This window comes from Parus major, chromosome 14, assembly GCF_001522545.3.
Source record: "Parus major isolate Abel chromosome 14, Parus_major1.1, whole genome shotgun sequence".
NCBI lineage: Eukaryota > Metazoa > Chordata > Aves > Passeriformes > Paridae > Parus > Parus major.
This window is the reverse complement of record NC_031783.1, coordinates 14037815-14100225: the sequence shown is the minus strand read 5'-3', so window position 1 is coordinate 14100225 and position 62411 is coordinate 14037815. Positions and strand designations below refer to the sequence as shown.

At 45.4% G+C, this 62411-nt stretch overlaps 2 protein-coding genes across 6 annotated transcripts in view; one reads left to right on the top strand and one right to left on the bottom strand.

Annotated features, from left to right (window-relative positions):
• B9D1 (B9 domain containing 1) overlaps positions 1-2828 on the top strand; it is a 4117-nt gene extending 1289 nt beyond the window's left edge. Inside the window, exons 3-7 of the mRNA XM_015642345.1 lie at positions 616-727; positions 793-889; positions 1259-1321; positions 1992-2059; positions 2157-2828. Coding sequence (XP_015497831.1) covers positions 616-727; positions 793-889; positions 1259-1321; positions 1992-2059; positions 2157-2284 — 468 coding nt within the window. The 3' untranslated portion in view covers positions 2285-2828. The remainder of the gene's footprint in view (positions 1-615; positions 728-792; positions 890-1258; positions 1322-1991; positions 2060-2156) is intronic.
• Positions 2829-8553: 5725 nt separating this feature from the next.
• Positions 8554-51359, bottom strand: EPN2 (epsin 2). 5 transcript variants are annotated; one of them, XM_033517840.1, is made up of 10 exons: positions 51244-51355; positions 45447-45553; positions 31169-31942; positions 22614-22738; positions 19820-19912; positions 19364-19541; positions 16714-16887; positions 15140-15232; positions 14090-14305; positions 8554-12450 (listed from the first exon to the last, which is right to left on the bottom strand). In XM_033517840.1, exons 3-10 carry the CDS (start codon positions 31761-31763, stop codon positions 12131-12133), a joined length of 1794 nt encoding a protein of 597 aa, XP_033373731.1. In that variant the 5' UTR covers positions 31764-31942; positions 45447-45553; positions 51244-51355; the 3' UTR covers positions 8554-12130. The 5 variants fall into 5 exon arrangements, with proteins under 5 accessions (XP_033373731.1, XP_018863812.1, XP_015498602.1 ...); XM_019008267.2 differs by lacking the exon at positions 45447-45553 and having other exon boundaries at positions 51244-51359; XM_015643116.3 differs by lacking the exon at positions 45447-45553 and having other exon boundaries at positions 22626-22738; positions 51244-51359.
• Between the last annotated feature and the right edge of the window lie 11052 nt (positions 51360-62411).

The window sequence follows — 62411 nt, the reverse complement described above, 5'->3', positions numbered from 1 at the left end:
ATAATATAATATAATACAATCAGATATATTAAATATACTGCAATAACATTATGATATAATAATAATTAAATTATATATACAATAATTATATTAAATATAATGCTCAGATAGATTAACTATAATATTAAAATAATTACAATAAGTTATATCTTGTAATTATTATATTAAATATAATATAATAACGGTGAGGCCACAAAACAGGGCCTTGTGAAGAAATAACATCAATTTCATCTGCAGTGTGACACAGACTTTAAAAGAGACAAGAATCAAACCAAACTAAAAAATTCCCAGAACACATAAAAAAGCTCAGAAGAATGTTAAAATACACCTCATCTCCATAAATACCTTTTTAACCAAGGCAGTGAAAGTATATAAGCCCACTGATTGTGGTGGAGCTGTGCAGGTGCTGGGCAGGTCCTTTTGTCCCTTTTTGTCCCTTTTTGTCCCTTTTGTCCCTTTTTGTCCCTTTTGTCCCTTTGTCCCTTTTTGTCCCTTTGTCCCTTTTTGTCCCTTTTTGTCCCTTTTGTCCCTTTTGTCTCCAGTTTTAAGGGTGAAGCTCTCTGGGGGCACAGGGCACCCCCAGGTGAGCCCGGGCTCATCCCCCGCTCCCCGCAGGGCCTGGAGGAGGGAATCTCCCAAATCACCTCCAAGAGCAGCAGCTCTCCCACCACGCTGGTCTGGAACTTCCCCATCGACATCACCTTCAAGAGCACCAACCCTTTTGGCTGTGAGTGCTGGGGTGGGGGCCTGGCCCCGCTGCCAAACCCCAAAATCACCCCCATTTCCCCGCAGGGCCACAGATCGTGCTCAGCGTCTACGGGCCCGACTTCTTCGGCCACGACGTGGTCAGGGGTTATGGAGCCGTGCACGTGCCCTTCGTGCCGGGCAGGTGAGTGCCAGCCTGACCTGCAGGACTCAAACACAGCCCTGGCTGGTTATTCTGTTGTTTCACAAATAAAAAACGTCCCAAAGATCTCATCGTGTCAGTTCACAAGGATTTTCTGGCAGAGCTCTTTCATCGTCAGGTTAAGTTTTGGTAATCCTGTAAAATGCCCAAATGTGGAGCTCAATTGCTCACACAATAAATTCCCATTCCCACCACTAGGAATGGAGGAAAAACCTCTTGTTCCTGCGCAAACAAACCCTTTCTGTGTGAGGGGAAAGTACCTGGTGTGTCAGGAATTCTGTGCCTTCATAAATCTAAAACTCCTGCTTTTTATTCATCCCTGAGGTTCTGGGGGTCTCCTCTTTGTTTCAGGCACAAAAGAACCATCGCTATGTTTGTCCCAGAGTCCAGCTCAAGGCTGCAGCAGCTCACAAGGTAATAATTAATGACTTTAATTCATTAAGGAATTAATTTCTCTCCTGTCCTTAGCCACAAAGGCATTTGCAGCCACTCAGTGGTGCAGAGGTGAGACTGCTCTGTGCCATAACCAGCTTTGTCTTCTCTAGGTAAAAATCACATTTTCAGGTGCCTGGATCTTTTCAAAAGCTTTCATAAACATACTGACAACAATATTAATTCTGTTAATATAAACATATTAATATATGATGTTGATATATAATATAACAAAAATATTAATTACCTGCTAAGTGCACTAAATTACTGCCTGAATATTCTTGGGGCTAGAAAAGACACAAAAGAACACAGAAGGACAGAAAAGACACAAAAAACATGAAAAACAAGAAAAAACAAATACCATTCTACATTTTTTAAGAAATTCAAGGTCTCCAAGCTTCTCTGGGTGATCAAGAGGGATTTTTCAACAACAGCTTTGCCACAGAAAGATTTTTCTAGCCCAGGAAAAAAACTGATTTAACAAAATCCGTATGAAATCAGTTTTTCCCTTAAGGCAAAACTTCCCTTTGATTGCAGTAGATATAAAGAGAATCAGGTTTCCAAGCCCTCCTGGCAGTCTCAATCCCGTTCACCCCGTGCCCTTCATCATCCTCAGCCCCCCAGTTCATTGTTTGGTGTTTTCCCCTCCCAGCTGGTTCACAGGGAGACGCCCGGAATTCACCGACCCCAAAGTGGTGGCACAGGGAGAAGGACGGGAAGGTGAGTCCTGGCAGCTCCTGCCTGCTAAAAAAAGAGCTCCACAATTAATCCCAAACCCCTTTTTTAACCATTTTCACCCCCATCCTGTCTGTGCCAGTGACCAGGGTGCGATCCCAAGGCTTTGTCACCGTTTCCTTCAACGTGGTGACCAAAGATCTGCACAAGCTGGGCTACGACGTTGGCCCCGCCGAGGGGCCCGGCCCAGAGGAGCTCCACAGGTTCTGAGCTCCCCAGCACGTGCTCAAAGCTCTTTGGGCCTTTTTTTGGGGAAAGGAGGAGCTGCTTCAACTCAATCATCCCAAAAAACACCAGCCCAGGAGGATTTGGGAAAATGACCAAGCGTAATCCTCTCAGGGAGGTTGAAGCGTGGTAGAAATTGATGTTATTGGTAGCATTCAGTGTTTTATTGATAACATCCAGTGTTTTATTGATAACATCCAGTGTTTTATTGATAACATTCTGTGGGTTTAGGGGTCAGACTAAAGCCTGTAAAAAAGTATTTTTATAGTAGCCTTTTATACAGCTTTTTATAGAATTAATGACATGGAAAGTTTCAAGCTGTAGCAGTTTCCCTGCTATTAAAACTTTGCAAAGCCAATTTCTTTTTAGTGATTTTTTTTCTTTGTTTGTTTGGTTGATTTTTTTGGGTTATTTTTTTTGTGTTGCAAGTGAGGAATTTAAATTATTGCACCTCCCAAAAATAGTCCTGTGAAATGCATCCTCCCTCTAAGCTCTTTTAGGCTGAATAAAACTCTGTTGTGTCAATAGATTCATTTGTCTTTCTGCTGCTAAAAGGGTTTATTTGCTTGTGCCAGGATGGTTTTAAGGCCTAAATCATCCAAGCTCTGCTAGACTGAAAGGTAGAAGAGAAAAAGAAATGTTTCAATGCAGTGACTAATTGCTGAGTCATTTTCCTATTGAATTTTGGACATGTAACCTCTTGTGTTTGACTGCAAATCCCAGCAGAGCGACACCACCTCCCTAAAAGGGAACTACCAACACCTCCAAGTGTAGAAATCCCAGGGAAAAACACCCAGGGATGAACCACAAACCCTCCAGGAGACATCTCACCAAAACACCCAGGCAGAGATTGTTCTTACCCACAGTGGGATGGAATAAATTTAATTTCTGGAAACATGAAGTGGTCACTGGAACCTTGCTGGGAGCAGCAGCACCTTTCATACAACATAGAAACACTTCTCCAAATATAATTTTAGGGATAATTTTTCATCTCCTGCCTTGGTTTTTGTTGACTCCACACTTGCAGTGGAGTTGTTTTGGTAATTTGTAATCTCTGAACTGAGTCACGTTGGAATCCAAATTCAGAAGCATTTCCTGTTGGCTCAGAGGAGACTCCAGGATTTTTTTTGCCTCCCCAGCCCTTCAAACACAGATATTTATCCTGCTACTGGATCTGAGCGCTTCCCAAACTTCTGAAAAGGAAAACACTGAGCCTCCTGCTGCTGCCTAAAGACCCATTTTCCCCTGGAGCACAGTTCCTGCCCACGGGGGATTTATTCACACCCAGCTCCACATCCTGGTGCTCCTGAATTCCTCCTGTTCCAGAGGAGCTGTGGGATGTTCAACCCCAGTGGGACCAAGCAGACCTGGGGCAGCTCCCCCCGACAGCTGAGGGGAAGGGAGGTTAAAAACAGTGAAAATCAAAAATCCTGAACTCTGTAAAACAATATTGAAGACACCTTGAGGTGTTTGAGCTGCTCTCTAAGCAGATCCCACACTAACACCTGCTTTATTAGGGCTTCTTGCCTATTTTCTCTGGGTTTAGTTGGATTTTGGGCTCCTCAATGGCTTGAGCACATCTGAGAGCTTCACCCACCTTCCTCAAGGGCTGGGCAAGTTCCTGCAGTTCCTGTGAGCATTTCCCCCAGGGGCTGATGTTTGGAATCAGCGTTTCCCAAGCCCAAATGCCATTCCTGGAGGGGCAGCCGTTGATATCCCTCAGAAACTTCTCCCAGCAATGGCCTTGCTGCTGCCTTCATCGTTTCCTGGTGAAATCTTTGCTCCTCAGGTGTGGCAGAGCCTTTTATCTCAATAAAGATTGGAACGACGCCGTGAGCAGGGAGCGGTGACAAGGAGGGGATTTTGGATCCCTCATTGCTCATGGGAGTTAAACCCTAGAAGAACCAGTGCTTTAAAACTGCCAAATCCCAGTAAAACCCAGCAGCAGAGGCTCCTGGTGATTTCCTCTCTGGAACACCCTGCTCCTTTCCTGGTTAATCATTCTTCTCAAAGCTGCACTGAAATTCCCAACCCCAACAACAGCAGCACGAGGCTCTCGCTGGAGCTCTGCTGAAATCTCTCCCAGACAGAGAAATTGCTCTTTATCCTCTGAATTCCAGAAGGGCAGGGGAAAATAAATCTTCCTGGAGATGGAGTCCTGACACAGGAGAGGCTCCATCACAAACCAGGGAGGCTGGGAGATGTTTGGGGTCTCTGCAGCTCTCCCGGCCTGGAGAGGCTTTGGATTCACTCCATGGGAATTTTCCTGCTCTTACCCAGGGGGGGAGACAGCCAAGGACGGGCTGAACAGCAGCCTGGGGATCAAACCCTCCAGAAAAAGGAAAATCATTGGGATAACCCTTAGGAATCGGTATTTTCCGCCTTTCCCAACAAAACGAGAAGCGGCAGCAGCGGCTCCTGCCCTCTCGCGGCTGTTCTAAACGCTGAAAGTGATTAATAACAATTAACTCCGAGGCTGAACGAAGAATTCCGAATTTTTCCCGTTCCTCCATGGAAATCGCTCGGTGGCTGCCCTGGCACTGTCCCCTGTCCCCAGAGCAGGGACAAACACGTCCCGGGGCTGCTCCCCGGGATCTGAGCATCCCCCGGCGCTGGGGGAGCGGCTCCGGCCCGAGGCTGCTCCACAGCAGCAATTCTGCGGCAGCTGGGAACCATCCCCATCTGAAAATGAGATGGATCCGAGCTGACAGCAGCTTCTCCCCAGCAGCAGCGTCGGGAGATCTGTGAAATGCTCCGAAAGAAATAAGAATAGGAATAAATTCAAGCGCTCAAGCACGGAGCAGCCACGTTTGAAGAAAAGCAGGGTTTTTCCTCCAGCCCTTGACGGGTTTGTGGCGTTTCCTGTCATTTGTGCCAGTGGAGATCGGTGGGGATAAAGGTCCTGGATCCGGACACGGATCAGGACAGGGCGGGACAGCCGGGGTGGCAGCACAGAGTGGAGCATTCCCCACTGCTGGGGACCAGCAGGAACATCCAGCCCGGGCGGTTCCTTGGGGTGGCAGCGCCCCGTGGCCACAGCTGGACGGGACAGTGGCCTTGGAGAAGGAGCCAGGACATGTCCAGGGTGTCCCTCAGATCCGAGCCCCCCGTGAGGGCACTGAGAACCCCCCAGCACCCAGCCCAAGGTCCGGGCACAGCTGGGCAGCACATCTGGAGCAGCCACCCTCTCCAGTCTGGGATGTTTTGCAGACCCCACAAAACCGAGTGAAGAGCTGGGCAAGAACCACCCCGAGCCCAGCCCTGTCCCCTCTCAACATCCATCCAGGGGATCCCTGAGGGCTTTTTCTATCTCCTGAAGACTCCTCTGGGAGTGCGGGGGAGCTCAAACCGGAGTTCTGAGACACTCATGGGGATTTGCAAACCCAGGAGCCACCTCTACTTTTGGGAGCAAAATCTCCCAAACCAGCAATTCCCAGAGCTCTGGGACCCTGCAGTGCATCCCAGGGGGGCTGGGGAGCACAGGAGAGCCCTCAGAAGCCATCCTTGGGCAGGGAAAGCAGGGCTGAGCCCTCGGGAGGGAGGGAATAACACATTCCCAGCGGGATCTGAGGGATCCAGCCTCGTCCTTCAGAGCGAGGAGCAGCAGACGCACAGAACTGCTGAAGGCGCCTATTTTTGTCTCCCTATTCAGGCCAGGATATTTAAGTACCCAAATTCACCTCAGAGAATATCACCAGCTCCATTTAGTGCCAGACTTGCTGATGAAGACATTCAAAAAGCAGAAAAATCCCCATCACCATCACCCAGGACAACCCCAGGCAGCCCACGGGCTCCAGGGCTGCTACAGCGCAGCAGAGCTGGCTCCCCGAGCTTGGAAAATCCAAGGATTTCACTCCATGGCCGGAAAAAACCCTTTAGGAAGAAGGCAGACCTGATTTTCACAGCGGGCAGAGAGCTGGGAAGACAAACCCCACCTTTGCTCCGGCTTTATCCGGGTGGTTTGAGCTGTCACTGATTTTCCTCCTCCTGGAATGGGAATGTGTTGGCTCAACGAGTGCCAAGAGCAGCTCGGGCAGAGCAATGGACACAGGAGACCCTGGAATGCTTTGGACAAAGGTCTGGAGTGACAGGACACCGGGAATGGCTGAGGGCAGGGATAGCTGGGATATTGGGAAGGAGCTGTCCCCTGGCACAGGGTGGATCCCTGGAAGTGTCCAAGGCCCGTCTGGACAAGACTTGGAACAACCTGGGATAGTGGAAGATGTCCCTGCAGGGGATGGGATTTCCTTTAATCTCTCAGGGAGTTTTCCCAAAACCATGAGGGTCCCACAGCTCATTCCAGGTCTGGGACAGCTCTGGGCTCTCCCTGCACAGCCCCAGGGTATCCCCCACTCCCCCATTCCTCATTTACCTCCTCCCCATTCCCTATGGATCACCAGACCCTGCCAATGAACCTCCCTCATGGCAACTGGCACCAAGGGGAACTTCCCACTCCTTGGCTTCAACAATTCCAGGGTGCAGCCACTCACCAGAAAACAGAATCACCACCACCACATCCCACCCTGGCTCTTCACCATTCCCAATCCCAAACTCCCAGACAAATGCAACTCATCAACAGGGAAAAGGTGACCTGGGAAGCGCATGACAGTTGAAAAAGATGGAAGTTTTGGACACGAGGGGTTCCTAAATCCCGCTGGTTCCCTGAAATGCAGTTTGCAGGGTGCTGCAGAGCAAGGGGGGCCCAGCCCTTTCCTCACAGCTCCACGGAAAGCAGCAGAAGGGGCAGAGCTGCAGAAAGAGGCAACACAAACCTCAGCAAAACCTTCAGCAGCAGCGTGGGCGAGGGGAAGCCAAAAGATAAATCCTTATCCAGAGTCCTTTTCCTCTGCAGGGCAGGAAAATCCTCCTGACTCCTCAGGAGAGGAAATGTGGGATGGGGGAGCAGCTCTGCAAGGTCAGCGGAAAGCTCGAGCACAGACACAGCTCTGCTCACCATGGGCTGGGGCAGCTCGGGCTGCCCTGGCTCACACAGGCACTGGGACCCACTGGAACCCACTGGGACCCACTGGGACCCACCAGGAGCCACTGGAACCCAGCAGGATCCACTGGGATCCACCAGGACCCACTGGGACCCACCAGGACCCACTGGGATCCACCAGGACCCACTGGAACCCAACAGGACCCACTGGGATCCACCAGGGACCCACTGGGATCCACCAGGGACCCACTGGAACCCAGCAGGATCCACCAGGACCCACTGGGATCCACCAGGACCCACTGGAACCCAGCAGGATCCACCGGGACCCATCGGGACCCAGCTCCTCTGGAAGAGATCAGAGTCACCACAGTTCCCACTCTGAGCCATTCAACACCTTCCACACAGCAGATTGAGTTTTAAATGTGCAATTCCAAGAGGGAATCAGAGAATCCCAGAATGGTTTGGGTTGGGAGGGACCTTAAAGCCCATCCAGTTCCAATCCCAACATCTCCCACTATCCCAGGGCGCTCCAAGCCCTGGCCAGCAGGGCCTTGGACATTTCCAGTGGTCCAGGAGCAGCCAGAGCTTCTCCAGGGAAGCTGGAGCATTCCTGGGTCCCCCCAGCTGAAACCAAACCAGAGCCTTTTCCCCCCAAAGGCGCCTTTCCCACCTCCAGCCCTGCCGCAGCTCCAGCGTTAATTAGCGCTCATTGATTAGTGATCAGCCTGATTGGCAGCAAGCTAACCAGGGAACCTGGAGGGGCTCTGGAGAGGCAGCTCCTGCTGGAGCCTGCTAATGAAGTGCCCTTCAATTAGAGCAGCCAGAATTAGAAGGCTGAGTCGCTTCCAGGCTGGGAGCGCTGGCGCGTGATGAGTGGGACGGAGCCCAGGCCGAGCTGCAGAGCTCTCCTGGGAAGGGAGAACTCCCCAGGTCCTGTCCCAGCTCCCCAACCCTCCTTCCACAGCCTCCTTCCCTGGATTCCTGCCAGGACACACATCCAGAGCCTCCAGCAGGGCTGTTCCAGCGGTTTAAAGAAGGAGCTCAGTCACCTGCAACACAACAAATCTTCATTTTTATTGAGTCAGTAAGGTCTGAGCCCGATTTCGGTGAGCCATAGAAACCCTCCCTCTCCCACCAGGAAAAGGCATCCAAGGAATCCACAGCACCCCTCAGTGTGGGGAGATCCCTCCTGCCACAAAGCTTCCACCAGCTCACCCCAAACCCATCACCTCCCTGCAAAACCCCACTGAGCAGGGCTTGGGTGGGAAGGGGACAACAAACACCAGGCAGAAGCTTGGAAAAAGCGACACAGCTGGAATAGAAGCAATACAATTTTAATTCTGACCAGTCACCTCCAAACCCCTCGTCTTTCCACTGTTCTGATGGCATTGTTTAAATATCACATCTGTGACATCGCTTTTTGGGGGGGGGGAAGAAAAAAAAATGACACAAAGATACAGACATTATGATACAATAGTACAAATGATAAATTATTTATACAGTAAATAATGGCAATAGTCAGCACAAATCCAGAAAAAAAAAAACAAAAGCAGCCGGGCTCCCGGGATTATGAGAAGTTTGGGAAATATTGGAAGGCTTGGAAAGGAAGAGTTGTGTGAGATTCTGCTGGGAAAAAAGAGATCTCCTGTTTCTCCCCACCTGGGCAATACCCAGGCAGGGAGAACACCTCCAACTGGAACTGCCAAGGGGCACAAGGGGAACGAGAGCTGTCGTGGCCACGGGACTCACCAAAAACTCTGATCACCACAACCCAGCAGGGCTTCCCTTCCCTGCCCCCTCTAGAGAATAAAACTGAATAAATAACTGAGCTTATCTGGGGGGGGAATTATGCCAAGGAGTGTGTGTGTGTGTGTGTGTGTGTGTGTTAATTTTATTTATTTTTTATTTATTTTTTTACAAGATATTTAACACTTTTCTCTTTGGTCAATTTGACCAGTAAGGCTGTTTTAGGCTACTAATGTTTTAAAAATCAACAAAAGAAAAAAAAAAAAAAAGCACTTGGAATATTTGCAAAGTGAGAAAAAGAAAGAGGAGAGGGGGAAATGGGGCAGAGGGGATTCGATGGGACACACAAAGGTCCTCCAGAAATGTGGGAGGGCCAGGAGGGAAGGAGGATTATCCTGGAGAGCAGGAAAATCATCACAAAATGAGCTGGAGCATTCAGAGCATCCCCAGCCAGGACAGTGAGCAGCCTGTGTCACCTCCTGAGGACAGAACCCAGGAACATTTACCAAACCAGCTCTTTCTCCTCCTAAACTCAGCTCCTGCCACAAGCCCTGAGCCAGGCTGGGATCTGGGCTTGCTTAGTCTCAGCTTAAACATTTCCAGCACCACAGTTTGGGCTGTGGCTTCTCAGGGAGCCTCCTTGGGGTTTGTTGTGCCATAAATGTCTCTGTTTAATATAAAAGGGATGAAGTTCTGGGGGCTTGGGAGGAAAAGCAACAATTTGTCATTCAACAGCTTCATCAGGCCAGGGCTCCCTCGCAGAGCCAGAGCTTCAGCAATTCACAGGGACAGCTCCAGCTGCAGAGGATTTCAGCATTTGATATTTATCAACCTCATCTTGCCCCTAAGAAGTTCCCCAGGACGTGGCCAGGACTCTTGGCTGCACAGACAATGCCCCATCCCGAGTGAGCTCAGCTCCAGTGCTGAATAAATCCAAGTGGGAAGCGAGCCCTGGAGGAATCCTGGCCCAGATCAGCTGGAATCATTTCCCCCCTCACTGCAAGAATCACCCCCTTCCTCCTCTACACTCTTCAGTAACAACAGAAAAAGGCTTTTCCCTGCTCTGAAAGGCAACATCAATGGGGTTTGGTTTTGTTTTAAGGACAGGCTGGGTGTGGACAGCAATCCTCTTCCCTCCTCTGTAAAAACAAGGATTGGGAATGCTCCTTGAGGATCCCAGAGGATCCAACACCTGCACAGGAACATCCTCACACTGAGCTCCCCTGACCCACACAGCTCCAGTCTGGGATTGTGTCCCTCCATCTGATCATCCTCCATGGATCCCAGTCCTTCCACGGGATCCAGCCCCTCTCTGGCCCCACAGGGAATTGTCCCTCCACAACACAACTCTGGGAAATTCTGTTTTACCCCTCTTAGATTAAGGAAAGGCACCGAGTCCGTTCAGAGGTGCCCTGCAAGCAGGAAAAATCCCTTTGTGTGGATTTTTGGGAGAGCAGAGCTCAGCCCCCTCCAGCAGAACCCCTGAGCGTGGTGAGGAGTCCAGACATGGAAATTTATTAAAAAGGGATAATTCATCTCCCAAGGGATTGCTGGACATGGGAGCAGTCATCCCACGGAGTGCACCTTCCAACAGGAAATATCAGGGGATAAAATGAAACAAGCTGTGTTTGTACATCAGGATTTTGAACAGCTCCACACGTTTTACAAGGAAAAATAAAACCAAACAGCCTCTCCTGGGACCTTCATCAAGGCTAAAAGTCTGGGGGTTGGGAAATGGGAACAAATCAAGGGAAAGGCGACTTTAGTGTTTTTTCTTTTTAATGTAGTCTTAAATCATGTTATGCTCAAATTCAATTCATCTAAAAATAATTAGTCACGAGGATTTGTTTTTGATTTGCATTATGAATACTTCATTTAAAAGTAAATATTTTAGTGTTAATCTTCCCTTTTAAACTCTCTTTACAGACACAAAGAGCTAAAACCATAAATAAGAGGGCATTAAAACCATAAAAATGACATTTGCCAATATCTTAATTTTTCAGCCAGACTTGATAAATCTATCAAAACCAGACAGTTAAATAAGAACCACATTATAAAAATTAGCAAAAAAAGGACTATTAGGTAACTCTGCAAACTCAAAATATGAAACTGTACTAAACAAAATATGTGCAAAAGTATACAAGAGTAACTGCATATAGCAAGGTTAAGCCTGAATTAGTTTTAAAGCTTGCCCCGGTGAAACTGAATTCAAAGTTGTCCCACTGTATTTCTCTTTTTTTTTTTTGCTTTTCTTTTCTTTTTTCTCTTTTTTTTTTTTTTTTTTTTTTTTTTTTTTTCCTTTCAACTCACATTGTAAGTCAAATAAAAACAAAATACACATGAAAAAACTTCCAAACGAAGCTGGTACTGGACAAGCACAGAGCAGGACACTCACTCAGCACGAGTGCAGCCACTCACAGAGAGTTCCAGGAGTCCTCAGAGTAGTGTAGGAATTCAACACTGCACACGACAGCACGACTCGAGCATGGTCTTGGGTGTTTTGTCTGGGGTTTTGTGTTGTTTTCCTTTCGAGACAAGCTTGCTGTTGTCAGTCACACCTCAGAGATACCAAAGCAGTGCAGAGTTTGCAATGTTTAATGCATAAAAACCAAGCCCCCCTGGGCCCTCCGGGTCGGTCTCTTCTAAGAGTAAGGACTATGGGTGAACCAACAGTCTAGAACTGTGTGTAGTTATGTGCAAAACATTCACTAGCACTCGGAATCTCAGCTCTATCTTACTGGCAGAGGAAGTGACAGATGCAGGGGAAGAGTAAATTCAGGAATCCAGCACATGATCTGACATCTACAAAACAGCCAAGGGAGTTTTCCGATGGCGGCTTCTCTCCCTAGAAAGTGTGTTTGAAATGATTAACAAAGTAACAAAAATGGGCAGAATCTAACTTTGGTGGAAAAGTCTGAACATTTCACATGATGCTCAACAAGCCAAAGTAAGGTACCATCTGTAGCAAAGACTAGATTTAGATTAACTGGTAAGTAGAGACAACTCTTCAAAGATCATAACTGTAAACTGCAAATCTACTTCCAAGTCTCTCACACACCGTTCAGTCCACACAGGCCACGTTCGTTTCGCTGGAAAGACTTCAGCCTGGAAACACTAGGAAAAGAAAAGTTCCTTTAATTGGGTCTTTATAGGAGGAAAGGGTTAGTTGTATTTGCAGCCTGGGAGGCTGCTGGCGGCATTCCTGTACTGTGCAGAGCTTGGGGCATTGATCCTGCAATGCTCAGCCCCTGGCCCATCCTGATGGTGCCCATGGCCGGCAGCGGTGCCATCCCCACGGGCACGGGGGCCATGGAAGACAGAGGTATTGGCTCCATGCTCATCGGGGGCACGGCGCTGAAGGAGGGGCTGCTGCCCATCACGGGACTCGCTCTCATCTGGTTCAGGGTCAGTGGCTGAGGCTGGTTCACCTGGAAGGGGTTGATGGGAGTCGCTGTGGTAGCGGCGCCTGGGCGGGAGAGAAGGGAAGAGACAGAGGCGCTGCCATCAGCACCAGGGGCTGGAATCGTCTCTCCTGGCATCCCCAAGCCCAAAACACCCTGTGGAGCTCCTGTCCCCCCAGCACAGCACAGTCTGTTCCCCTGGAGCAGCCAATGCCTCCAGCACCCCCTCACTGACCCACAGCTCCCCCCTCTCACAGCCCTGACCGCAGGCAGAGGTTCTCAATTTGGTCACCTGCAAAAGCCCTGGACATCCACAGCACTGATTTGCTTTCTTCAACACTACTTTGCAGGCTCTCCTTTAGTGCAGAGAGTGAGTTTACATCGGATACCGGGGAGAAATCCTTCCCTGGGAGAGTGGGCAGGCCCTGGCACGGATTCCCAGGGAAGCTGGGGCTGCCCCTGGATCCCTGGAAGTGCCCAAGGCCAGGCTGGACGGGGCTTGGAGCAGCCTGGGATAGGGAAAGGTGTCCCTGGCCATGGCAGGGATGGTTTTTAAGGTCCCTGCTAAACCATCCTGGCATTCTGTGATCTGCAGGTTTGCTCCAAGCTCTCTGCAGCCACCTCCATTTTCGTGTTTCTGGCACCGAGCTCGGACAAGAATTCCCAAAGTAAACAACTTGTTTCCGAATTACAGCGGTGCTCAAAAAAGCAGAGCACAACTTTCCCAGCCTTTGAGGTTCCCTGGATTGCTGCCAGCCCTGCAAATTCCTTTTGCTGCACAAGCCCAGGATTATTTGGATGGCCCAGTGACCCCTCACAAACTTTCTGTAGTACCCGGGAAGGGCAGATACACAGATTTCCTCTCTCCCTGCTCACTGCCAAGGCTGCTCAGAATCACTGCTTTTTTCCTACTCAAGGGTTTTAATAAATTGACTTTTTCTTCCATTGGAAGAGTGATGAAAATAAATACTCAAAGAGCATTTCCAAGTGTTTAACCCTGTGAGCAACACAAGAAAATGTCAGTGCAAATTCATCTTTTAAAAAGACACATCTGCCCCATGTTTGGTGTCACCATTTCAGTCTGCTCCAAGCAAGGGATCACTTTTAACAGGCCCAGCTTGCAGGAGAACTGCAACAGCCTTTTTTTTTTTCCAAAATACACTGAGAATGTGTTTTCAGATCGAAACTGGCTCACTGTGCCAGCCTAGGACAGACTAGCCAGCAGCTCACTCAATTACCCTGCAGTTCGCTCTCTGGGACCTCAGGCTGCAGTCAGAGATCTCCTGTGCCTGCTGCAGCTCCAGGAAAAGGACAATTCCAACCTTCTCCCACAGAAAACTCCTACCTGTTACCTTCCCAAGGTAATCTTACCTGTTTTGACAAAATCCAGCTGAAGTTTAGCTATTTGTAACAACCCCAAACCTCCTAACACAGATAATTCTGGGTGAGGGGAGCTGCAGGAATAAAGTTCAGCTGCAGAGCCTCTCGAGAGCAGAGACTCTGTGTTCTCAGGGTCTTTCACTGTGCTGGGTGAGCCCAGGATGCCTCTCTGAGACCCTCCTGCTCTTGCTCACCATCTGTTGGCCAACACAACCGAGAAAACCAAGCCCAAATCTTTAACCCCACCAGCACTGAGCAGTTCAGGGTTTTCCTGCAGGAAGGGAAAGCTCAAACAGAAACGTGAGGGGTTGTGCAGAAACCAACCTGGTGCCAAGAATGGGTTCAGAGAAGTAACAGGTTGTGGTGGTTTAGACACCAGAGAATCCAGGTTCACCAGGGCAGCGTTGGGGCCCAGGAAGGACTCCGGGGTTTTCCGGGCCGTGCTTTGTTTGCCTGATGTCCCACTCGAGTGCTGGGACTCAAAGAGATCAGGACTCGTGGTACCGCTGTGCTGAGATGGCAGAGTGGAACCTGATTCAGCTGCAACAACACAAAGGGACAAACACAGCTCCTGGTTAATCCACACAGGCAGGCACAGAGGGAAGGCTCAAGTGTGTGAGAGCAGAAATGCTTTTTGCTAAGTTGGTGTTAGTCAGGCTCAGTGTTTCAGGCTGTTACACCCTCTCAGCATGCAAGCAGGTCAGTGTTCTCTAGCAGAGCATGAAGAAGCTACAAGGCAGAGTTGCAGCGCTCTACTGATGGAATTCCCACAGCTCTGCTGCTCCAGGTGGGACTCACAGGCTCCAAGGAACAGATACTCCAAAGCCTTGGCTTGTGCCCTGGCCCTACACCACTGCTGTGCCCTTCCTGGCTGGATCCACCCAGGGTTTTCTTCTCCAAAAGCCCAGCTGTGCTTCAGGCAGAACCATCCTGAGAGCAATGTTACCACAGCACTGCCAGCTTTGATTTACTGACCACTGACCAGAGGAAAAACAGATCAGAGTATTCACAGAAAGTATTTTCTCATCTTCCTACTGGAATTTACGCATTTGAGAGATTCAGCATGGTTCTGGTTGAGTCTCTGAGCATAAGCCCTGCTCCAAATGTGTTGGACATTGGAAATTAAGAAGTCCAACAAATTTCTGGGTCACTGCAGCAAAAGGTCACAGGGTGCAGTTCCATGGATTACAAAAGGCCCATTCCCCACGAGTTCATGCACAGGCCAAAATGTGAACAAGGAGCTTTTACTGCTGCATCATCACTTCCTTCCCTTTGTGAAAACTGATTTTTTTGTTCAATAAAATTTAAGAACAGAGCCATTTGTTGCTGTGACTGTCACCCAACCTGTCCACATGCTAAGAATTTGATTCGTACCTGGCTTTTTGGAAGTTCGAAGTGTGTCAAATTCAGAAAAATCATCTTTAACTGTACCATTCAAATTACTGAAGAGGTCAAAAGATGTACTTCCTGTTCAAAACAACAAGACAGCCCTGTCATTAACAAATCTTTGGATGCATCACACAGCTGATCCTCCTGGAAGCAATTCCTAACCCATTCCTGTTACCAAGAAGCCACCACAGGTTCCAGGGCAGCAGATGGGAGTGCTCCTACTCTGAGCCAGGAGCTGGGAGGAGGAGAAATGTCACAGAATTGTCCTTTCTGGAACAACTAAATCAGAGCAGTTTGCTTTTGGATCGGTGTAGGGCACACCTGAGCATGCTGGGGTTTGGTTGATTGAGTGTCTGCATTAGAGACAAGCAGATCTTGCTGTGGAAGGAGAGAACAGAAATGGATTTACAGCCTCAATTATCAAGTGTTAATTTGCCCTCAAGGAAAACACCACCAGTGATGATTTCACTTCTGCTTCCCAAGTGGAAAGGAGGAGGAATGCCAGAGCAAAAGTTGTGGAGATGGTGAAGCCCCGTTAGCTGAAGCACCAGCGCTCACCCAGAGTTTGAGACCAATGGAACATCACCCTTGCAACGCTCTTACCTCAGACTGGAGGCAGAAAAACCACACCTGAACGATCAGCAATCACACTCCTGAACAGCTTTAAGGCTTGTGTGAGTATTTTTAATTAGCTGAAATGTTTTCTTAATTTACTTTTAACCTTCAACACGTTTCAAGCAAGAAGAGCTCAACATGACAAACCCCCAAAGAGAAGGAGTGAAAACTGAATATAAAAACAATATTTATCAAGAACAAAGAGCCACCATAGCTAAAGGCTCGTTTCACAGTGCTCCAGTTATTGCCCTCTGCCCAGGGAAAAGCTGCTTTGACAACTTTTTGCAGCGCTCAGATTGCTTTGTCTGTTGTGTACTGGGATGAATGACGAGCAGAAAATGCATTTTGGATGCTTTTAGCCACGGTGCCAATATGAAAATGCCAGGTATTAACACTCATCAAGGTTGCATTAGTTACAGAGCATGAACAGACAATTACAGCAGCACCTTCTGCATCTTTACCAGGGCTCAGGGAGGGTTTCACACCCTCGCTCTGAAGGAACAAACCTTCATTTGCACCTCTAAAAGTCTCCTCCGAGCTGCTCAACCTGTCAATCTCCATCTGCAGAGACATCCATCTGCAGAGCTGTTTATCATGAGGAAAGGTGAAATTAGAGTATCATTCATTGTCAGAAATTAAGTCCTTGTCTAATTAAAGATAAAACCCAAGAGCAGCAGCAGACCCAAGTACTCAGCAGGCAGCCACAAATACCAGGAGGAGACGCAGAAGGGACAGAGCAGGAAGCAGCACCACGAATTCAGAGCTTTAATTTCGAATAATTACATTTAAATTTCTTTTTCCTGCTGGTTCTTACAAGTCTCTTTTATTTTGAAGACCAATTCTGCTAATTGTTCAGCTTCTTTGAACCACACAATGCAAGTAAATAATTTGGATTTCTCCTCATTACTCAAATAAGTTGGATATGGGATGAGACCGTTGCTCACCAGAAGTAGAGAGAGGTTTGTTTGCAGGTGCTGATCCCCAAGGATCCACAGAAGATTTTGCTGCAGTAGAAGATGGCTGAGCAGGAGCCCAAGGGTCCACATTTTTGGCCAGAGGCTGAGCTGTGGATCCTGCTGGTGCTGCCCAAGGGTCAACGGAAGCAGCTGGTTTGGCACCTGCAAGAAGAATCAGCAGGAAGAGAAGTCAGTGCAGCTTCCCTTTGGAAAGCTTTCCTTGGAGACTGACCCCTCTCAGGGATTTATCTTTTACTCCCAACTGATCCTGGGATAAATGGGAGCAGCAGCAGCTCCCTGCCTTTGTCACACTCTGAGCAACAACAGCACCAGGAAATTCTGAGCACGGCCCAGGAATAAACAACTCCCCTCTCTGAACCTGAATACAAATACCTGCAGTTCCACCAAGAAAATAAACCTGCCTTTGTTCCTGACATTGCCACCACGAGTGACAATCCCTGCCTGCAGGTGACCTAAATCACAGGCTCTATTTATGAACTCGGGGGAAAGTGAGTTTATAAAAAGCCCAAAGGTAAAAGGTGTGAGATACACAACATTAACCCTTGGACAAAGGAATCTGTAAGATTCAAAGGGAATGTTTTCCTACTCTTTTAACCACACTGCTATTTTATAAAAATATAATCAGCTTCCCTGAGCCAGCTGTGCTTTTTTATTCCCATTTCTAAGCACTCCTGACACACATCTAAGCTGCCCACTGATACCTTTATTTTCTTTTTAACCCAATGACTGTATGTTCAGGGTCCTCATTTTTACTGGAAGATGTTGACAACTCCTCATTTCTATAAATTCAATCACCAAAGGTTTAATTCCCAAATGAGGATTTTATAACCCAAGAGAACAGGACAGCATCACCCACACACAACAACTCTTTACCTTCAATATCCTGTGGGTTTCAAGTTACAACTGAGAATTATTTTAGCTTTTGAAACTCTATTTAACCCCCCTGGCATCCCAATATTCCTGTAAATCAACAGAGTGCTGCACACAGTGGCACAAATTCCAGCTGGAATTTTGGGTTTTGTTTTATCAGCAGGCACGTGGTCACTACAGCCCTGGAGCAGGAAATGCCAAAACTCTCCAAGGAAGGCCCATTATTCCCACACCAATACTTCCATTTCCTTTATCTGCCCCCAGAGCTGAGTTAGGAGCAATGCCACACTAATGACAGCATTTCCCATCAACAGCAGCTTCCCAAAATGTCCTTTCTTTCCTAAAGGGAGCACCCTGAGAGCGCTCAGGAAAATCCCTTCCCTGAGCTTCCATCAGCCCCACAGAAACACCACAGCACCGGCAGGATTTGGGAAATGCAGTTTCATGAGTCATTTTTTTAATTCATGAACTTGCATCTTTGAGATATTCCTGGGAGAATCCAGCAGGCAGGGCTTGTGCTGTGGTGTAAGAAAGTTGGGAAGCACCGAGGAAATGCTACGGCTGGAACTGGTACAAGGAAAATCCTGTCAGAGGGTGACACATCAGGCAGGAGACTGGAGGAAAGTGGATTTTGGTTGCTTTAAGCCATGGAAAAATAAACTGAATGGCCTCAGGGCCCAAAATTTGGGCTTTTTCTCAGTTTCTATCACCAAAAAAAACCAGGTGACACTTGGAATGATGACCTGGCAGCTGGCCCAGGAGCTTTGTAGGTGCTTTTAATGCCATCATAAGCAGGGGGAAAAACCCCAAACAAGGCATTTCATTATTAAACTTCCAAATTTTCATCAGGAATCTGATGGTGGTGTGTGGAATGCAGATGACTCTGAGGCACTTTAGAGCAGAGGTTGTAGAATCACCAGCCCGAAGCAGAACTGACAGAACAAAGCTGTCAATCCTCATGGAAAAGATTCCCTTTGCACAGGAACAACCTGCCCCTTAAAAAAGTCAAAAATTCCAACAAAAACACAGATCCAGCTCCAAGTGTAACACTGTGAGGAACCAAGCAGTTTTTTATTCAAGGAGTAACTCCTTGGACAATCTGTGGTTGACCCAGACACCAGCCCACCACACAGGCAGCAACACACACACAAAAAACACACAAAAATTTGGCTTAGCTGCCCTTTAAAATGTGAAGCACTGCATCTTTCCCTTCACAAATATTCCATGGATTTTGCATTGAATTCCTATAAAACACTAAATATTTTAAATGGCAACCTGATTTTTTTTTTTGTCTGCTACAAAAATCTTCATTTAGATAATTTAATCCTATTGGTTTTGACCATACACAAACACATCACAATTCTCTAGGAGCAATTCAGGATGTGATAAATTCAGACTGATCACCTTCCTAAGCTCAGCACCCTGCCTAAATATCGGATTAAATTCTGGGAATAGTCTAAACCCACGGCACTGGACACAACCAGCAGTGAGACACGAGCTGGTTTTGCTGTAAAAACAACAGAAATGCCACTCTGCTCTTCCTTAGGATCCAAACTGCACACACAAAAAACACAACTGCATAAAAAACAATGCAACTGCCATTGGTTTCTGCTTGCAAACGAGGAATTCAGTGCAATGAATGAAAATGCACTCATACACAAGCTGGATATTGAGGAACTTTGAAATGCTCGAGGTTTAAAAGCAAAACCTTCCCAAAATCGCATTGCTGCTGGCAGTTTGCTCTCACCAAATGATTGCCAGGGGTCAGAGGCAGGGGCTGCAGCTGTGGATCCTCCCCAGGGATCCGTTTGGTTGGCAGCAGCAGCAGCGGCGGTGGCGGTGGCAGGAGGTCCCCAGGGCTCGCTTTTGGGTGGGGCCGGTGCCGAGGAGGGCAGAGCATCCATCAGGTCCAACAAAGTGGTGTGCTGAGGGCAGGAAGAAGCAGAGCTTTACTCAAGAGCATTGTCAGGCTGAAGTACAAACCCGTGAAGAGTGAAGAAGTAATTATTATTATTATTGTTATTATTTTCCTTTTACGCGCCTGTATCGACTAGTTCCAAATTTAACCCACATGGAAGAAGCTTTAAGCTACACAACAAAGCAAACCCAGAAGCATAAAAGAGCTCAGTATTAAGCTAAGTTTGTGTTACTGTATTTCAGCTTTTGGCAGCATAACCGGGAATTTCTTAGGCGAAGGCACTACCTCCTTCTTTTTGGGAATTTTAATTGTGTCTCTGCGACTCTCCTCCAGAGCCATCTGTAATCTCAGATCATCTCCGCGTCTGAGGCGCTCCTCCTGCAAAGGAAATCAACACTGGTGATATAGACCATGAGCCTGCTCTGAGCTGCTGCTCCCTGCAGGGCTCCAGCCCTGCCACCCCGTGCTCCACAGGGCATCTCTGGGCTGCAATCACACAACATCAATGAGGGAAAGGAGTTTTCCTGGGATTCTCGCCTGGGGAGCACCCTGTGCTCACAACAACAGCCAGTTTTGCTGGTTGGATTTACCCTGGTGTTGTTTTATTTGTTCCAAAATTAGAAACGCTACAGAAATTCAAGTGAACAACCCGTTTTTTAAGTCTCACGATGGTTTTTCAGCATTCAGATCACCACTGAGGGTTGTAGGGAACTCAAATTTCCCTGGCTTTTGTTCGCTTCCCTCCACGCTGGTGCAAGATCCACCAAGGGAATCCAGTCTTGCCAACTCCACGTGTAATTTGAAAGTTTAAACATCTGTAACTACAATGTTTATGCCACATTCAACTCCTTTAAATATCTTTGCTTGCATCATGTCTCTCAGAAGTTGACTAATAGCCCAGCTGGTATTTCCCTTGTCACTTTTGAAGCTACTTCAAATGTTTAGATTCTGATTTATATTTTTGTTCCCTTTATTGCCCAATAATGATAAAGTTTATTGGGTGATAGTTTCCCTTTCCAAGCACTCATGCTTAACTTGCAGCTGTAAACTAAATTGCCACAGGAAGCCTCTAAAATATTACAGGCACTCAGCATGGCTGACTGGGATTTTCACTCAGAGCTGAGATTTGACTTTGTTATCTATTAAAATGCAGTCATTTTAGCCAAATTTACTCCAAATTCAGAATGAAGCTCCTAAGAATTAGCACAGTAACATAACCCAGGTGATAGATTAGGAGTCAATTTACTTTAAACCAAGTTTTTTTATATATTCTGGTACTTTGTGTCAGGTCACCCTCCTGTTCCAGGAACTCCCACCAAACTTCCAGTTCCAAATTCCACTGGAATCAGAATCCACTGACATTAATGAAGCTTTTCAGGACCAGTCATGTTTTCAGCTCTTCCTAACTGAAAACATCTTCAGTAATGTGATGATTAACATCCTCCCACACAAAGTCTTCTCACAAAGTGACTGTCATCTTCCACTAGTCTCAACAGCTCGGAGGCTGAAGTTACTTTAAAAAGAGATTTAAAGAATAAAAATAATAATAAAAAAATAAAAAATAAAAACCAACAAACCACACACAAGATTCCACCTGGAACAAAGCCAAGCTGCCATAGAAAATAAAATAACATAAAGTAACATAAAATAACATAAAATAAGGTAAAAAACATAAAAAAAATTAAAAAAACACAAAAAACATAAAAAATATAAAAAACATAAAAAACATAAAAAAGAATAGAATAGAAAAATAAAATAAAATAGAAAAATAAAATAAAATAGAAAAATAAAATAGAAAAATAACATAAAATAACATAAAATAGAACAGAATAGAACAGAATAGAATAGAAAAAAATCTAATATCATAAAATAGAATAAAATAGAAAAATAAAATAGAAAAATAAAATAAAATAGAAAAATAAAATAGAAAAATAACATAAAATAACATAAAATAACATAACATAGAATAACATAGAATAGAACAGAACAAAATAGAATAGAATAAAATATAATAAAATAAAATAGAATAAAATAGAAAAATAAAATAGAATAGAATAAAATAGAATAAAATAGAATAAAATAGAATAAAATAGAATAGAATAGAATAAAACAAAATAGAATAGAACAAAATAGAATAGAACAAAATAGAATAGAATAAAATAGAATAGAATAAAATAGCATAGAATAAAATAGCACAGAATAAAATAGCACAGAATAAAATAGAATAGCATAAAACAGAATAGAATAGAATAGAATAGAATAGAATAGAATAGAATAGAATAGAATAGAATAGAATAGAATAGAATAGAATAGAATAGAATAGAATAANCATAAAGTAACATAAAATAACATAAAATAAGGTAAAAAACATAAAAAAACATTAAAAAACACAAAAAACATAAAAAACCATAAAAAATAATAGAATAGAAAAATAAAATAAAATAGAAAAATAAAATAAAAAATAACATAAAATAACATAAAATAACATAGAATAGAAAAAATCTAATATAATAAAATAGAATAAAATAGAAAAATAAAATAGAATAAAATAAAATAAAATAGAAAAATAAAATAGAAAAAAATAAAATAGAAAAAAATAAAATAGAATAGAATAAAATAGAATAAAATAGAATAGAATAGAATAAAATAGAATAAAATAGAATAAAATAGAATAAAATAGAATAAAATAGAATAAAATAGAATAAAATAAAATAGAATAGAATAATATAAAATAGAATAATATAAAATAGAATAATATAAAATAGAATAATATAAAATAGAATAATATAAAATAGAATATAAAATAGAATATAAAATAGAATAAAACAGAATAGAATAAAACAGAATAGAATAAAACAGAATAGAATAAAACAGAATAAAATAGAACAGAACAGAATAGAACAGAACAGAATAGAACAGAATAGATTAGAATAGAATAGAATAGAATAGAATAGAATAGAATAGAATAGAATAGAATAGAATAGAATAGAATAGAATAGAATAGAATAGAATAGAATAAAATAAAATAACCAAGTTGCAAATCTGAACTCTCCAAGCATGGATACTTTGGAAAACCTACACGGGCACCGACCTGCTCCGCCACCTCCCGGCTCATGGCCAGCGCCAGCTGCAGCTGCAGCTCCTCTTCCCCACTGGTCTGGGGCCGTGCCTGCTCCAGCTCCGAGGACACTCGAGGGGATGTGGCTGTTGGGAGACAAAACCCAGCAGGTTCAGCACAGCAAACAGCAAAAACAGGGCTCAGGGTCGCTCCCTGCACCCCATTTTCACCGTTTGGTCCCAAAGCTCATTCAGGGTGAAGAGATGAAGCTCAAGGGTGAGGGGACAGGTTGTGAGAATTGAGCTCGGTGTGACAGTTCAGCTGTTTAAAGGGGAAAATATTCCTGGAAAACAAAAGGGTTTTTATGGGGCTGTGATATCAAGAAGTACCCCCAGCTCGTGCTGGACATAGCCTGAGTGTATCAGAGCTCCTGACTTTAAAATGTTCAGATTTCACTGCTGAAGGAAACATTTGTGGGTATTTCTTCCATTTCCCAGTGTCAGTAAGGATCTGCTGGGAGTGGGCCAATATCAGGGTAAAACTGGATACCACCCACTTTTCTGTAAAATAATACAGTCTTAATGGGAAGATAAAGAACTATTCTTAACTGCTGAGCAGGCTTGGGGATAAACAAACCAGCTATTCAGACTCCAAATTTACACAAATACAGGAACATTCTCTGTTAAAAAAGACTTTGGTAAATGGGTTGGGGGTGTTGGTTGGTTTCTGGGGTTGGTTGGGGTTTTTTGGGGGTCATCTCTTCCCCTCCTCTTGAAGGAACAGTCAACATTGACAGCTAAAATATGCAATTTCTCAATACACAAACCACCTTTTAGTGATGTTTTCACTCCAGGAGCTTGTGAAATTCCCATCCTACACCACTAGCAGGTTTAGCACTATACAATAATTAAACAATTTTGTGCTCACTCTCTCTCAGACAATTCTTTAACATCCAAATCATTCACACAGAGATTTTATCTCGCTTTGGCAAGGAAGTTTGTATTTAGTGGCTGGAATGATGATTAGTTTGGCAAAATATATCTTGACATTTAATACATTTAATTGAATGTTTCAAACTAGCCTGTCAAGCTCGAAGAAATCAAGTTTCTTTCTACCAGGTCAGCTGGGCACGTGAAAACAAGACTGGCAAACTCAGTCTGAAAATCACTTTTTCATCACTGCTTTAATCCTCCAAACATATTTCCCAGTCTTGTTTCTCTCTCCTTAAGTTTCAGGCCAAAATGACATCACAAAACAAGTGGAACTTTCTCACCCAGCAGGCCAGAAGGAAGGAATGACCTTTCCTCCCTCCCACCACACCCCAAGGTGCCATCCCACCCCATCTGCTTCCAAAGGCACAAATTATTTTATCACCCACAACGATTCTTCCACCTTGTGCTGATCCTGAAGCTCTCAATCCAACCTTATTTCAATTAAGATGCTACTAAGAGCTCAATTCTATTACTTTTTCTAACTTTCTCATATAAAATAATTAAATTTAGCCTGGTTGATGAGTACTTACTGCTCCAACAGTCACTGCCAGGCTCTCCAATATATTATATTAAAAATATGATGATTAAAGAATGAGATCATTCCCAGCCACTCACCTAAGACAGGTAATAAACTAGCACTAATTCTAATCATTCTAATTCAAAATGGATGATTTTAAACCAGGATGGATGTGGAGACACTTCCCTCTGGAGCCCAGAGAATGTTTTCTGTTTATCTTTGCCAGAAGAAGATTGAGCAGTTCATAGTTGTTCAATACCTTAAGCTTGCAAATACCAGAGAAATAAAAACTATTTCAGATAAAGAGGCAAGAATTCACGGTATAAACTGGCCATGGGTAGATTTGAGATACAGATGGAGAAGAGCAGCTCTGCAGCAGGGATTAGAGAAGGAAAGAGTCCTAACTGGTTTAAATCAGAGCCTGGGACAAATGGGACCCCAGCAGAGTCACCTGAGAACAGATGGCACCTAGACTGGGAGCAGGGAGGAACCTTCTGCTCTGCTGGGCTTAGAACCCTGAAAGAAATGGGATTTCCTGCATCCCAGCTTTTCCATCTCTGCTCACATCACTGCATTCCACAACAACCAAGAACCTGGTGGCAGAATGACATTCAAAATGAAATGATGCAAAATGGGTTAAATCCCATTGCTCTTCCTCCTCTTTCCACACACAGGAACAGCTGAATGCACTGCCCAGTGCATTCCTGCATGGAAAAGCTGGAAAAAGCAGGAATTGCATCCCACTCTGAGCCTTTCCCTGGCTCTCCACTCCCAGCTGAGCATGGGAAGGGCTGGCTTGGCTCTGGCAGGGAGTTCCATGAGCTCACAGCAGATCCAGGATCCCCACATGGATAATGCAGGCTCACACAAATGTGATATATACATTATTGCTTCTCACTTTTAGGCTTCCCAGCAATTCATTCTAATTGCTTTCATTAACTCTAAAAGGTATTTCCAGCTCCTTTTTACTTAAAATAAAAGGGGAAAATGTCCATTTGAAGTTGGCCCTCAATAAAAAAAACAAAGGATGGGAATGTTGCTGTTTTCCATGTAAGCCTCTGCAGTGTTACAAAACCATCCACATTAAAGAGCTGCCAGCACATTTATTTTATTTATTTTTTTTGTTAAAGGATTAAGAGAAATTCAAAACACTTTTTGGGAGTAACTTGAGATTCCCATCCATATGAGCCTTATCCTGCTCTAAGGTCAGAATTCCCAGGATCCAGCAGAAAGGTTATGGTGCCACACAAAGCTTCCCTTATCCCCCAGCACAATTTATTCAGATGTTTATGTAAGATGGGACTCAATAGAATCGATTTTGACCTGTTAATTCCTGCTTTGCTGGTAATTTAGAGATCCCAGTCCCTCCAGGCTGCCCAGGAGCAAATTTGTGGGGATCTGTTCCCACGGGGAGCACGGGGCTGGCTGCTGAAGGAAATCATCTGGAGGCTGAGTTAATCACTAAAGCAGGATTCTGCTGCACCATCTGTGCCTGCCCAGGCTCGGACAGCTCCCAGACACATCTATTGATAATTTCCTGTATTTTGGCTCTATTAAAAGGCCTCTGTAGCTGGTTATAGATCCTGGCTGAGTTAAAGTGGAATACAGGACACAGAGAGCAGAGGCTGCATTAATAATAAAAATCAGACTGTGTTTTCATTCAGAATGCTGGGCTTGGGGGCTGTTTTTGTTATTTCTGGGTTTTTTCTTTCCTGTTTTTTCTTTCTAATTTGCAGGTGGAATTCTGAAGAACAGGATTCAGCTCTCAGTCACATTTGCTCAGAAAGAAAAGCTGCTCCCTCACTCCCTCAGTGAACCTACAAAGGTGGGCAAAACCAAAAGGGACTTGAAAAATTGAAGTAGGATCGAGGTAAGGACTCAGAAACCAACAGCAATTCACTTGGGAAGCAGGCAGAGATCCCATCTGTCAGTCTTCCAGTGAAAGAGCACTCAAAATAAAGATGGGATAATTTTAAAAAGCCAAATGATGGAAAGGCAAATGCAAACTGCTTAATCTAGAAGAATTGTGTAATCCACCTTTCCCTTGGGAATGAAGGAATCTTTCAGGTACAAGAAGCGAGCTGATAACGCTGATGAATATGACAAGGTGGAGCTGCTCAGCCTTCCTGCAGGATTCTGACAGCACTGAGCAGACTGAGAGCTTCTGAAATTCATTTAACACTCAACCAATTCCTTCAGGTTTGTTTTGTTGGGAGCATTTTCCTCTCAGGTGATCCCCACACCCGTGTGAATGGACACAGTTGGATAATTCAGTGTCACTACAAAGTCTGGATACACCTCCCACCTTCACTCTCAGCACCAGGAAAATAAATGTACGATGAGAGGATTTAATCAAGCTGTCAAATGACATCTGACAGGAGTCTGCCACATTCCTTCAACACCTCACACTACGGGAATTCTCCACACTGCTCAGCCAGATCCACTGCTGGGTGATATTCCCTGCATTCCCTGACTAAGATGGAAGGGTGGGGATGTGTTCCAACCTGCAGAGATGCTGAAGAGATTATTAAAGAAATAATTATTAAATAAAAGCCAAACCCTTTAAGGACAGGAGTGTTCTGAATGGAAGAGGGTGCCCAGAGAAGCTGGGGCTGCCACATCCCTGGAATGTTCAAGGCTGGAGCAAGCTGGGACAGTGGAAAGTGTCCCATAGCAGGGAGCTGGGACAAGATGAGCTTCAAGGTCCCTTCCAACCCAAACCATTCTGGATTTCATAAATTCCCTATTGTGTCAAACACCAAACAGCAATTTCTCTGAATTATTTTCAAGCAAAAGGAGAGACAGAACCAAAGCAGATGAGTGAACACAAACTTGCTGAGGCTTCACCAAACTCGTTTTAAATAATGAGTCAATGTGAATAACACTGGAAATATTAAACAGATTAATTCAGCTACAGCAAATTGCTCCCAGAATTCTTCCAGGTTTAGGTTAAAAACTTGCCATTTCCCAAGATCCATAAAAGTCCTTCCCAGTGCATCTTTCAGCATCTCCTCTCCAGCAGGTTCCTATCCCAGCCCAGCTTCCCAAACCCTCCTGGAGCACAGGGAAAAAGGGAAGGATGTGGGCACAACCCAAAATAACACCAGGACATCCCAGCTTGGACACAACAGGATTGGATCTCTTCAAAAGCGTGGCCTCAGTAAACCTGGTTTTAAAACACCACCAGTGTTTGCCAGGCTGGGAGCAGCATCCCAGCTCAGGCTTAAGAGGTCTAAATTAAGAACATCCTACTTTTCCCCGTGCAGCCATAAATCCAGAATCCTATTTAAGTGGTCACTGGCAGCTGGAGATGAAACAAGGCCAGGAACAAGAGGCTGAAGTTTTTGAAACTGGGTGACAAATGTCAGGAAAAAACCCAATTATTTAGACCCAAAGGCAGATTAGGAGTGAAGGACTATTGCTCCAGAAGATTTTAAATATGTACTTTATATCCCTCCCTCTCCTCAGCTGGTTTAGTTTCAGCACCACACAAGAATATTTCTTTAAGGTGAAACAAAACCTGATATCAGATTTGATGTAACTCTACAGAATTGGCATATCTTCCAAAATAAATAAAAATTATGCATTTTGTCATGGAAAATTTAATAGCTCCTAATCTGAGCATTAATTGTTTATAGAGGGAAGATAAAACTAATTTTTCCCAGTATGTCAGAAATTGCTGACAAGATGGAGGTTGGGAGGAGCTTTATTTTTGCTTTTGAGTATCTCTCTTGGTTTCCATTTTCAGGTTATGAGACTGGATAGGAAAAAAAGGCCCACAAATACTTGTACAATTCACATGCTATAATGTGCTCCCTGGAATTATCCAAGCACAGAGATCTTCAGGGCCAACAAAGCCATTAAGGTAAAGCTTTGGTGGAAAGGATTTTATTAAAAACAATCAAGTTGCACCATTTCATTCTGCACAGTTTCTAAAGGATTTTTAGAGATGAAATGAAAATATTCACAAGGAAACAGGGAAAAAATTCTGTATTTGCTGCAGCAGTGAGGGATGATTTGACATCAGTCAAGAGATCCTTTTCCATCTTGAACTCTCTCACACTACAAAGGGTATCAATATTGCTTTTATTTTGTCACAAAGGATGAATCTGGGACACAAAAAACAGCAATTCTTTAAGAAAACCCCTTGAGCAAAAATCCAATTGTTCCCATGCAAACCTACCCAGGCTGGGAAGCTGGAGGAGGAGTTTGAGCAGAGTTCAGTCAGTGCTGGCTGTGCACTGCAGCTGATTCAACATTCTCAACAAACTGACCCAAAAAGGCTTCACTGATTTAACCAAAATTGCACTTTCAGTCCCTGAAAGGAGAGGGCAGAGATCCCAATCCAGTATCCCAGTATCCACTGGAAGTTACTGGTGAGCCATCCTGCAGGGACTACCAGACTCTTTCAGCTCTTTCTTCTGTAGGAAGGCACTAAAAATGAGATTTTATAACCCAAAATAAATTCCTCAAGCCAGGAGAATGAATTCTGCAAGCCTCACCCGTGGTGTGTAGAAGGACCAAGAGTAAAATGTGCTGACAGCAAACAACTGAGGGACAAAACATTTCCTGTGGTGGTGCTGGCAAAAAGGCTCTGCCACTCTCCCAAACTTTATTTCTATTTGACTGGTAAGCAGGTGTGCTAAACATTCAGCAAAGAGGGTGGCTGGACTTTTTGAAGAGGATAAATCTCATGCTGTAGATGGTAAATCTAAATGTCTCTGATCTCTTCTTCAAAGGCTTAGAGGAATGAAAGAGAATTCTGCCAGAATATACAGAGCAGCAACAGCATCTTTGGGATGTTCTAAGGGGAGGATTTCCCAGGAGTGAAGCAGAAATTCATTCCTTTTACAGATTCTTTACTGAATCCAGATTTTTCAGCACAAAAGAAGGGTATAATTAAAAAAAAAAAAAAAACAAACACATGATAGATACAATCTCTTTCACTTTAAATAATGAAAAGCATCTTTTCCATCAAATTTAGCAGGCACAGGAATAACCCTACATTGATGTAACAGATTAAATGTCTGGATTTTAATGAAACTCCTTCCTCGTTTCCTGGGATAAAGCTCTTCCCAGTTTCCCAATATCAGAAGGACTTAGCACAGCTGTTCTGGAAGGTGCTGCTTTGCTTTGCTCCACTCAATTAAACCAGACAAGAAACACATTAAAAAACCTCAAAATATACAAAGTGACAGCCACCTGGATTTTTTTGCTGATCCACAGTGAAAAAAGTCCAGGAGAGTTGGAACAGAGGAAGAACCGAGGTGGGGGAGGAGAAAAAATCCTGAGATTTCTAAAGCTTCTTAGGGGGTGAGGAAATAAAAAAAGCTTAAGGAATCTTTACCTCCAAAGCAATCCTGCCACAGGACACAGACAGGGGAGTGGGAGCAGTAAATCCACACTTGGAATACTGAGGGAACAGCCAAAGTCGCTGCTTCTCCCATCAAAATTCCTAAAGCATCCGAGGAACAATTGAGGAAAACGCCCTGCATTGCTCAGCCCTGCTGGGAGGAATAGTTTGGAGCCTCTGGTAGCATTTAAGATTCCAAACAATAGTTCCAGGCATTAATTAAAGTTAGGACTGGTGGAGCAATAACCCTGTGAAACCCAAGGTGTGCTCAGCATACCTCAGTCACTCATTTCAGCCCACCAGCCCAAGTTAAATCAATATTTCAAGCTAACTCTAAATTAAGAATTGTTGTTGCAGTCAACAACAATCTATAGATTTGAAAAGGAAAAATGTTGTTGTTATTGAGGTAACAATATAGGAGTTTTTCTTTAAAAATTCACAGTGCTCAAGCATGGTTATTACAGAAAAGCTATATAAATATAGAAAAATTACTGCTACAGAAAAATTATGATGTTTGTTATCCTACTGCTAATTAAAAGCCAAGATCAAAAATTCTCATAGCTGGAAACCTTCATTCACATTTTTTGTACCCTCTATCCTAGAAATATTTCCTTTTGGAAATCATTTTTTTCTGCTTGTCTCCAGAGCTTGAAACAGAGATTTTCTCCATCCTGGTTTGATTTTCCTGCTATCTCCTCTTTCAAATGTCAGCAGGGCTGACCCCACTCATGGATTTATGACTTAAGAAGCACTTTGGGATCCAGGACATGACAAACTTCAGATTCCTAAAGCTGGTGCTCAGTGGTTTCTGCAGCCTGGCTCAGTCACACACCCTAAACATTCATTTAAAGGAAAGATTTTCCTTCAGAATTAGACCACAACCACTGACATTCCAGCCAAAGCAGCTTTCATCAGATCATTGCTTACATTAAGGAGGATTTAGTGCCAAATCAGGCCTCTTCCTGACATGACAGGGAATCCCACCAAGCAGTGGTAGAAAGAATTTGTTCTTCCCACATCACTCTATTCATTTTTTAAGAATGAACTATAGTATTTAGTATAGACACTCACACACCAAATACTGAGAATATAAATACTTAAATACAGATTCAAAGCTCTCTTCCCCCAGGAACTACTCAGTAAGCAATAAAGGAAATTAAACAGCAGCATTGTTGCCAAAGTACAATAGGAGCAGCATAAAGTAGCAAAATGATTCAGGAAATATTCTCTATTTCTTATTTATTCTTAATAAAAAACCAGGCTGGATGGGATTTGGAGCAATCTGGGATAGTGGAAGGTGTCCCTGAGCATGGCAGGGGGGTGGAATGAGATCAGCTTTAAATTCCCTCCCAACCCAAACCATCCCATGATCAAAACACATCTTCAAGAGCTCATTTTAAAACCAGAAACAAACAGAAAATCCCCTTCACACCCTCCCCATCACACTGGGAGTTCCCAAGAGCAGCCTGGCAGCGCTACCTTTGGAACTGACAGTAAACAAAGGCTTCTGAAATCAATTTCCATCACTACACCCGTCCTCTCCAAAGCAAATATTTAGCCAGGCCATCAAGAGCAGGGAGCAGATCCACAGAGCTCCCAGACCCTCCTGCAGGCAGCATTTCCACCCTCCCCAAGGCACCAATGGCTCCCACCTCCAACAGCAACTCCCCAGCGCGAAGGAGCGGCACTTGGGGATGTGTCTGCCTGTACTCACAGCCGTGGTAGGATGCTGGGGATCCTCCAGACTTTCCATACTCCTGCTCTGAGTAGCTGGTGGACAGGTTGGGCTGGCTGGAGCCTCGGCCAAAGGTGATCTGGTTGCTGCCCACCCCAGTGGCCACCTGAGCCATGCGTTCTTTGGTCTTCAGGGCTTGGGCCCTCTCTGTCTTGAGGCGCTCGTCGTCCTTCAGAAGGGACACCAGCTGCTTGGATTTCTCCCTCACGTTGATGCCCTGGTCTTTCCCATCTCGATCGATGTACTGAAAATCTTTCAATGTCTGGATAGCAAAAATATTCTCTTTACACTGCTGGGCCACCCTCTCAGACCCAGTTTTAATCAGGTAATCTAAGAGAGTGAGGGCCTTGTAGACGTGTCGCCAGTTCTTGCCGTGGTCGTTCAGTCGTTTCCAGATCATGCTCATAATTTCAGAAAAGGCCACAACATTGTAGGTCAGATCTGCTATTTCAGTCATCAACGAACTGGAAGGACCCCAGGGGTCATTTGAGGTCGCTTCCCGAACTTTTATTTCGGCCTCTGAGTAATTGTTCACAATGTTCTTCATCTGCCGTCTGATAGACGAAGTCGTCATTTTTATTTCCCTTTTCACCAAGCCAGATTCCAGAACACAAACAGCAAAGGGCTAAATCTGCTCTTCCAGGAACGTTTCTGAACTGTGAAGGCTCCGTAGCAGTGGCGTATTTGTGACACGTTCCACTACAATCATTTCCTCTCCTCAACAGAATGACACGAGAAAATGAAAATCATGACCTGAGTGAGGAAAAAAAAACAAAGCAGGTTAGTGGGGGCTGATTGCTCTGCAATGAAATTTTCCTAGATGCATTTTTTTCCTCCTTGAATTTCTTCTGATTTTTAAAACAATTTGTTCTTCTCATGTGTCACATGAAACATTTAAGATTAAAAACCTGAAGTGCTGGGCAAAACAAAACCAAGGAGACAATCACACTGATACAAAGGCAAAGTTTTAAAAGCAAACCAGAAACAAAGTCCAACCTGGAGCCTTAGTTTACACAAAGCAAAACCTACCCACAACTTTTCATTACAGAAATTACAGAGCTCAGATGAAACCACATGAGAAATTCCATGTTCAGCAGCTCTCTAGCAGCAGGAATTTGCATGCAGAGAGAACAAGAAAACTTCCTAAAAATCAACCAAGCCACTTTGGAAACCCTGGGTAAGTTTAAAGCCCTCTCAGCCTCAGGGCAGAGATCCTGTGGCCCAACACACTCCAACTCAAGGTGACCTTTCATGATAAGCAAATTAGAAGGAATTTTTTTCCCCCCAAATGCATTTATTTTGTTCATTTGATAACACTCAGCACATCCACGCTTTCTGCTCTGTCTTTCACCCAAGCACAGAAGAATTTTTAATTCTATGAGAATGGAACTGTAAAGCCAAAATGATTGGCAAGAAAAGGCAAGGACAAGCTGTGGAGCTGGAAAGCTGTGTCAGTTCTTTAGTTAAGGTCACTGTTTCAAGTAAACAGAGGCCTATTAAGCTTTGGAATAAATTACTTGAGCAAACTGGCAGATTGGTCATTCCATTAACACAGAGCAGCCCTGAGAGCCACAAACACTGAGCAGGGACTCTGGAACTGAGCTGGCCACGTTCACAGAGATGCCCATTCCAGATGTGCTTTAATAATCTTCCTCCAAACTCCCTAGAACCAGCCCCATCCCTTACAGAGACACTGCAGACAAGGAAAGCACAGATTTCAAGCCTGACATTGTTCTCATTCTTCAAATTACTGCAGTTCCATTTGGAATGGAAGCAGAATTCAGTGTCAGCACAGGTCTGTAATAGCTTTTTTTAGCATAAAGACAAATTCCCTTCCTTGGAAACCTTTCTGGGCAGGTTTAACTACCACAGAACACACCTAATGAGTTATTTCATTTGATCTTCTTCCATTAAAGTTGATTTTTGGCAGAGTAAAAACCTCTTATGACGTGATGGAAGATTAATTTTAACTAACTTCAGGCAAACTGCATCCCCCTGTTGTTGTCCCCAATATTTGGAACCAGCTGTAGGAGAGGAGCTGGCTAACAGCAACAAGAATAAAAAGGGGCATCTCCTCTCCTGGAATATTTAAGTTTTGTGTGGATCAAACACAGAATTTGAAAATGTTGATCCTACACAAACATTCCATGACTGGTCCTGACCTCTAGAATTTCACCTGCCCCTGTGATCCCTCTCTAAGATGTGACTGGTAAAAGGTGAGGAAACAATAAAAATTAAACAGAAAAAGGACAGTGTGCATCTTATTTAACCTAAACCATTTCTTTTTGCCGAGAATGGGTTAAGGCAAGTTCCCAGCAAAGCTGAAACCAGTTATCCAGGAGATCTGGAAGGTCACACTGAACCGGGAGGCAGCACAGGATCCAAGTGCCAGGGGGATCATGGACACACTCCTGATGATTATACAGATCCCAGAGCAGAAATATCCAATCCCCCCCATAAAAACTGAGCTTTTTCAACCAGAAAAGCAGTGAAGAACATGAAAAATCAAGCCCAGGAGAACTACAAAACCTTCTAAACCAGCTGGATAAAAAGTTCACCAAGTCTGACATCCTCAGGCACAAATCTTTGTGCAAAGAGGATGAAAAAGAACATTTCTATTTCCTTGTATTATCAGCAACTGGGACACCCTGGATGCCAGCAGGGGCACACTGGGCTTCTCCCAACCCCTCTGGAAGCCACCTGAGCTCCCTGTGTCACCCCCAGCAGGTAAAACCACGGTGACCACGCTCAGCTGACAGCTCCTTCATGTTTCTAAGAAAGAAAACATCACCTTGGGCTTCTTTATGTCCCTCATGGTTTTATAGGAATTGGCCAGCTCCTTCTGAGCTGAGGTTTCTGAAATTCAGGCTATTTACAAGCTTCTCTGTATCTCCATCATCCCTGTGATGTTTCCATGCATGGATTAAACTCCCATTTCTTGGGATACACACAGTTCTCAGCATTCTGCATTTCAGATTTGGCAGCAACAAGTGTTTGTATCACAACACAGTCATTTACTGCTTAGCACTCCCCATTTATCAAAGGCTTCCTAAAATTCTACGTGCCTCTTGGGAGCTGTACTTCTACTGCACATTTCTTCTCCCTGTGCATTTCACCTGCCACTTTATCCCTCAGCAGGTCTCAATCTTTCATCATTCCTTTCAATTCAAGATTAATTTCAAATTTGACTAATTTGCTTCAATTTGGCTACTGTATTATTTTGGGCCAATCTGCAAAAGGGCCCTGATCTGTGGCAGGACATTTGGCTGGGAACCCTGTGAGAAACAACATTTACTCCTAACCCCATTTCCTGACTTTTAACCCACTGCAAATCTATGAAAAACATTCCTGCCTTATGAAAGTTTTATTTCTTTCAAGGCCAGGGATGAGAGGCCTTCCCAAAATCTTTTTACAAGTACACTACAGGAGCAAGTGCCTCACCTGTATCTCCCCAGTCAAAAACAAGTTTTATTACTTTACAACTTCACAAGCTTTTGGAAAAATCATTTTAATAATCCCTGAAGAATTAACCACCCTCACAACACAATTTTGCTTCCCTTTTCTCTCTCTTGCACCAAATCCAGCCATTTTTACACAACAGCACAGGAAAAATACTCAAAGTCTCCTAAGCTTTGGTGCACAGCAGACTGCAAGACAAGAACAACCCAACTCTGGCCCACTTTTGGAGCTGATTAAATGCAACACAAAGCTGTCAAGCTCTGAAAAAACAGAGCAAAGAGCCTTCATTCCCTCCCAGTTACATCCCAATGGGAAATCAGGCACTTGGTTTTGGAGAAGAAACCAAAACTCCAAACAGGAAGCTTTTCCAAGTCTGGAGTAGCACTTTGGAAAAACAACCCCAAGGGAAACACAGGGGAGAACACACTGGATTAAAAGAAACCAGCAATTTACACACTTCCAGGAAATGAAATATTTCATTTGTTGTTCTGTAACAGACTCCAAACCCATCAATCCATCAATGCTGAGTGATTCTTCACTTTTGTATCTTCCTGAAAACCAAGGCCTTTAACAAGAGAATCATTAAGGTTTGTTTTTTCCTTTTCCATCAGGACATGTTTTCATCTTACTCTACTCATAACCATAAAAACCAACTTATTCTAAACCTCATAATGAACACCCAAAGGATGACAGGATGGAAAGCTGATGGAGCTGGTGTTTCCCTCACCAATGCAGCTGTACCAATATTCAAGCTCCTGTCCTGGCAGTGGGACTGACCCTCACCCAACAACCCTGTTTTTAACACTGCTTTAAACACTGCTCCCTCAATGGAACCCTTTTCCTGGATTATCCCAAGTCTTGCAGCACTTCAAGAACCTCTTGTATCATTAAACAGATCAAAAAGCCAAACACCCCAAGTGCATAAAAGTGAGGAACCGTTTCTAACACATGATCAAACTCTTACACAGAAACTTTAGATTTTTTTTTTTCCCCAGAGATCTCAGTGAATTAACTTCTCACAACAAACCACAAGGAAGCACAATGCACTTGCAACTTCAGCAAAAATGTGAGTTTGCATTTTTAACAGCAGAGTTGCAAAGAAAGCAAAAAGCGAGACCAGTTGATTAAAGCTGTTTCTGGTTAGCAGGAAAAAGGCTCGAGCAGATTTCTGTCAAAGTTCAGCAGTTTAGTCTTGAGGAGCCTTCCTCATTTTCACTCTTGGCCCCTACAAGCCATTTTCTCTGATTTTGAAGTATCCTGACATCTCCAAATGGCAAAGCAAACAGATGTGCAGACGAGCAGGTGAAGCTTCCCTGTGTTACCAGGGGGAACCTGGAGGGAAACAAACCGTGCCCTTTTCCCTATCCCAACACTTTCATTACCCAAATAATGAATTCTCCTGGTGCTTTCCTCCACACAACGTGCAGACAGAAGGAATTCTTGCCTGAACTCCTCATCTCTCTCACAAGATATTAAGCTCAGTGAATGAAATCTGCATGAGGAAACATCTTTAACTTGCTGAGACTAACACAGAACCAAGGCCAAGCCACAAAGTCCTTCATAAACTCAGTTCAAAGAAAACAGCCCCACAAATCCACCTATAGACAGGCTTTCAGCAGAATCCATTCACACCTCTGGAATGTAAAACTCCAACCAGGATTTGTCTGCACTGATAAAATGCCCTTCATATCAGCCTGAAGGTAAATATCTGCATAGCCCAGCTAAGCATACACAGGAAATATAGGAAAAGCCTTTAATATCAAGTGTGAAAATTAACATTAAGCATCAGGAGTTCACCGGATATTTGCATAAAATTTTAATTAACAGCATTACAGACAACATATATCCTTAGATTAGACATTTACAGTAAGTCACATGCACGGAAAGTGAGGTTTGGAAAACAGCTATTAATTCAGTCAGTCTCTGATCTGAATCTGCAGACATCAATCTACATAAAAATATCCTTGCAGCCTCCCCTCTCAGGTGGGAATACACACACCCCCAGAGATCTGCTCTCCTTGCTAGCAGGCTGCAATGACAGAGGCAGGAGGGACCTTTATTCCAGGATAAATCAGGGAATTCTTGCCAATCTGCAAAGATTCAGGCTCAGAGAAGGTGCTGATTGATGAAGAAGCTCCTCCAGACAGACACCAACACCCACCTGCACACACAACCCCAATCCCAACAAGAAGTCAGCTCCTATTTATGGCAAAGAAAAAGGATTCCCATTGCCTGACACTAAATTCATATCCTGGTTTTCCTGGGAAAGCTCAATATGTGTCTAAATCCAAGCCCACTGTGTTTTAGGAAGTCCCACTTTCCACAAACAGCTCAGAAATCAGAAAAAAACCCCGAGCACAAACCTTATATAAAAATCAGGAATACAATGCAGAAAAAAACCCATTTTTCTTCTACTAAATCCACACTGCCAGACAGATTTTCAAACCTCAATATTTCTCTGATTTTTTTTTTTTTCTCTCTTCATTAATTATTCTCAGAGAACAACTGACCAGAGGGTACCATTACCCTGCCTATGATAAAATATTCAACTGCAATCCAAATGCTGTTCCCAAAACCAAACAGGAAAAGGGGCAACTGTGCATCGTGGCCACTTGGAGGAGAGGACTGAGTGGAGACAAGACACTTGGCACTACACAGAAAATCCAACAAGCACAACACTTATTAGCTCTCTTTTGCTATTCTACAGCAGAGAAAACAGCAATTCATGGGAATAAAACAGCAAAATGAAGAGCCTGAAAACCCCATCAATGCCCTTCCTCAACCTTCAAAATTATTTAGGAAATGAGTTACAAATACAGATTGGCCAAGGGTTTGGAGAACAGGGTTAACTCCAGAGGAAAGGTTTCATTTCCATTTTTCCCAGCTTAAATGCTTGTCTTCTTCAGTGTAATTTCTGAGGGGAGGAAATGGTTCAAAATTCAAAGTTTTGGAAGCTTTCCACTCCCTTTTACAAATGAGAGAACAAGGTCAGCTTTCACAGAGAGCAGGTGGCCAAATTATTTCTTTATTTAAAGAGTTAATGGTGAAAGATAATTCTCCTGCAAATTTATGCATATTCATGAGTGCCAAGGTTTGATTCTGCACTGGTTTTACAGTCCTGTCTCAGCCTCACTGAGGGGAAAGCAGCTCCAGCTTGAGCAGACTTTTAGGCATAAAAGAGATTTACGGACACAAATCTGGTTCTGTTTTTTCCATAGCACCTTTTCTTACTCCTTGTCTCCTTAAATTCCCAGGATTTGAGCTCCACAGGGAGCTCATTTCTCAGAGTGTATGGGAAGGGGGGTGAGGAGCAAATCTCTAAATCAGCAGCACCACATGGCCACATCCCTTTGGGACCTGCCAAGCCACAGGTGCTGGGGCTTTGTCACCCCCAACCCCATCAGTCTTTGTGGGGTTTTGTCACCCCCAACCCCATCAGTCTTTGTGGGGTTTTGTCACCCCCAACCCCATCAGTCTTTGTGGGGTTTTGTCACCCCCAACCCCATCAGTCTTTGTGGGGTTTTGTCAACCCCAGCTCCATCAACATTTGTGGGGTTTTGTCACCCCCATTTCCACTGGCCTCTGCAGCTGGAATTCTTGAGAGGGTGGCTGTAAATGTGCTCTGAAGGGCTGGGAGAAGGGACAGCTCTGCCAGACCTGCAGATCACCACTCACGCCCCAAATCCGACCTGCACTGGCATCTAATTTTAGGATTACGAGCTTTGACAACAGCTCTTTAAAAATAACACTATGGCCAGGTCAAGTGTCACCCACAGTGCCACCTGCACTCTGGGCACATCCCAGTTTATTCTTCATGCAGCAGGTGTGCAGTGAATATCAGAATATTGCAGAATTACAGACCAGTGTGAGGTCAGGCCATTACGCACTGAACCAGAAATGCCAAATGTAAATTAATCCAACAGGGCAGTGAAAATACCTCCCCAAACTCCCCAAAGGGATTTTTTCTCTGGGGATTACCTGCTCCAACAAAAGCATTTCATCTGTTTTCTCACAAAACAAGTAGAAAAAAGATCACCCAATGTGTGCTTTGACTGAAAGGTAACAATCTGAAATAAATTCAGCTTACCAAGTACACTTGAATTGCATTTTCAACTGAATTAAGGGCAGTAGGAGACACTTCTCTCCTTACATATTTTCCTTTTGGAAGGGAAGAGGATATCCAATATTCTTGCCAGAGGATGTGCCTTAGAATCCATTACTAATTAGCAAAGTCCAGCCTTGTCACTTAGGCTGTTATGGAGTGACAAGCACCTGCTCAGGCCCTCACAGAGCAGCCTGAACACAGAAAGAACTGCAAAAAATACAAGACCACAAAATGCCAGCTCTCTTCTTTAAGCCCCAGTGTTTTCCTACAGAACTGCAACTTTTCCAATTCATATTCACCTAAAATGTGTGCTCATGCATCAGACTCCATCCATATTTTGGGAATGTATTTTTGGGAAGATACCTGCTACTTAAAATTACCCGATGATTTCATTAACTAAATTGATTTTGTACTTTTATTAATATGAAGCAGACGTCACCAAGTGCAGTTTCTCCCATCCTCCTACACACACCAGACATGAAACCACATTAATACACTCAGTAGGCCAGAGGCAAATGCTCACTATGACAAAGATTAGGGGGAAAAACAGTTTAACTCTCCACATTACTACTGGTAGAAGCTGAAGGATTAATACTTTTATTTTATGACATGGATTTCTAAGGAAGAGGATTGTTCAAGAAGAACAAGATGACAAGAAATACCTGTCCATACATCCAAACACTATTTTTTCCAGTTTAATTAAGTGTGCTGCCTGCAAGAACCAACTACAAGCCTGCAAAGAAAACAAGAGATTGATTTAATATCCTGCTTACATTCATCAATGTCCATTCATGGCATAAAATTTCAAGTGGCTTCCCTCACAGCCACCAGATTTTGCACAATCATCTTGAAAAGTCAACAAAATGTCTTTATTCAACTATCAGAGCTGGTAACTACATCAGATTGCTTTAAACCTCAGAAATTCAGGTACATGAGCTGTCTGCTCATGAGATTGGACTTGAGAAAATCCTTCCCTGAGAAGGTGGAAAAGCCCTGGCACAGATTCCCAGGAAGCTGTGGCTGCCCCTGGACCCCTGGAAGTGCTCCAGGCCAGCTTGGATGGGGCTTGGAGCAGCCAGGGAATGTGGAAGGTGTCCCAAACATTCCCAAACATTCTGGGACTGTGTCAATAAATTGTTGTACGACTGCAAAGTAGAAAACACATCCCCAAATCCTCCCTGCCCATCCCTGGAGGAACACTCTGGCCAAAGCCCAGGGCTCCAGAGGAGGATTTGCTGGCCAGCAGTGGGGCTCAGAGAAGAACTGAGGATGGGATTCTCCCAGCTCCTGCCTGCTCCCCTCTGCCTCCCAGCAGATCTGCAGGAGGAACGCTCCAGTGCCAGATCCCACACACCCGGGGAGGCAGCGGCACAGGGAGGGCTGGGGCTGCTCACTCACCAACCAATTAATGCCAAGGTCACTCTAATTATTTGAAAGAACACCCCAAATGAGGGGAGCAGCAGTCATTTCAACAGCAGTCTCCAGTTACAGCTCACTGGGCAAAGCTGCACCTGGGAAGCTCAAACTGGAGGTGAAGCCGATGGTTTTGATTTGGGACTTGGTTCAGCAGGAACTGTGCGAAGACTGCCAACAGGGGTGCTGGGAAATCTCCTTTTCCTGCCTAGTGACACAGCAATTCCATGCTGAAAACATCCATAGAGGAGGAAATGTGGTCCTTCACTCTCCAAATTTATCAAATTTCATTAAATCTTAGCCCTGCCCTTTTCCCACCCTGATTTTAGCTCTGTCCTGCAACACCAAATGTTCAGTTTTCCCTCTGACTCCTCCACATCTCCTATCTTTTCATCCTATACACAGCACAGTTTCCAAAATCCTTCCCAAACCAACCCACCTCTTCTCCCCCTTCCTATCAGACCTGTCTGACCTGTCCAGCACCACCACCTTGGCAGGAGCAATTCCAGGAGAGGTTCCAGCTGTGCCACCAGCAACCTGGATCTACCCTGGATTCTGGTTCCCAGGAAACAGAACTCAAGAATATAGAATAATATAAAAATAATTCACTTTGGTCAACTTCTGTGGTGCCCCAGTTCCTGATTCTGAGCTGTATTTTTATATTCAGTTTTGATATAAGCCAATCACTCAAAGATTTTTTTTTTTCTTTAAATATCAGCACACTTGACATAAGGATTTTGCCTCATTTTGCTGCTTCAAACTTTCCAATTCCTTCAAGAACAAAAAAGAGTCATCCTTGTTCAACAACAAAAATATTTGTTATTATTTTATTATTATTTTGATGATTTTTGTGGAATTAGGAAAAAAAAAAAGATCTGGTTTGAAAATGCCAGTGAATCCCACATTCTCCTATGCAGACATACAGAAATTTTCAGCTGTCAGCATAACAATTCCTCAAGTTTTCTGAATCCATCCTCCAGCAGTAAAATTCTACCTACTCTTTTATCTATTCTGGATATTTAGACGGAAAATTATTTGAGTGGGAGGCAGCTTGTTCGTTTCAAAGAGGATGACAAAGACTTGTTACTCAAAAGCATCTGTGCCTGTTCCTTCATTAAAGGTCATTTTCTTCCAGTCAGATCTTGCAGAGAACATCTTCTACCCCCTTAGCTTTGATACCCTGCAAGCAGCAACTGGATCATGTCCTTGGAATTCCAGATATCTCCTAAGGAATCCTCATGGAAAAGGCAATACCCACCTCTGTTTCCAAAGCAGCTGATTGTGGTTTGGGATATAAAATGCAATAAATCCCCTGTGCAGCACTGCTCCTCCCTGTCCCTCCCAGAGCTGTCTGGTGATTATTGTTTTGACCATTGTTTTCATCCAAGTCATTAAAAACATTCTCTCGTTAGATTTAGAAGCAGAACACGAAAGTGGTTTAAAAACTCACCCAGCTCCATTTTCTCTTTTTATTTTTTTTTTCCAAGAGCTTTCCACCTAGTCCAAATGCAAGAAGAAATTCCAGCCCATTAACATCCATCAGAGAGCAGTAATGAATTCATCAATAGTGCCCCAACCCGTGGGCAGGGCATGGTGCTGAATCATTTGGTAACTACATCTGCAGCAGGAAGGGCTCACACATCCCTCCCCACACTGCCAGCAGACACCTCCCTGATGAAGGAAAAATGAATGTATTGAGAACTCCCTCAGCTCTGTTATCCCTCTGGATGGGGTTGGTGGTGCCTCTCCACACCAGGATTCCCACAGCCATCAAATCCTGCCTGGAGCTGCTCCCCCCTGGACATGTCCTTCCTTTGCCAAGCCACCTGCAGGATTGCAAGGAGCTCTCAGTGCTCTTTCTTCCTATAAATGACACAAGGATTTGGTTTTTCCCTGCTTTTTAATGTACAATGGAAATACGTTAAGCCTTAAATTGAGTATTTAATTTGCAAAGAAAAAAAACAAGAAAATCCCCTCCACACACAGGTTACTGCAATCACACTGAACTGTAATTTTATTTTTGTGCCTATTCACAGAGCTGTGGAAGGAAAAACATCTTCCTTCAGCAAGTTTTCCTAATAGTGACAGTTCTATGCATAAGAAAAGCTAAAAGCTACCAAAATCAGCCAGTCTTAAAAGAAAACAATTATCAAGTAACATGCAAGTTTAGCTGCCAAAAAAAAAAAAAAGCCCATACCTGTGGCTGGAGTACAAGAGTATTAAGTTACAGTTCTCACAACAAAGGAAAAGGAATCTATTCTCGAAAAAAAAAATTAAAAAATCAGCCTTAATGATATAAACAAAATTATCCCTAAATGTAGATTGGAAAACACTCTGCCAGCTTTGCCTTGCCCAGGGATGGCACAGCTGGGGGGCTCTGCAGTTTTCCATCTCTCTAAGTCCCTTCCTTGTGTTTACACTCTCAGCTCTAATGGAATCTCTAATTAACCCCATGAATAAATAGGAGTTTGTTAAGGTAGCCCTTAGAAAGCAAGGCCAGCTAATTCAGGTCTCAGCACCTCTGCTGCCTTAACACAGATGATGTCTCAGAACATACACTCACACATGTGTCTACATATCCTCAACTCCCACGGCTTAATTCAATTAATACTATTAAATCTTTAATGCTTGCCTTCAAAGGCTTTTTTTAAATTTTTAATAGCTCTCATAGGTGAGCACGAATGTTTTAAGTCTTTCTGCTATATTTTAAATAAACTCCTCTTTTCTTGCCACTTTGATGTTTGTCTTTCTGACAAACCTCTGCTCTGTGAAGCTGCTGTGACTTTGTTTTGTGTGCGAGGATGACATTACAAGCTCCAAAAGATATGTTAATCACCGAGCTGGAATCTGGGATTTTTTTAATTCCTCTCACCTGCCCTCTGGGCTGGGAGTTGGCACCAGAACAGCTTTCATCAAAACAATGAAACCCAGAAGGAGAGAAGAGGCAACTGGAGGGAGGGGGCTCTGATTTGCATCTGTTTAGCATGGAAGTGGCAGGCGGAGCTTAATTCTCTTTTACTCTGCTTTCCCATGAAAGGAGAGAATGGCAAAGTCACCGTATTTTATTTAAATAGTTAAAATAGGAGATTTGACAAAAGACTGGTCAAGCTGGATGGAAGAATAAGCTTTGTGGTATTTAAAGGCACATCCATTTCACACGTTTGATGGGCATTGAATTCGGTTTTAATTCTCCCCTTCTCTCATTCCAACTACCTTGAGACCCCTCCCCACTTTGCCCCATTTCTAAATTTTGAATTTGTGAGACAAGAGACAAAGCTCTGACAGCATATTTCAGGCTTTTCTGTAAAGCATAAACTACAACAAGAAATTAAAAAGAAAAAAAAACAAAACAAAACAGCACAGACTTTCCTCCTCCTTTAAAGTTTATTTTTCTTCTGAGTAAGAAAACCCTTCTTAAAATAAAACTAAAAATCAGCATTTCCAGGGACAGGAAAAGGCACTATAGTATTATATACACTATCCAAGCTGACACAAAAAAGAAGAGATTAAAAGCCTGGCTGGAAGCCAAGGCATCCAGACACAATTTTGCACAGAGCATAGAGAACAAAAGTGTTCCTGCATTCAGGATGTTGGAGCGTGTTTCCTGCACTCACACCTGAGAGCAAACAGCACTAAAAACCCATTTCAAACCAGGGATCCCAGTCAGGCCCAGATCAACAGGTCCCTCACCCCTCCTGAGTGAAAGACGTGCTTGATCCAGACCATCTCCTGCACAACACACCCCTCCCTCAGAAAGCAAATTAAAAACAGAATAACAAAGACAAGCTACAAAACTCTCCTGCTGTTCTTCACTCCTCAACATTTCAGCAGAGTTCTCATCACACAGAGCACTCCCCAAAACTCCAAATCTCCAGCCATACAACACATCCTGACTTTTAAAGCTGATGTAAATACTCCTGGAGGCATCCTATGGTCGTATTATGATGAAATTAAATATACACAGACACTATTGGTTGGCAGACAGACACCGAAATGGCAATTGCAGCACTGAGTGTGTTTAAAGCAGCAGGCCAGGCAAAAGGAGATTATTCACTAGGTAGTCAAACGTAAAAAAGAGCCAGACATTTCAGTCTGTCTCACAAAGGGGGCAGCGATTTGTAAATTTTAAACACAACACTTAAGCAGTTTTGCAGACTAAAAATCCTTTGATGATTTACCTCAGTGGTTCTCTGCAGTACACCAGTATAAAAGTGATTTTGCTGTACTCGAGCTTTTATACTTCTCTACGAGAATTCTGAAAGCCAAGTCAAACCAATCATAAACATTCCTGTATTTTACTTCCTTATTAAAGCTTCCCAAGAGAACCAGTAAACATATAAACATAAATATCTTTCAGAGGAGTCACCCAAGTACCAATAAAATCTTCAGAAAGCTGCTGCTTTGCTGCAAAAGTATGTAAAACCATGGGCTGCATAATTATAGCCTCGTGCAAGGACAGTCATGCTGTTCCTCTGAGCAGCAGATAGAAATTTCTGCTTTAAAAATATACATAAATTGAAAAGATTCTCAAAAATTACAGTATTAAATATTGATTTCTGATCTGCATTTGCATACTCCTAAGAAAAATAGTCAGTGTCACCTTATGTCGTTTATCTAAAAACATTCCAGCAGAGGCATTATCTTGACTTTCTGAGAAACTCTTCTAAATTGGTAGACAAAGTTTAACTTCATGAACTCTGCTCAACAACAGCAGCAAAATATAGTAACACTTCTCATAGGTAATATGCATTCTGTCCTTAAAAAAGAAAAAATCACTGCAAGCAGCAGAACACTGCAAGGAGCAATCAAAGCCCTGCAATAAGGCAGGATGGGCTCAGAAGGCAAATATTTCATTAGATAACACAACAGAGGGGAGCTTATGCTTTCCAGTGGTCATTAGAGAAAGAGGTTTTCATCAAATAATTAAATACCTGGGCAGGGACATTTTAAAGATGCACCAGATCTTCCCTGGATCTGAATTTTGAGGGTAATGCCTGATCAGGAATTTCTAACCAGACATTACCAGTCACAATCCAGCAATGGCACAAAATGGGAGGCTGTTTCTCTGAGTAATTAAAGTGAATGATTTAAAATATTTAAGTTCTGGTTTTCAAATAAAAATTGAAGTGCTTTCCTTTACATGCACCATGTGGCAGAACACACTGTGCTTGACCATCCACCAGAGAACAGGCATGGTAAAACAGCTCTGCAGATAAGGATTAATTAATGATCTTCAATTCTGGCTGATTTCATAGGTTAGAGCAAACATCTCTGCCTTACTGCTGTTGTCACAAGCCTCATCCCTGTCCAAACAGAGCTGAAAGTCAGTAGAAAAGCAGCTTCAGCAGCAATTGGGTCAACAGATTTGGCTGAAGAAATCCTCATCACTAAAAAGAAAGAAATAAATAAAAATCAGAATGACAAAAGTGAGGTGATGCTTGGGGTGTGCTCACCCCATCAGCAGCACACAGGAGGAACCTCCTGGGAACAGAATTCCTACCTAGAGGGAAACATGTCTGAAGGATTCTTCTGTGCTGCCATCTCAGGGGAGGAAGTTACCTTTAAAAATACTTTGTTTGCTCTGTCCCTGAGGAATATCAGAACTGTCTGTATCAGGTGCTTCAGTGGGGTTTGGCCCACAAAGGTTTTACTGGTGAACTGCACAGCCCTTACACCAGTGAGCAATTTACTCATGACATTACTCCCTTTGGACTCAGAAGAACTGCGTGAGAAGGAAGGAGCTTTGCCAACCTAAAGGTTGCACAATCAGGTGGGAAAAAAGAAGTACAAGCAAACCAGGGAGGGGGATAAATTGCAACTGACAAAAACTACAATCAAGAAATAGCTGGTGACAGATTGTTATTTAAGTACAAGGAAGTGATTTAAACAGGAGCAGTTGTAATAAGATTATACGATTCTCTATTAAGATTCTTAAAATGTCTTTGTTCTAGCAAAGCTCTGAAAAGACCATTGCCCTTGCAAAGGTTCAGAAACTACTAAATTGATGTTAAGTCCAGAAATTAATATGATTTGGGAGAATAAAGATAAAATGTAAAAGAACATCCCAGACATCATTAGTGCTGGGATTTTTCCCTAGCAGGGGGACCACGGGTGTTGTGGCATTTCTTGGTGGCAAAACTCAAACCCAACAAACAGAAGTAGGGAGCTTGCTCTGCCTGGGTTTCTGCTTTTAAATAATGAAAACTCCCAGGTTGATTTTAGAAGCCATCACATTATGTAAGTGACATCTCCAGAAGGGCAGGGAAGTGTCTATGAGGTTATACTGGAGAGATTAAACCAGTGTCTGGCTGCTGAATTTTAGCCATGACCCCCAGACTCCACCATCTATTTTAATTAATCAGTTCTAAAACTACAGCCTCCAAAACTGGCCATAACTCCTGCAACACTGAAAAGCAAACAAGGCAAGGGAGTCTTCAGATTTCTGCCTGGTAGGGTGAACATAAAACATCTCTAACTAAGGTGTCTGGCATGGTTTTAAACTAATAAGCAGCTTAGAAATTTCAAAATAAAACCAATTTATTACTTAATTTGTACAAATATTGTTCACTGAGTGCTGCATTCTGAGAAACAAAAAAGCCTCCAAGAGCCAGGTCTGTCCCAAGCCTGCAGAAGCAGCACAGAGGCCTCTCCTGCCTGGGTCACCCTCCAAACTCTCCTGGACCTCATGACCATTCAGGATTTATTATTATATGGTGACATGAAAGGCTCAGGCACTGCAGACAACATGGCCAAACCAAAACAGCTCTGGGAGGAGAGGCAGGAGCAGGGTGGAAGGAAAGGCAGGAGCAGGGTGGAAGGAAAGGCAGGAACAGGAGCAGAAGCAGGGTGGAAGGAAACTGTAGAGATTTCAAGCACATATTCCAGCTAATTACTTGAGGCAGCTCAGGGAGCTCTGCTCCTGACAGGGGAAGGAAAACTATGCCTTGAAAACAATTTATATGTATCACGACAACAAAACAAGATTTGTGTATTTGAGATTCCTTCAAACTTCCCCAGCCACCTCCACCATAAAACACAGATAAGGGGAGCCTCCAAGGCGGAGCTGCATCCAGGCCTGGGCTGGGACTGGTTTTACCCAGTCCCAGAGGCAGCTGCACTCCCACTGCCAGTGGGGACCTGTCCGAGCCTGAGCTCCTGCCTCCCCACCTGCACAGAGCTGGATTTTGCAAGCCAAGTCACAGGAGGCGTGAACAGCCCAAGCCTGACCTTGAACACAAGCTCGAGGCACCAGTTAGAGGCATTTATGTTAACAACCCTGGGTGACAGGAACCAGAGAAACACAGTTAACAATTAATGCAACACAGGGTATTGGCTCTGACATCAATTCAAGTTCAATTTTTGTAACAATTCCAGAAAAATGAGCTGAAGGTTATCTATACAGAAGAAAAGCATCATGCTAGCACAGTAACTCAGTTATATTTCTATGTAAAAAGGCACAATAGTGAATTACAAACTGAATTCTGCAGACATCTCCAGTGCCAGTGCAACCAACAAACACAAAATAGTTCTATACTGACTTTCTCATTAGTATCATCATTCATACAAACTCCACTATTAGATATTTACATAAAGCTCAATCTTGGTAACTTAAACTACTCTTCTTAAACTCTGCTTACAGCCACTGGTTACCTACAGAAACCACCACAGAACCTTCTGACCCAACCACTTTGCCTTTATCAATGGTCTGGAGCAGCATCATAAAATCCAGCAAACACCAAATCTGGAAACCAGAGACAAAACTGTTATTTGTAAAATGATAAATAAAGAATACCAGTTTTCCTGTAGCTTTCTACCATTCAGCGAGAGGCTCAGCCCAACAGCCACTGAGTTCTAGATCCATCCTGAAGCCCACAGCCTCTGAATTCACTCTCACGTTCAACCATTCTGAATTTTTTCTCCATGCAGAACAGGAAACAACCAGCTAAACTGATTAACTCAGACCTTTTAGGGTCTGTTATTCAGCACAGCCCGATCCTTACCAAACCTGGAGCACACCAACACTAACAGATCTACAATCAGCCCCAGCAGGTTTTATTCCAGAGGACAGCAATCCATGTTGTTCTCCTCCATGGAGTCTCCTGCCTTCTTAATGAGCAGCCAGGCTACTGAAACACACAAAAACCTGCTGTTCTTTGAAGCACTTAAGCCAGCAGGATACTGGTATGTTTCGATATTTTCCCTGCACAGATCAGAGCGAGGCAAAGTGGGAAAAGAACATTACAGGCGTTCCTACAAAGCAGGCACATTTCATTTTCTATTAGCAACATCCCAAGGGACACTTTAGCACTCTGCAAATATGGCCCTGGAAGACTGGGAAGTTGCTTCCTGAGTACCAGTCATTAAAGAAAGATATTAGAATAACTTATATTCTTCTACACCAAGCAAAAGCCAGAGTCATTTCCCCATCCTACGTACGAGACCTAAGAAAAGCAAGATCAGGAACATCATAACTACTCTTTAATGTATTTCCCCTAAACTGATTATCATTTAATGATTTCTCTCTAAAGGAAAAAAAAAAAAACAACAACCAACCACAGAAACAAAACCCCGATTTCTGTATCAAGAGAGACTATCAGCATTTTTATGAAGTAACAAATTAGGCCTTTGGCATTTCCCAGCAGTGATCCAAGATTTGAGGCTCCATAAAAGCTCCAAGTTTTAAAGCAATCAAATGGCTGACAGCTGGAACAAAACTAGCGTGATTAACCAGTTATGTAAATAATGATGTGGTCAGTGCAAGCTGAATTCATTTCTGAATTATGCCTGCATTATACCGGACATCAGATGTTTGTGAACTCTTCATTAAATGAGACTGTAGGAATAATGGAAGTGAAAACCAACATGAACAACACCAGCCAGGGACCTCTCCTCTGGTCCCTCCACAACCACCAGGTAACTCATAAACAGCACTTTCTTAGCCCAAATATTACCCACCACTGCTTAGCTTCTACCTAGTGAAAAAGTCAACTTCTTTTTCTCAGGAGACAAGTTCATGGAGAGATGGAGAAAGATGGAGAGAGCCCATTTATTTACAAGGGTCTGGAGTGACAGGCCAAGGGAGAAAGGCTTCAAACTGACAGGAGAGCAGGGTCAGATGGAATATTGGGAAGGAATTCCTCCCTGGGAGGGTGGGGAGGCCCTGGCACAGGTTCCCAGAGAAGCTGTGGCTGCCCCTGGATCCCTGGCAGTGTCCAAGGCCAGACTGGACAGAGCTTGGAAAAAGCTGGGACACTGGGAGGTGTCCCTGCCATGGCAGGGGTGGCACTGGATGAGCTCTGAGGTCCCTTCCAACCCAAACCATTCTGGGATTCAAAGACCCTGTGAGCGCTACATTACATTTCTTAAAGGCTGATAATAATTTTCATTCCTCAGCAGATGTAAAAGTCAAGCTGCTGTGTCAGAGAACTGTTGTGACACACAAGGGCAGCGCTGCAGAATTACTTCATGGAATCAAGGAAATGACAATCAGCACCCCCAAGTCAAACTTCCTCAAATGGAACCCACAGTCAATTTGGCCTTATCAGAATTTGCCTTCAGGAATGCACACTCATGGGTCGTTTGTGCTTGATAATTTTTGATAACACAGTTAAATATTTAATATGGGTAAGATTATCGCTGAAATTCTGTCGAGCTAGTTTACCATTACTTCAAGCTTATAAAGGAAAATTTATCAAAAGTTTTGATTCTTCCCAGTAAAACTCCATACTTGAGTTTGTTCAAAAATAACACATCTGAGAATCAGCCAAGACAAACATATTTAGAAGTAACTCCTAAACAGGCTGCATTTCACTAAAGATACCATTACAATATATTTCTATTTCTAATTTTAAAAAATCATTCATCCCACATTTCACACCCCAACAATACAATTTCCTATGACCTCCTGTCTCACAAAACACAGCAACACACCAGAATTATGCAAGAGTTCTGTATTACCATAAAACAGATATTTCAGTGGGGAGAACAATAAAACTTAATCTCGTGGCCTGATTTGCATTTTGAACTCCTCGAGTCGGACTCTACAGCCCATAACATCTGCAACAGCTTCACAATCCTAACAAGTCTTTTAGGTCTCCTGTTGAAAATGGATGAGCATGTAGATAATTCAGGTTATTTTCTTAATAAATGAGAAGAAAAAAAATATGTCCAATTGCTGTAAATTTGAAATCTCACTTGGCTTTTCAGATCAGTGTCGATACGGTACTTGAGAAGGGGGAGGGGGAAGCATTACACACCCATAAAACTGAGACCAAACGCTGCCAGTTTTAAAGCCTTAGAGCTTTAAATCTGAACATGAATATTTTAACATTTACATTAAAGCCTTACGGCTTTAAAATAGGGGACTTCCATTGTGGGCAGCCTGTGATAATTACTGCTTCAATATATTTCACAGCAATAATGTAATACAGCTCGCTGACTACCCAACGCTAATCTGTAGCATCACAGGTACTGCAGGTAAAAAAAAAATAAAAAACATATATGAAGTACGTATCAGTGTAAATATATAGAAAGAGAGAGAATATCACAGAACCACAGAAAATCACGGAATTATTAGGGTTGAAAGGGTCTTCTGGAGATCATCTAGTCCAAGCCCCCCCTATAGAAAACAGCCCCTTAAAAATTATTAAAAGCATTAATACACATCTCCGGAACAACGATATTACTGAAAATACAACAAAATAACCCCCGGCCCTCCGGGATGGAGGTGAACAAGGCGAGGGCGGGGGTCGGACAGGGCGGACCGGAGCCCCCCCGCCCCAGCGCCGCCGCCGGGAGCCCCCCGAGCCCGCAGGCCCCGCCATCCCCCGCAGCCCCGGGAGGCCCATCGGGAGCCAGGCCCAAACTTGGGGCCGCGGGGCCCGAAGCCATCCCCGCCGCCGCCCGCCCAGCCACCCACCGGCGACAACAAAGGCCACCGCGGCCCCGCGCCCTCCCCGCGGGGACCCCCGGGGGCCCTTCCCGCGCCCACCCCGCGCCCCGCGGAGGGGAAAGGCGGGGCCGCGGCAGCCGCCCGCCCGTCCCCCCCCGTCCCGCAGCCCGCGGGAGCCGCGCTGACCTGCGGGCGCGGGGCGGGCGCGGTGTCCCGGTGTCCCGGTGCCCGGCGGCCGCGGGCTGCGCTTGACACCCACACGCACCATCCAACATGGCGGCGGCGGCCGCGGGGAGGCGGCGGAGGAGGCGGAACCGGCGGCCGCGCGCGGCCCCGAGGCGCGGCCGCGCTGAGGGCGGGGGGGACGCGGCGCTGCCCGTCCCCTCCTTCCCTCCCTCTTCCCTTCCTTCCCTCCCTCTTCCCCTCCTTCACTCCCTCTTCCCCTCCTTCCCTCGCTCCCGGGGCGGCTCCTCGCAGCCAAACCCGGCGCCAGTGAGGAGCGAGGCAGGATCGGCCCCCGGGCAGGGGCGGCTTTTTGATGGAAGGAGAGCGCCTGGGGAGCCCCCTCAGTGCTCGCAACGCCCGGGGTCCCCCAAAAACCTGGGCGAGATAATACAAAAAAAGTCTGTCATTACAAAATAACCACAGTTATGGGACAAGGGAACGCTTTAGAGAAGGAAATCAACCCTTTAGAGAGGGTTCGGAGCTGGTTGTGATGGAAGGGGGATCCCCTCAGTGCTCACAGAACCCAGGAGGAGCTGGTTTCAGAGCTAGAGATCCCCCAAAATCCAGGGACAAAAAAAAAAATACAAAATAATGGGTATCAGTACAAAATAACCACATTTATGGATGAGGGTGCACTTTAAAGCAGGTTTGGGCCTGCCTTTGATGGAAGGAGAAGGCTTGGGGAACACACTCCCCCTCCACACTCACAGCACCCAGGGGAAACTGATTTCAGGGCAGGGTAGACTCCCAAAAATCGAGGTCAGGTGTGGGCTGGCATCCCTCAAAGCAGAAACATAAAATTAATTAGTTCAGAAAAGAACTGAGATCAAGCCCAACTTGTGGCCAAACGCCCCCTTGTCAACCAGACTATGGCACTGAGTGCCACATCCAGCCTTTAAACACCTCCAGGGACAGCAACTCCACCACATCCTTGGGCAGCCCATTCCAATATTTAATCAATTTTCCTATGAGAAAATTCCTCCCAATGTCCAACCCGAACCTCCCCAGGGGCACAGCTCCCATTGCCTCACACAGCACAGATACTACACTTTCCCCTCTCCCAGTGGAGATGCAAATAGGAAATAAACAGATTTATGGCTAAGGGGACACTTTATGGACACATTTGTGGATCAGGGTTGCCACTCTGGGTGATGAAGGGGAGCTCAGCAGGGACACAGAGGCACGAACGTGGCAGGAGGAGCTGGGAGGTCTGGGTGGGTCAGAGCTCACGTCCTTCCCCTCGGGATAATGACTAAACCTGTGTCCGGCATCGTGGGCTGGAGGAGGTTTTGCTCCCATTGTAGTCCTCCCTGAATATATTTGTTCCCATCTTAAAACCATGAGAGACAATTCAAGGAAACGGGGCTGCTCGGGAGACAGTCGGGATTGGCGCAGGCCAGGGGAGAAGCTGGATAGCAGAGCTCTGCTTGGATCACTGCTGGCACAGGGCAGTGCTGCTGGTTATTTAAAACCCAAATTCCTGAGGAATCGTGCCTTACGAAAGCATAGGAAAACAGAAATGTGGAGCAAAATCCAGTTTATGAGTCACTGCTTTTAAGTGAAAGGAAGGTCAAGCTGAGCACTGCAAACTTCATCAAATCCCAGAATAGTTTGGGAAGGGACCTTAAAAACCATCTTGTTCCAATCCCTGCCAGGGACAAGGACACCTCCCACTATCCCAGGTTGCTCCAAGACCCGTCCAGCCTGGCCTTGGAAACTTCCAGGGATGGAGCATCCACCACTTAGAGCCCAACCCTTCCTCCCATGGAGCCACTATCAAATCTGCCACAGATTTGAGGTTTAAATACAGAAGAACGAGGACTGCAGTGAAACACCGACTGAGCTGTATTAAAAGCAACTTGTTTAGAAATGCTGCACATTCCAATGCCTTGAACACCATCTGGGAAGCTCCAAATCTTCTGCGGCGAGCTGTGATTCTGGCTTAGCTGCTAACCTTGAGCTAGGCAGGATTAAATTCTGGGTGAAAAAAATAAGGGATCAGCACACATCTGATGGTATCAGCGGGAGCTGAAAGAGTACTTCCCCCTTTTCTTCTTTGCAAGAAAACAGCAATGATGGAAACCCAATGTTTCCGTGCACGTTCATTAATCCTAATGATCTGGTGCTGACAGCTCTAAAGGAGGAGAAGAAAGCTCTTGGTTAAAATAAAATGGGAAGAACAAGATTGTTCCTGCTGCCTTCTCTCCTGCCTGTGTTCCTTCCAGATCTGGGCAGAGAGCTCTCCAGAGCAGGAGGCAGCTTCCCCTCCATTCCCAGCTCCATCCCAGGTGTCTGTCTACATCATTAAGTGTGCAAATCAGCAAACCCAGCAAAAACCTCCTGCAGCTGGCACACTTCCACCAAAAAAACTGTTTTCTATCAACCAGATCAAGCCCCTTAGTGCAAGTAAAACAAACCAGCCAAGTAAAATCACTTATTTTTTGATTATTACATCCTTGTTAATGCCTTAAATTGCAGTGTTCCTGCTACCCTGGGCAGGCACATGAGTGCTCGAGCTGCACCAGTAGAGCTTTTCCAAGCTGCACAGGGATGTTCCCTCCTGGTGGCCTTGTGGCAGTGGATTTACATCTCTTGCTTCATATTAGCAACAGGAGGTCACTGTCCTGTGATTTTAAACCCAGGAGCTGGTGTAGAACACTTCCCTTTGGAGCAGGTTGTCCTGGATATTGACCCGAGCCATCTCTGATCCTTCCCAGCCCACAACATTTCAGCTGCGTTGGCAGAACCAGAGTCCAAGGCCACGATTCGCAGTCTGAGTTGGGCACCAGGAGCTGGCACCACCCTGATAACCAGCAGAGCAATCCACACAGAGGCAGCTCACAGACTCCAAGATATCCTTGAGATATGGAAGGGACTCACAAGGAACATCAAATCCAACTTGTGGTCCTGCATAGGACAACACCAAGGATCAGGGACACCTTTCACTAGACCAGGTTGCCCAGAGAAGCTGCGGCTGCCACAGCCCTGAAAGTGTCCAAGGCCAGGTTGGAGAGGGCTTGGAGCAACATGGGATGATGGAAGGTGTCCCTGCCCATGCCAGGGTTAGAACTGGAGGGGTTTTGAGATCCCTTCCAACCCAAACTGTTCTGTGATTCTGTGAATCCCACCCTGTGCCTGAGAGCATTGTCCACACATTCCTGGAGCTCTGGCAGCCTTGGGGCTGTGACCATTCCTAGGGGAGCCTGTTCAGTGCCCCAGCACCCTCTGGGTGAAAAACCTTTTCCTAATAACCTAAACTTCCCTGGCACAGCCCTTGGGTCCTGTCACTGGTCACCAGAGAGGAGCTGGTGGCAGTGGATGCAGCGAGTGGGAGTAGAGGGACCATTGCAAGGCAAGGAGCAGCAGGATAAGGAGTGGGATGTCTGGAATGCAGGAGGCTCTCCCAGAGAAGATGAGGAAGGCACATCCTCCCCCAGCTGCCCTCCCAACAAACCTAGGGAAGAGCAGCTGCCAGGGAGCCCCAGGAGGGCCTGTTCCACAGCCATAATGGGAATATCACCCACGTGGGGCTGAGCACACCACTAATTAGCTAATGAGTTTGTTCCAAACGTCTGGCCACAGTGCGAGGGACAACAGGAGCAGCACTTGAAAAGCCCTGAACGATGACAAGGGCATTTGTCTCTTGTCGCTGACCCCAGCCCTGCATTAACAAATAGGTCACAAACAACGGTGCTTTGCAGTGATCTAATCCTCCAGCCATATGTCGGCTGCCTGAAAAAAACACTGCACAGAAAACGCCCCAAAGCTCTGCAAAAATCCCAAGGAAAACTCGATAAATATATCCCTGCTGTTTGAAATTTGATTTCCTCACTCTATTGTTCCTCATTTCCTGAGAGCTGGCTTGGTGGATCACATTTTCTGCTTCAGTCTCCAGTGCTTGTAAGCAAACAAGACTGAATCTCATTATCCTGATGCACGGCCCTGGCTGCGTGCAATCCGATCTCTAAATCACAGTCATTTTGCTCCTTTACTGATTTTCCTTCCCACTCCTGACCTGCAGGTCCTTCAGAGGAATCGATGCAGAAATAGAGACGAGCATCATCTAATGAAGGTGTGTTTAATGTTCAGCGTTTCAGGCTGGATTAAATAGCCGAGTGAGAAACGGCCTCGTGTCTCGGGAGGTTGGGCACCCTCCACTCCAGCGGCAGCTGGAGCTTCCCAGCCTTCCCAGGAAGCCACATGCTTCCACATGGGATAAATGGGGACTTCAGTCCCTAAGAGCCCAATTTGGGAAATCTGCTAATTAAATAGTCTGGGCAAACACAATCATCATTGTCCTTAGAGCCAAAGCAGCGAGTTGTTTCTCAACGAGCACAGACCCTCCCCGGAATTTTCTGATCTGTCTGCATGTTGCTGACAGTTATAGAGAATATATTCAGATTATACAACTTGGTGTTCACCCCGGGTTATTCTCTCCTGGATTCATGAATATTTCATTGAAATATGCAAAGTCTGAGTTACAGCCTTGTCTGCTTCAATTAGACACACGGATCCACGGGGTCTGCAGCCCTACCACGCTTCCAGGGTTTGTCTACAAAGCGAGGAGAACCAAAATAAGAGTTTAGCTCCCATCATATTTAGCCTGGCTTCTTCAGGCATCTTTAAATAAGGCAGAAAAGCAGAAGGATGGGAATGAGGGAGAGCAGAACCCAGTGAGCCTGTGCCTGAGTTCAGCTGGAAGCAACCCAAGCTAATCAGAACGGAGCCAGCAGGAGGGGGCTCGTTCCCTTCGTGATGCAGACAAACTTGTAGAACTGTTTCCAATGCAAATATTCCTTTTGACAAGTTCAAAATTAATACACCTCTAATATGGGTATTCAAACCAGACCTTTTCTGAACACGCTGGCAGATTCATGAAAAGAGAAGGGAGAATGCAAGCCCAGCACATTCTGATTTTCTCAAAATGAATGTGCTCTGACAGTGCAAGAGGCAGTTTGAATGTGCTTAGTTCTAGTAATTACCAAGTGTTGTGTTTCTTTAGAAGCTGGAGCTGTTCTCATCATGTGGGCACCTTCCCTCATTCCTTTCTCCTTACTGCTCCGGAGGTGCAGTTTCTCCCATGCCACAGCAAGGAGCCAATGCTACTGTGCTGCTTACATTAAATCCCACAGAAGCCCCGGGGTGAAATTCCACAAGTTTTAATTGACCTAAGTCAGGGTGTTGTGGTTCCTGCCCTTCCTCCACCACCCCTTCCCATTCCCTCCCTGCCACCAGCACCGGCTTATACCACCTGTGGTGAAGATTAATCACATTTTTGGAGGGGAGCGTTGCTTCTCAGCCAGTTCAGCTCCCTGAACCAGCTCACCAGGGGCTCAGATCAGCACCCACATCAGCAGCAGAGAGAGGACAGGGCCATGCAAGGCCACACTGACTGCTGAGGAGGTATTTTTCTGGGTTTATAGGACACAAGGAACACATTTGACCTAAAGAGCCTGGATCTGCTGCTTGTTTCCAGGCTGGGAGCACTCACCCATTAGGACCATCTGCACAGTTTGGAGTGGCAGGCTCAGGCCCAGCAAAGTCAGGCTTATTTATTGTCACCATCTGGTTCCCCAAAGCAAGTCACCAAGGCAGAGCCTGTGAGCTCCTGCTGGAGAACAGGCATTCCCTTTTGCTTGGTACAGTTTGTTCTATCCCTCTTCACTTCCTCCTTGTCACAACAAGAGGACTTCCTGCCAGGATGGAGCTGATGGACAGAATTCCTCCTGCTCATTCCTGCAGCCACCCAAAGAATGTCACCCTGAGAGTCAGACCCTCCCCTTTGCCCCAGGCCCATCCTCAGGCTGATAGAGGCTCCATAATAACTTCCCAACTGCAGGATGACCTGGGCAGTTGCACAAGGATCTCACGTGGCCAGGGATTGTCCTCACTCCTCCCAGCTGTTTCTAACCTTGAGGGAAAACGCCCTGAGGAACGTGTCAGGAGTTACGCTCCTGGCTCTGCAGAATCCTCTTGGTTTTGGGTCTCCTCTCTCCTGCTGGGACAGGGATTTTTGGCTGGTCCTGGCTGGAAACGGTGACAAAAGACTTTATACACTTGTAGAAGGGGGGGAAATGATGTGTACCTACAGCCAAGCGCCCACTTGACCACTGCTGGCAGGGGACGTGGTCCAGCACAAGGAGTTCCATTTTTAAGCACAAAACCCCAGAAAGCGCCACATTCCCCACAGGAATCGGATGCAGCAATTCATCCACCCCTTACCTGGGGTGAATCAGGGGCACCAACACTGAAATCAGCATTGTCACACACAGCGTGGTGCTCACAGAGAGTTGGGGCATCACAGGGACAACTGGAGCTCCTTTCACTTGGGCTCTGCTCCCAGAACATCCGATGCCTGGAAAGCCACCTCAGCTCCAGCCCTGGAACGTGTTCCACCCTCAAATTTGAGCCAGTTTTAGCTCAAATTTCAGAGCCTTGCTCTCAGACACAAGGATGTGACCCCCAAAGTAGAGCAAGTGCTGGAAGCTGCAGGTATTTTGTGTCTTTTTAAACAGAGAGGCTGGAACAGTGCTGCCACAGCCCTGGATTACAGCTGGATGCCCATCACTGAAAAGCTGGTAGCTTTCCCCCCTGACAGATGAAAACTGAGAGCTGTCTGTTTGGTTTGTGTTTGCACAGCACCCAGCCAGTCACTTAATTAGTTGGCCCAATTTCTGGGTTTCTGATTCCCACTCTTGCAAGTAACTTCCTCCATTCCCAGGCTCACAGAGCCAGTTGAAACTTTCATATCTGCATGCACGGTTGTGACTCCAAACCTGTCCCTGCTGCCCCATCTCATCCTCAGTGGGGCTTCCCAGAAGCTTTCACTCTGTAAAAAACCCTAAACAACGCTGCAGAGCTGTAAATACACGGTCCCTGTGTAATAAACAAGCAGATTAAAAAAATTCACCAGCTGGGCTGGAAGAGATTCATGACAAGCCATCGGGGCTCCACAAAGCAAACAAACTGCACAGCACTGCAGGCAAGAATTCCTCCAGAACGTGTTCAATCCTAACACTATCCAGCTCCATGGATCTGCCCTGCTCTGGGCACCTTGGTGGAAGGAAAATGTCCTTCCTCAACAACAGCAAGTCTCAGGAGCCATTTGAGCACCTTAGCCAGTCTAGCAGGTTATAATTGGCTGTAATTAATACTCCTACGAGCTTCCACATTCTTATGGACTGAGATGGAGAAATACAGGACTGCTCCCTGACCCTGTGAACACGAGAGGAAGTCAAAGGGGTCTGTTGCCTTGTGATTTTTAGAAATCAAGCATCTCTGATGGGAGAAGGTGACAGGCAAGCACCAGCACTGCTGGGAACTGGCTGTGCACAGCCCCATTTTTTCTGGGGCACAAACCACAATAACCTCAATCAAAATAACTGCAGAGCGAGTTGCTACAGACAGCAAGTTTCCTCTGTCCCTCAAGATGCTTCCCACGTCACTCAGAGCGTTTTGGGAGGGGCATGGGGTGCAAACCACACAAAACCACAACAGATTCCAGCAGTACTGAGAGTGGCCTTTGGTGAAACATCAGCTGAATAATCCAATCCAGGAGGGGTGAAAACTAAAGAAGCCCAAAATGCCTGATGTCATGAAAACCCCACATGTGTCAGCAGTGGGCTGGAAGAAGGATTTGTGGCACCTGCAGAGCTCAGCTGAGGAGTTCTTTGTGCTCAGCAGGATCTCCAGCACTCGGGGAGGAAGGGCTGGGCTGTGCAGGCCATTTCCTCCGCAAAGCCACCGACTGACCCTCAAATGCAAACTGACAGGCACTTCCACACAGCACTCTGTGCCTTGTTCCTCATTACAGGGCCTTCCAGAGCTTGTCTGCATCAGCTTTTGCAGCTTGCCCTGGAGAGAGAAACGTGAGACTCCGATGTTTTCCCTCCAGGCAGGGCAGGACCTCTTGTTTTGCTCTGAGATCAGAGCCTGGGGGGAGGCAGGGAACTGGAGATGCTGTCACTCAACGAGTGCCTCTTTCAAGATGCATCTTGCAGACACAGCTCCAGTTTGGGAGGTGCCCAGGATTCCTGAATCCAAGGAGAACGCAGTGTGCAATTCTGTCTGCTCACTCACTTATCAGTGAGGGTCATAGACTGGTTTGGGTAGGAAGGGACCTTAAAGATCATCCAGCTCAAACCCCCTGTCATGGCAGGGACACTTTCTGCCATCCCAGGTTGCTCCAAGCCCTGTCCAACCTGGCCTTGGACACTCCCAGGGATCCAGGGATAGCCACAGCTTCTCTGGGCAACCTGTGCCAGGGCCTCCCCACCCTCACAGGGAAGAATTTCCTCCTAATATCTAATCTAACCCTGCCCTCCTGCAGCTTAAGGCCATTCCCCCTTATCCTATCACCACACACCCCTGTGAGAAGTCCCCCTCCAGTTATATCCTCCCATTATCCTCAAACATTTGCTATAAACACCGCCAGTGCTCAGATTTTGGACTGGACACCTGGTTTTAAGCAGGATGGATGTTCTTATCTTCCCACACATTGGCTCCAGACCTTCATGTTTTTCATCCTGCAGAGCAGAGGCCGAGAGCAGCAGCCACGTGCTGTTTTCCCCAGCCCTCCTGGGTTTCTCCCAAAAGCTCCATCCCTGTGGAGCTCCTTTCCCCAGACTCCCCATGGACTGGCATGTGTTCCACCCTAGAGCCTAAAGCCTCCCCTGAGCCTTGCAGACACTTGGCACTTTCCCTAAGCCTTCGGCACCCAGGGGTGCTCAGGGAGATTTAAACATATGCTAAATTGATTTACTGAACTGTCTCTGCCCCGGGGAGCCAAGAACAGCACAGCTGCAAACCACTGGGGGCTGCATTCCTGATCCCAGCTGAGGGAGCAGCGAGCAGGTATCAGGTTGGGATATAGGATTTGTGCTAACCTAGTTTCCAGAGGGGGAAGACACAGGTGCCCACCCTGGAGAGGGGCTGGAGCCCCTGCTCAAGTTGTTTTTGAGCATCTCCCACAAGAGATTCCAGTCCTTTGCACCCAGTCCAGAATGTTCCTGTTGCTCCAGAGGTTTCCTGAGCTCCTCCAGCCACCTGGCCCTCCACATTAACCCCTCCACTTGGAGCTGGAGCTCACCCATGATGAAACTCTTGTCCCTAATGCTCCTCTGAGCCCTTCCAGGGTATCCTGTGCCCCGTGGTGCCTCCAGCTCCCTGGCAATGCCAGAGGCTCAGTCATGGAGTATGCCGAGCTGGGACACACAAGGATCATTGATCCAACTCCTGGCCCTGCACAGACACCCCAGCAATCCCACAACAATCCCTGAGAGCATTATCCAAACACTCCTGGAGCTCTGGCAGCCTTGGGGCTGTGACCATTCCCTGGAGAGCCTGGGCAGCGCCAGCACCCTCTGGGGAAGAACCTTTTCCTCATAACCAACACCTAAACCCCCCTGACATGAAATGGCTCTGAAATCCCAGTTTCTGCAGCACAGCAGGACATCACTGTAACATTAAAATGGCAAAGGTAACACACCACCGTGCCCTGCTGCCCCCTCATCAGCAGCTCCACCAGCTGCTCACCCTGTAGTGACCACCAGCCCCCCAGAGCAAAGCCCAAAACCCAGCAAAACCCAAAGCCAGTTCCTCTTTCAGCCTGAGGGAGGAAGAGAGGGGAGGAAGGAAGATGACGAATCTGCATTTCAGATGCTGGAAGGAACACGGTGTAGAAACAAATATTTTACGGGATTTTGCCAAATGCTTTTGCTTGCTGCTGCATCTTGTGCCAAACACACCTACATGGGGAGGGTTTTTATTACCTGTGCTAATGTTAGTGCCTGACATCATCAGCCCTGTCAGAGGAACGCTGTTCCTTCACCATCAGCTTCACAGGAAGGGGGCTCAGGTCCCCATTTTCCTGGGGATCTCAAATTCTTTCTTTGAACCAAACGCTGTTTCCAGCTCTACAGGAATACTTCAAGAGAAAGCCGTGCCTTGGCTTTCTATTTAAGATGCAGAATTGCCCTCCTAGGAGTGCTGCATTTGCTAAGAGAGCAGGAAGCGAGAGCACACACCTTGGAGCAAACCCCTGGGCAGTGTTCCTCTAACACAGGCCAGATCCTGCTCTCATTTACACACAGATATCTGGAGTGAAATTCACTGAAATTACCCTGGATTGCCACAGCTGTGTCAGAAATCACAACCCAACACAGCCCCTGGGAGGAATTCATCACTTTTATTGTGGCTTCCTAAAAAAAAAAAAAATAAATCTGCACTCATTTTTTCCTCTTGCCTTGCACAGGTGAAAAATCTCCATTCAGGAAAGTGTCCTGACAGGGCTCTGCCACCAAACTGCAGCTTTATTCAGCTTTATTCAGCTTGGTTTTCCAAGTGGATACAGGAAACACAGGGACAGGCAAGGCCACGTGTGTGGATTCTCCCGTGTATCCTCTGCGTCTCATTTCAGCCCCAGCTGATGACAGGCTGGGCAGAGTTTTCACAGCTATTTAATTAGCAAACATTTCCTGCAGATACTCAGCTGAGGAGAGAGGTCAGAGCAATGAGGGACAGCCCAACCCTGCATGAGACTTCAGAGGATCCACACAGACCTAAAGGAAGAAAAGGCAGCAGTGGAGAGTGTGGAATAAATCAGAGTGACAGCGGGGCTGGGGACTCTGGGGGGACTCCGGAGTGCAGGAAAGGGCAGCGTGGAGCATCCAGGGATCCGCAGCTGCACCTGCATCCGTCCGGCCACACACACAGAGCCCTTCAGTGCTCCATCTCCCCTCCGCTTCCTCCCTCTTGTCCTGCCCGTCTGGGCCCTGAATGGAGGTTTCAGGAGGAGCACAGTGCCCGGATTCTCTCTGGGTGTTTGTGGCACATCCGGAGCTCCGCTCCAGCGGCCCCTCCGCCTCCTGCGCTGCCCGGGATGTGGCACCGCGCACATCCCCAGCGAGGGAACCTCCTCCTCCTCCTCCTCATCCCTCCGTGTCCCCACGGCTGTCACCATCTGCCCTGGCACTGCCCAAATTCCTGCCACACGAGGTTCCTTCTCCCACCAGCAGCTCAGCCAAAACACCTCAGCCTCAGGTCAGCACAGCCCCGGGAGCTGTCACCTGGGCATGTCCCCCAGAACCCCGGGAGGTGTCACCTGGGCATGTCCCCCAGAACCCCGGGAG

Excerpts from the sequence above, each read along its gene's own strand:
- EPN2 (XM_019008267.2), bottom strand. The coding sequence starts at position 31,763 with ATGACGACTTCGTCTATCAGACGGCAGATGAAGAACATTGTGAACAAT. Across the intron at positions 15,233-16,713 it reads CAAACCTCTCTCTACTTCTG|GAAGTACATCTTTTGACCTC; the intron begins GTGAGCAACGGT and ends TGTTTTGAACAG. Across the intron at positions 12,451-14,089 it reads GAACCCATTCTTGGCACCAG|GCGCCGCTACCACAGCGACT; the intron begins GTTGGTTTCTGC and ends TCTCCCGCCCAG.